This window comes from Gopherus evgoodei, unplaced genomic scaffold (assembly GCF_007399415.2).
Source record: "Gopherus evgoodei ecotype Sinaloan lineage unplaced genomic scaffold, rGopEvg1_v1.p scaffold_33_arrow_ctg1, whole genome shotgun sequence".
NCBI classification, from domain to species: Eukaryota; Metazoa; Chordata; order Testudines; family Testudinidae; genus Gopherus; species Gopherus evgoodei.
In genome coordinates this window covers 2,024,677-2,096,765 of record NW_022060005.1, presented here as the reverse complement: position 1 = coordinate 2,096,765, position 72,089 = coordinate 2,024,677, and the positions used below count along the sequence as shown (strand labels likewise).

At 43.5% G+C, this 72,089-nt stretch overlaps 2 protein-coding genes, 1 long non-coding RNA gene and 1 pseudogene across 3 annotated transcripts; 3 read left to right on the top strand and 1 right to left on the bottom strand.

Annotated features, from left to right (window-relative positions):
- Nucleotides 1-3,646: 3,646 nt before the first annotated feature.
- Nucleotides 3,647-4,395, bottom strand: LOC115641059. The gene is made up of 2 exons (XR_003998011.1): nucleotides 4,365-4,395; nucleotides 3,647-3,713 (listed from the first exon to the last, which is right to left on the bottom strand). It is a non-coding gene; the product is annotated as an uncharacterized LOC115641059 (long non-coding RNA).
- A 4,111-nt stretch (nucleotides 4,396-8,506) lies between these two features.
- Nucleotides 8,507-23,423, top strand: LOC115641198 (L-amino-acid oxidase-like). The gene is made up of 7 exons (XM_030544269.1): nucleotides 8,507-8,519; nucleotides 14,937-15,160; nucleotides 16,209-16,315; nucleotides 18,479-18,680; nucleotides 20,832-20,885; nucleotides 21,775-21,908; nucleotides 22,610-23,423. The coding sequence occupies exons 1-7, from the start codon at nucleotides 8,507-8,509 to the stop codon at nucleotides 23,421-23,423; spliced, it is 1,548 nt and encodes a 515-aa protein (XP_030400129.1).
- A 14,305-nt stretch (nucleotides 23,424-37,728) lies between these two features.
- Nucleotides 37,729-58,422, top strand: LOC115641105 (annotated as a pseudogene).
- A 4,796-nt stretch (nucleotides 58,423-63,218) lies between these two features.
- On the top strand, nucleotides 63,219-69,679 carry LOC115641103 (olfactory receptor 2T27-like). Its single transcript, XM_030544206.1, has 2 exons — nucleotides 63,219-63,266; nucleotides 68,714-69,679. The coding sequence occupies exons 1-2, from the start codon at nucleotides 63,219-63,221 to the stop codon at nucleotides 69,677-69,679; spliced, it is 1,014 nt and encodes a 337-aa protein (XP_030400066.1).
- Nucleotides 69,680-72,089: the final 2,410 nt, after the last annotated feature.

Sequence of the window (72,089 nt, the reverse complement as noted above, 5' to 3'; positions counted from 1 at the left end):
AAAGATAATTGAGGTATGGCCCATACCTAAATGCTCTGCCTAAGTTTTTAATAAGGGTAATGAGGAACTTGGGGGTAGGGTCAGAGTGACACATGGGAACAAGAATATGGAAGTAGAAATTACCACATATTAGGTGGAACACAGACTCAAATAGCCTGTTGGGACCAAACTAGGGGCCTCAGATAATTTCTGTGATGCTGGCATGCCAGAGGCCAGTGCTTGCCAAGGCTGCAAGCATTAGCTAAGAATTGACAAACTCATAGCTGAAGATCAGACCAGTTCACTTGCGTGTTAGTGTTGCTAAAAATAGGTATTAATCTTATAAGACTGTATTCAGTGTTTAAACTCTATAGAACGTTTGTAAGTTGCTGCATGCATTAATCTTATTTATAATGTCTGTATTTCGTGCTATCAGGAAATATGTTAGTTTTGCTTTACAACTTTGAAAATTTTTACTCTAAACTTGTGAATCTAGATGGAAAGAATGTTCCCCTGGCCCCCATCCAGAGGAACTATCAAAATCAAATGGGCCATTAGGAACACAGCAATACAAAGGATTGATTAATGGCCCTATCACACCTTGGAAATGCTATGTGCAAGGAAGCTCGTTCTGTGGACTTGAAAGCTGAAGGAAGAAAATCAAACAAAGACAGAGGAACATTTTCCATCTCTTTGCTGTTTGGTCTGTCACAGGGCCAGAGGTACCAAACTGAAGCCAGACCCAGGGTACATCTTCACTACCAGCCGTATTGGCAGGTAGCAATCGATTTCTCGGGGATCGATATATCGCTTCTCATCTAGACAAGATATATCGATCCCCAAATGCGCTTCTGTCGACTCCGGAACTCCACTAACACGAACGGCGGTAGCAGAGTCGACATGGGAATCTGCGGACATCGATCTCATGCCGTGAGGACAGTAGGTAACTCTATCTAAGATACTTCAACTTCAGCTATGCTATTCACATAGCTGAAGTTGCGTATCTTAGATCGATTCCCCCCCCCAGTGTAGACCAGCCCCCAGAGGCTACCTCCTGGGTCTGCTCTGAAAGACATTTTGAATTAACAGAACATTACAACTCTGCCTCTCTTAGGATTAGATTGCAGTTCATTTTGTGTGTATGTTTGCTTGATTAAACCTGTAGATAATGCTCTTATTTCTTTTTTCTAGTTAATAAACCTTCAGAAAGTTTATTACAGAATTGGCTACTGGTGTTGTTTTTGGCGTCAGATCTACAGGACCAATTGATCTGGAGTAAGTGATCGGTCTTTTGGGACCAGAAACAACTAGAATGTGGTGTGACTTTTGGTGTAAGTGACCATTTATCACTAAGGGTATGGCTACACTTGCAGCTGTACAGAGCTGGGAGTTACAGCTGTCTTCGTACAGCTGTGTAGGGAAAGCGCTGCAGTGTGGCCACACTGACAGCTACCAGCACTGCAGTGTGGCCACATTTGCAGCATTTGCAGCACTGTTGGGAGTGGTGCATTATGGGCAGCTATCCCACAGAGCACCTCGTCTCATTTTGGCACCGTGGGTTGTGGGAAGAGGACGGAAAGGTGCGGGTCATTCCGTTTCCTGTTCCAATGCCCCGTGATGCATCGCTTCACATCCCAGCAGTCACTGTTTTTCCATCCACGTTTGGCGCCATTGTAACTCTCCCAATGGTTTCTGTGCAGCGTGATTTCTGTGGGAAATGGAGCCCGAGCTGCTGAGGAATATGCTGATGAGTCTCGCTAGCACATCACGTTTGGCAGTTGAGCTATTCCTTCAGCTCCAAAGTGACAGTGAGGAGTCTGACGATGATATCGAGTTGCCTGACTTGTATGACACTAAATTGCTTGTGGCATTCACGGAAATGCTCAGCACCGTGGAACGCTCGGGAAATAAGCACTGAGTGGTGGGATCACATCGTCATGGAAGTCTGGGATGACAAGCAGTGGCTGCAGAACTTTCGGATGAGAAAAGCCACTTTCATGGGACTGTGTGCTGAGCTCACCCCCACCCTGCAGCGCAAGGACACGAGATTGAGAGCTGCCCTGCCAGTGGAGAAGCGGGTGGCTATTGCAATCTGGAAGCTGGCAACTCCAGACAACTACTGATCGGTCACGAACCAGTTTGGAGTGGGAAAGTCGACCGTTGGAATAGTGTTGATGCAAGTTTGCAGGGCCATTCATCGCATCCTGCTAAGAAGAACTGTGACTCTGGGGAACGTGCAGGACATTGTGGATGGCTTTGCACAAATGGGTTTCCCTAACTGTGGAGGGGAGATAGCTGGGACACATATTCCTATTCTAGCACCACCCCACCTAGCATCCGAGTACATTAATCAGAAAGCGTATTTCTCTATGGTTCTCCAGGCACTTGTCGATCACAGTGGGCGTTTCATTGACATTAACACAGGCTGGCCTGGAAAGGTGCACGATGCACGCATCTTTCGGAACAGTGGCCTGTTCAGGAAGATGCAGGCCAGGACTTTTTTCCCAGACCGGAAGATCACAGTAGGGTATGTAGAAATGCCCATTGTGATCCTTGGATACCCTGCTTACCCGTTAATGCCTTGGCTCATGAAACCCTATACAGGGAAGCTTGACAGGAGCAAGGACTGGTTCAGCTACAGGCTAAGCCGGTGCCAAATGACTGTGGAGTGTGCTTTTGGCCATTTAAAAGGGTGCTGGCGATCTCTGTATGGGAAGCTAGACTTGGGGGAAAGCAGCATCCCTGTGGTTATATCCGTGTGCTGTACCTCCATAATATTTGTGAAGGGAAGGGTGAAACATTCAGTCAGGAATGGACCTCCGAGGTTCAACGCCTGGAGGCTGAATTTGCACAGCCAGAGAGCAGGGCTACTAGAGAGGCTCAGCACAGGGCTACAAGGATTAGGGATGCCTTGAGGGAGGAATTTGAGGCTGAAAACCAACAGTATTGTTTGGTGCCTTGCACAGGAGTGAAGTGCAGTGGTTACAATGTTAGTAGGAATCCGTTTTTCCTAAAATGATTTGCAGTGCCTGTTTCTTTCCTGGGCTACGGTATCTTTCACTTTCTGCAGTAATAAAGACTGTTTTCAAAGCCAAGAATTCATTTATTGAAAAGAAAATAACTTTCTGGACAGATACACAACATTTTGGGAACCTAAAAGGGCAGGGGGGTGGGGTAGTGAACTGTATAGTCACAGGTTTGAATATGTCCTGTCTGGAGTGCTGTGCAATGACTGCTGCACTTCAGGATGAAAATACTGCATGGTGCTGGGGGCTGAGTACAGAGAGTAAGGGTCGTAGATCACAGGGCTGGTTGGTGAACGTACAGGTGTTGGGGGCAGCTGGTGGTGGTAAGAATCTGGATGCTGGGGAAGGGGGTTTGGAGCTGACATTGGGGCACAAGGGAAAGAGCTTTGGGATGGCGGGGGAGGCCGGCACAGTAGTGCTCTGCCTGCATGGCTACGAGTGACTGGATAGAGTCCACTTGACGAGCCAGGTTGCTTATCAGCTGCTTTGTGCTTTTCTTCTTAGCCGCTGAGTTTCTCTGGCAGATCCTGCTTTCCCTTTCCCTCTAGTCCTGCAGTTTTTTCCTCCAGTCCTGCAGTTTTTTACTCTCTCTGGCAGAGTGATCCATAACTGCTTTCAGCATGTCTTCTTTGCTTTTTCGCGGCTTCTTCCTGAGGTTTTATAGCCTTTGAGCAGTCGATGATACAGGCACTCGAGTAGTCAAGGACACTTTTTGAAAGGCAGAAATGGCAACAGTTAACAGAGGCAGAATTGTTTATAATCTCACCCAGACAGTTATTCCCACACAGTGAAGGAGTTTACAATCTTCACTTTAGCATACTTTTCCCATACCAAACAGAACGCACATAACCCACAGGAGCCACGAAATGGTGAATAAGAGGGACTGATTGCTTCAGGGATGTGCAGGGGTTCCTGTGCATTGGGGAAAGCAAACTGCTGCAGGGGACATCTACACTGAACAGTCTCCCAACATTTTCCACAGAAGTTAATCCTGGAAGATATCTCGCTGCTGCGGGTCACCTGGGAAGAGCGGGAGGGTCTTCTACAGCAATGTGGATTCTGCCCTAGCCCCTATGCAGCTTGCCTGTGTTCAGCAATGGTCCCCCCACCCCTTGCGGCACAGTGGCATGGATGTGTTAGCCTGACTGGGACAAGGACCACAGTGGCTCTCCCTATAAACTTGCGCAAGCGCATTGCCCACGCTCTGGCTGAAACTTTTGAAGAGATTACCAAGGCTGATTATTGTGACGTGATAGACCACATCAATGGGCTATTCCACACTAGGCATGCATGCATGCAGCCCTAACGCCCCCCCTCCTCTCCTGAAACATTTCCATCCTGAAAATAAAAGCTGCTTACCGGTAACCTGCTCCTCTGCTTGTCCTCCACCAAGTACTGGCTGTTGAGAAGAGCTCTTGGCTGCATGACTCCTGGGACTCCGGGGTGTCTCCTCCCACCCCAGTACCCTCAGTCTCGGTTTCCTCCCTCCTCCCCCTCCCCCTTGTCCTCCTCCTCCTCCTCCTCTCTGCCACCCTCCCTCCCCACCCCGCTTTGAAGTGTCCATCGTGGTTGTCGGATTGGCAGTGGGGTCACCCCCAAGTATCACGTCAAGCTCCTTGTAAAAACGGCAGGTCATGGGGACAGCACCGGAGCGGCGGTTTCCCTTGCGGGCTTTGCAATAGGCACTCCGCAGCTCCTTCACTTTAACCCTGCACTGCACCATGTCCCAGTCATGGCCCCTTTCCAGCATGGCCCTTGATATCTGCCCATAGGTATCATAATTCCTATGGCTGGAGCACAGCTGTGACTGCACAGCTTCATCACCCCAAACACTGATGAGGTCCAGCAACTCACCATTGCTCCATGCTGGGGCTCGTTTGGAGAGTGGAGGCATGGTCACCTGGAAAGATTCACTGATTGCACTCCACACCTGGCTGAGCAAACAGGAAGGGGATTTTTAAAATTGCTGGGGCATTTAAAAGGCTAGTCACCTGAGGCCAGGGCAGTAGAGTGCGAACTGATGAGCAGAGTGGCTGAACAGGCATTCTGGGATACCTCCGAATACCTCTGAAGGCCAATTACAGCACTCTTGGTGGCCACACTGGCGGAGCAGCGCTGCATCGCTAGCACTGCAATCTTTATACCCCAGGCAGAGCAGGAGTACAGCCAGCGCTGCAGCCAGGGAGATGCAGTGCTGTATGTGCCTTGCAAGTGTGGAGGGTGAGTAAGTTGCAGCGCTGTAAACCCACCACCAGCGCTGCAACTCTCCAGTGTAGCCAACCTTAAGTCCAGTTTGCTTAGGTAACAAGATAGACTGGAGAGTTTCAGGGGACTGTCTGTGACTCCATAGTAAAACTGCTACAGTGATCTAGGAATTCACATTGGTTATCTGGCTTGTTAAAATGTAATTATGGACCTGTTTTTCACAGTCTGCGCTGAGGTAGGCATGCACAGCTGTGAAACACTCCGGACAGAGTGACAATCTCCACTGAAGAATAAGAAAGGAACTGGCACATAAAATTGAAAGCCCAATAGCAAGGATGATTAATGAATCTGTAAATTTGGGGGTCTTATCCTATGACTGGAGAATTGCAAATATACTACCTATATTTAAGAAAGAAAACAAAGTGATCCAGCAAATGACAGACTTGTTAGTTTGATCTCAGTAGTATGCATAGTGGTAGAATAGTGGTTCCCAAACTGTGGTTCATGACCTCACATGAAGTCACTCCATGAGCAGATGGGGTTGCAGCAATCCCAGCTATGCGAAAGATGATATTCAGTAAAACATGCAGCGTGATCTTGCACACACCAGACGTGTGCAAGCTCACACTGTGTGGAGGATGCCATTTTTCTAAAGCAACATGGTGTCCTCCATGTGGCATGACCTTGCACATACAGTGCGTGAGAAGCCAAGCTGCATGGAGGCCACTATTTTTGAATGATATCCTCCATGCTATCTGGGGTCACAGGAAGTAATATATCCGAAAATGGGGTCATGCAGGGAAAACATTTGGGAACAACCATCTTAGAACAAATTTTGAAAGAGAGAATAATTAAAGGTTTAAAAGATAAATGGCAATAGGGATAAAATACAACATGGTTTTACACAGTTTTACAAAAGGCAGATCATGCTAGACCAACCTGAATTCTTCCTTTGAGAAGATAATTATTTTCTAAACAAAGGAAATGCAGTAGAGCTAATTTAACTTGATTTCAGTAAAGCATTTGATACAGTTACACGTGAGAAAATTTTCATTAATTTGAAGAAGCTGGGGATTAATACAAGAACTGAAAGGTGAGTAAGGATCTGGATAAAGGGGAGACTACAGCAGGTCATACTGAAAGGTGAACTGTCAGGCTGGAGAAAGGTTACAAGTGGAGTTCCTCAAGGATCAGTTTTGGAATCAATCTGATTTAACCTTACCTCAATGACGTTAGCATAAAAAGTGGAAATGTGTTAATAAAATTTGCAAATGACATCAAGTTGGGAGGTATTGCTAATGTAGATGAAGACAGGAATATCATACAAGGTCTGGGTTACCTTGAAAACTGGAGTAATAGAAATGGAATGAAATTTAGTAGTTCAAAGTGCGAGGTCATGCACTTTTGGACCAACAACAAGAATTTTTTCTGTAAGCTGGAGACTTACCAGTTAGAAGTGACAGAGGAGGAGAAAGACCTGGGTCTGCTGGTTGATCATAAAATGACTATGAGCTATCAGTGTAATGTGGTTGTGTAAAAAGGCTAATGCAGTCCTAAGATGCATTAGCAAGGTATCTCCAGCAGAGACAGGGAAGTGTTATTTCCATTATACAATACATTGGTGAGACCTCATCTGGAATACTGAGAGCCGTTCTGATCTCCCATGTTGAAGAAAGATGAATTCAGATTAGAACACGTGCAGAGAAAGGCTACTAGGATGATCAAAAAATGGAGAACCTGCCTTATGAGAGAAGACTTAAGAAGGTTGGGTTGATTAACAAAATGAAAGTTGGGGGGAGATAGGATTGCTCTCTATAAATACATCAGAGGGACAAACACCAAGAATGGAGAGAAGTTCTTTAAGTTAAGGGTCAAATGGATATAAACTGGCTATCAGCAAGTTAAGGCCTGAAATTAGACAACTATCATATGAATGAATTTCACGAACAGCCTTCCAAAGAAAGTATCAGGGGGAGGGGAAACTAACTTGTTTCAAGACTGAGCTTGATATATTTATCGAGGGGATAGTATGCTAAGGTGTCCTACAGTGGCATATGGCCCATCTGTGACTTCTATTAGTGAATAACTCCAATGGCTGAAGATGGGATGCTGAAGACGGAGGGCTCTCTGTTAGTATTAAGAATTCTTTCTCAGTTTAGTCCACATACTTAGGATCTAAACGAACACCATACTTGGGGCCAGGAAGGAATTTTCCTCCAGGTCAGTGGGGCAGAGATCCTGAGGTGTTTGGTTTTTTCTTGCCTCACTGTTCAACATGAGGTGTGGCTCACTTCCTGGTTTGAATTAGAATCAATGGTGGATTCTCTGTAATTTGAAGTCTTGAAATCAAAATTTGAGGACTTCAGTTACAGGAGTGGGTGGGCAAGGTTCTATGTCCTGTGATGTGCAGGAGGTCAGACTAGGTGATGGCAATGGGCCGTTCTGGTATTAAAGTCTATGAGTCTATGAAGCTGAGAAAATAAAGATTTAAAGTTGTGCTTTTCAAACAAAGCACCAGAATGACTTTAGTTTTGCCTTAATAGAAATGCCAGCCAAACATCTTCCTTTCTCTGTAGGATATAACAACTATGTGTCACAGACAATTAGCTTTGCTCCTTGTGTCATGTATAACTGTCTCTGATACCAAATGCACTGTATATTCCTTGCACTAATCCTAGTTATTTACATGGATTTGCTCCAATTCCATTATCTGGGTGCATAGTAAAATTGGAATATGGAAACACCTGAGCTATTTGAAATTCAGAGAAGTGAGTGCTATCCAGAATCATAAGGTCTGATCCAGTGCGGTTCTGAGTGTCCTGAGCAATTTGCAGGACTGGATCCTAAATAAAGACTGTGGAGTTTGTGTCTTTGTTATGGGTCTAGTCAAAGCCATAATTTGCATGGTGATTAAAGTATATGACTATGAAAAAGGCTATAAAGTATCACATACACTATTGGGTTCAGTGGGCATGCTATGGAGGGGGGCAGAAGAAGATGAAGGGAAAAGAAGGTGCTTTCTAGATAAGAATGGAGGGCTATCAGATTCAGAGGAACTTGAAGAAAGGGCAGAGCCTCTCAGCACCCACACATTCTTTGATCCTGAGTCCCATGTATCTGGAACGTGCTGACTCAACCCACAAGCTGTGCTGAATGCATCACAGGAGGAAGCTCTTTGATCTCCAAGCTTTATTGGACATGGTGCTAGCAGTTCCCTAGAGGCTGTTTATCAGCCAGGCTAGCTGTATATATAAAATTAGAGGGATCCCTTGATGACTTGCGCTTCCACTTGAGACATGGACAAGTTCTGTGAGTGAAACTTCTCTTAAAACTTTTGCAGAGGGATGAGGATAGATCGTAGTTTTGGGAACATCTTACTCTATCAGTGATATTCCATCAACTTTTCCTTTTCACATCTTTCTTGTTCTCTTGTTATGGTGTCTTTCTTTCTTTCTTTCTTTCTTTCTTTCTTTCTTTCTTTCTTTCTTTCTTTCTTTCTTTCAGTCGTTTTTCTCCCATTATCATTTATTTCACTTTAAGTGTGGCAGACAACAGCACTAATGGCATATTTTTGCTTACACTTGGCCACAGTTACACAGCAAAATCAAATGTATTGTGGTATGCTGGTGTAGTAGCTCTGCTCTATCCAAACTGAGAATCATTTTTTGTTTCAGAATGTGGAGGAAGTATCTGGGGTGGGGGGCAGTTGTTCTAAGCCTTGTCTACACTACAGGGGAAATTTGATCTAAGCTATGCAAGTTGAGTTACTTGGATAGCGTAACTCAGATCGACATAACTTAGATTTACTTACCATGGGGTCCACACTACACGATGTCAACGTAAGATGTGCTCCCATCGACTCCTCCTACTCTTCTCAATCTGGTGGAGTACAGGAGTTGACAGGAGAGCGATCTGTGGTTGATGCATTGATCACTGCTTGTCGATCCCCTGGTAAGGGTAGACAAGCCCTTAGATTTGATTTTGACCAAGGAAGGGGAATGAGATGCGAATGCAAATGTGGAAATCTAAATTAATTTTACAGCTGATGAAAATGTATCATATGTAGAATTACTCAGCAGAAAATTGAGTTGATTTCCAAATAAAAAATGTTTATGGGATTTTTTATTTGTTTAGAAAGTCTTTTTTAATAAAGACTGAATGCTGAATTGTTGTGGGGGGGTTTCTATTTGTTTTCAAAAACTGAAATATTTTGGAAAAACTGAAAAATGATTATTTTTAGGGGTTTTGGCTTGGTTTTTGGTCAGTAAAACAGAACATTTCCACGAGCATTTCTGAGAAAAAAAATGCAACCAGTCTATTACAAAAAACAAATAAACAAACAAACAAACAAACAAAAACAAATTAAAAAACAAAATACAATTTTCTGTCTAGTACTAATTCTCTTTATTTCTGCAATGGGAAATTTTTATTTGAAAAGCCTTTGCTTGTGTCAGCGGGAAGGTTCTATCAGTCAACTGACTTCTTCTGTTACTCTTCCATAGTGCAAGATACCTGACTTGGTGGCATGAAATTTGGGAAGGGTTGATGCCAGATCCACACTTTGAGTGAGATTACTTGTATAGACTTAGTTAAAGCGGATGATTAGGCTGTGACAATGAGAGACTCATGGTGTACGGTTACAGAGAAGAGGGAGAACATACAGCACTTGTAAGGACTTGCTGATGATAATGTGTTGATGATAATCATCCTCTCATTTGACCCTTGACAATGCAGTGAACCTAATGATCCAATGCTTGCGAGAGATCAAGGCTTTTATGAGAATTATCTGCTTGAGGTACATTTCAGATGAGAGAAATAGCTTTGGTAGGTTGGGGGAAGCAAACGTAGGAATTGTTCAGCAGTATATCACTGCCCACAATGGAAATGAGTTGGACATAACTGGAAAAAATAATAAAAGAAATTGCAGGTGGTTGCTTAGGTCAAAGATTGCTGCTGGATGCTTAGCGGTCTGACATAGCCATTATATTTATTTTCCTTTCCTCTTCTACTTGCTTCACTTGCCTGCAAACTATTTTCAAATCCATCAATAAAGCAAAAATGAAATTATGGTGACCATTCCCAACCCACGCATCCTTATGTCCCTTCTTCCAGGAATATTTTATGGTGTAGAGGGCTCCATACCATCCCCAAGGTGGCCGTTCTTTTCAGGAGCAAGTGAATGTGGAACTCATGTGGTGTGTAGGACTTTATTCTCCACTAGGATGAATTACATCCACATTGTTTTTATTTTCCCACCTGAGCTCCGAAGGCAAGCACTCCTGCTTGCCTGTTGGTGGATATAACCTCTGCCAAATAATCTCTGGTTGGTGTTTAGCTCTGGCAGACATCTCTAGTTCTGCAGTGTAATAGCAAATATATTGCTGGCATCAGAACTTTTCTCTCCAGCCCAATCATCTCCATGTCAGTTCTACTGCATACAAAAATAAGGAAAAGGATGCTGATAATTGCAGTGTAAGAAGAACCTAGGTGTAACTAATATAGCAATCTCCTGGACACACCTAATGGAATTAAGCAACAGTATTTTAGGAGTTCATTGTATTAAAAATGCAAATGTTTATGTATTGTTGTGGGATTGCAGGGGACATTTCTAGGGAGGAGACATGGTAAATGAAACTTTGATAAGTGTTGTGATCTTCAAAGGACCATTTGAAACAATGTGAATGTTAAAGTTAAGGGAGTTTCCCAGGAAATCCACAGGGGAAGGGTATGCAAATATAACACTTCCAGTTGGGCAAGTTCCCAGCCTTTTGAAGCTAAGCCCTGAGGAGGAAAGTGTTGCTACAAATTATCTATACCCATCTCAAAGACCCTGGCTGTATATAGGCTGGACTAAACTTGTAATGAGGGTGATTGTCCTGAGGAACAACTGTTATGAACTCGTGATCACAGAAACCTGTCTTGGTGGGTTTTGTAGGGCTGTTCACCTGCCCTTGCTGGAGTTAGTCTCTGGTAAGCTTACTGGCATGCATGCCTAAATTCTTTTCTTGTTTTGAGTAGGTTTTCTCTGGTTATGTCTACACTTGCAATTGCACGACAAAACTTTTGCCTTTCAGAGGTGTTAAAAAACAACAACGCTGAAAGACAAAAGTATCCAACGACAAGTACTAGTGTTAACAGTACTTTGTCAGCAGGAGTGCTCTCCTGCCGACAACACAAATGCCACTCCTTATGGGATGGAAGTTTTTTGTCAGCAGGAGAGTCGACAAACAGCAGCTATGCTGTGCGACTTTTAGCAGCACGGCTGTAGGGACACAGCCATGTCACTAAAAGTGTAGACATAGCCTCTGTAATGCTTTCAACTTAAGAATTAATGTACTTGTTTAGAAAGAGCTTTGTGGTGACTAGTGGACAATTATGCTGTTTATGATGTCTGAAGAGAAAGCAAAGTAGGATTGCTGGGCTGTCTGACTTGCTAGGGAATTTTCAGTGTAAGCAGGCAGCTGTGTAGCTTGGAAATACCCCAGTCAGGAAGGAGGAAGATGCAGGGTCTCCATCAAAGAGAGGTGATGTCTGGGGAGCTGTAAGCCTAAGGGTGGTGAAGGGGAAAACACAGTTGCAGTTGCCCCGATCTGTGACACACAATATTCAAGTATCAGGGGGTAACCATGTTAGTCTGTATCCACAAAAACAAGAAGGAGTCCAGTGGCACCTTAAAGACTAACTAATTTATTTGGGTATAAGCTTTTGTGGGTAAAAAACCACTTCTTCAGATGCAGTAATGTTCAGTGCCTTCAACCCAGATCTTCCTGAAGTCCTCACACTGCTACAGGAAATACATTAAATAAGTGTGTTTCTACCTGTGAAGACTCTAAATAATTCCTGGTGTCAAAGTGTTGGATACATTTTGTGCTCAATTACTTTCAGTCACTTTGAAATATATGGCTCCATCCTCACCCAGAGTGGTGGATTTGATGGTCAGACAATGCTGGCTTTTAAGGAAAAATTAAGAGTGCCTTATTCTTTCAAAACCACAAAACAAAAATTAAACCTTCCATTTTTTAAATTATATTTCAGTGCCGAAGAAAGGTTCTAGGAAAGTGAATTCCTCCTCCTGACCGTCAAAACTGTGTCTACAGGACAGTTCCAACCATGTTGGAAATTAAGTTATAACAGATTTGTTCCTAGACCTCTTTGTAACCTGGGTCCATTTGGTACTATAAAGGAGGCACTAACTATGTCCCCAGACATGGAAGACAGCCACCCTACATCTCTTCAATGACTCAGTTTTTGGTCTGAATTGAAGCTTGGACCAAACATAGCTTTTTGCCTTCCTGATTTGGGGGATCTCTGTCTGCCAGTGGTGTAAACTAAAGGAGGTTCAGAGTTGCTCCACTTTATGCCAACTGCCAAAGGAAAACTAGAGGAGGCTCAGACATCTACTTCATCACAGAAATTACAGAATTGTAGGGTTGGAAGGGACCTCAAGAGTTCTTCTAGTCCATCATCTCTGTGCTGAGGCAGCACCAAGTACACTTCGACTATCCCTGATAGGTATTTGTGAAACCTGTTTTTAATAACCTACAACAGTGAGGATTCCACAACCTCCCTAGGTAACCTATGTCCTTACAGTCATGAAGTTTTCTTACTATCTAACTAAATCTCTGTTGTGACAATTCAAGCTGATTATTCCTTGTCCTTTTCTTTTCTTAGTGAACATGAGAACAATTGATCATCATCTCCTTCATAACAATCTTTTACATGTTTGAAGATTATTATAATGTTCCCCTCAGCCTTCTCTCCTCTAGAACAAACATGCCCTGTTCTTTCAACCTTTCCTCATAGCTCATGTTTTCTTACCCTCTTATCATTCTGGTTGCTCTGCTCTGGACTCTCTCCCATTCATCCAAATCTTTCTTAAAATGTGGTGCCCAAAACTGGTCACAAGTGCCAAGCACAGCAGAACAATCGGCTCCCGTATCATATATCCAACATGCCTGTTAATACAGAATGACATTTGCCTTTTTACATTGTTGACTCATATTCAGTTTGTGATCCATTATAACCCCTCAGATCCTGTTCTGAATTATTGCTACCCAGGCAATTTCCCCCCATTTTGTATGTGTACATTTGATTTTTCCTTTCTAAGTATAGTACTTTGCACTTGTCTTTATTGAATTCTTTCAGACCAATTTACCAAGATCATTTCAATTTTCCAATCCCATCCTTCAAAGTGCTTTCAACCCCTTCCAGTTTGGTGTCATCTGTCAATTTCATAAGCATAATCTCTACTCCATCATCCAAATCGCTGATGAAAATATTATATAGCACAGTACCACACAAAGACCTCCACAGGACTCCACTGGATACATCCTCTCAGTCTCACAGCAAACCATTGATTCATAGATTCATAGATTCTAGGACTGGAAGGGACCTCGAGAGGTCATCGAGTCCAGTTCCCTGCCTTCATGGCAGGACCAAACACTGTCTAGACCATCCCGGATAGACATTTATCTAACCTAATCTTAAATATTTCCAGTGATGGAGATTCCACAACCTCCCTAGGCAATTTATTCCAGTGTTTAACCACCCTGACAGTTAGGAACTTTTTCCTAATGTCCAACCTAAACCTTCCTTGCTGCAGTTTAAGCCAATTGCTTCTTGTTCTATCCAAAAAAAGTGGCATCAGGAAACACACTGAACGTGTACTGAAACACTGCAAGCGTGTATTCCCACAGGCAGACCCCTTCCTTGTACACTTTAAGTACAGTTTTTCAACCAGTTCTGCACTGACCTTATATTCATTTCACTTAGACCATATTTCCCTAGGTTTTTTTTCATGAGAATGTCATGTAGGATTGTGTCAAAAGCCTAACAAAATTCAAGATATATTATGCCATGACTTGCAAGATACATTTATTTCAGTGGCCAGTGGCCCACAGAGACTGTCAGAGAGCTCTAGGGTATAAAGTTCACTTCTTTTTTGTTCAACAGTGCTGCCTACACTAGCATGGGAAGAAAGGGTGGTGTGGGTGCTGCTAAGCTTGCTCTGAACAATACAATAGAATTTAGATTGTTGATTTGATCTTTTAAAGCTCTAACTGGATTGGGAATTGGATATGTGATGAATCATATTGTTTGCTGTCTGACACTTAAACAGCTGTGCTCAGCAGGAGTGGGAACTCCTTTGTGCTCTGTGAGAGGGGAAATCTGAGATTTATATGTTGGAAAAACAGAAGAAAAAATTGTCCTGCACCATGGAAAGGAAAAGCAGAACTGAGTTTTTAAATGTTGTGAAGAATACTCAGGTTCGGTTCCTCAATTCAACCCATGAGGCCAAGTCTTGAAGACCTTATTATCAATCGCATCGCATGAATTTGTCTTGCACCATTCCCTCACAGGACAGCCAGCCCCCATATCATCAGTTCTCTGTGGGATGCACAAATTTAAATGTATCTGTGAAGGCCAGGATCCTCAATGTAGAAAATGTTTGAATGGGCCATGTGATATTTTAGTTTAGAAGAGTGCATCAACTGTTAGAGGATTTGAGTATTAACTTCCCTTCCCTTCGCTTATATGCTCATTGCATTTTATCATAATAACTCTCCTAGTTTGTTAATACAACTGAGCTCCACATTTGAGGGAGTCAGCCTCTTCCTTAAGCTAAGGCGCATCATGTCAGTGATATTACTGAGCTCCATGTTCTAAGAGAAAAAGATGCCTTCCACTTTTGTGTCATCTGTTTTTTTTTTGTATATCTGTCTCTAGTATTTCTTCAGCTCTTAGTCCTTGTGACTTTCCCGAGCTTGGAGAGTCTGCCTGGCAAACTGAAGAAGTGGGAACAATGCTTCGATGACCCTGACTATGATGAACTGGTGGATATTGCCAAAAACGGATTGGAAAGAAAGTGTAATTCAAAGAAGGTGGTGATTGTTGGGGCAGGAATCAGTGGACTCACAGCTGCCAAATTGTTGAGAGATGCTGGTTGTGAGGTAATTCTGTCAACTGAGAGGAGCCAGAGAAAGGCCAGGGAATCAGCGCTCCCTTGAAATAGTCTTATCATTTCTTTTTCATAGCATTAACAATGTAGAAGAACCAAAGGAGATGACCTTAAGTAAACTGAGTGAACAAAGAAAGGAGAAAGATGGTAGAATATTTTTTTTTTATTTCCAGACAAAAAGTTAATTGACTTAAACTTAAGGTTGTTAGAGGAATAACAACATAACCAAAAGAAAAAATAATAATGCTGTAACAAATAAGCCCTGCAATCACTGTATTTTATGAAGATGGTGATTAGTTAAGGAAATGTTCCAAAAGACTCAAACACTTCACCTTAACCCCTTTATAGGCCACATGTTTCCAACAAAATTTTCTATGTGTGAAAATGGATATTAGCCATCCCATAACAACCTCACTTTGCAACCTTGCCTTTCTTGTTTGTTTTGTTTTTCCAAGGAGCTACTCTCTTGGCCTTCCTGTAGGCCTTGAGAAAGACTGAAATCCACTATCCACCTACCCGCTGCCTACACATCCACAACTCTCCCTCTAGAGAGCACCCAACAACTACAGCCCCCTACCCAAGCCTGGAAAAATCAACAGAGATCCGTTGTGCACTTATGCGTTAATTGCTTAGTTGTTATACTAAACACTCTGTCATTTAAAATCTGGTATTTACAATATATTGGAAAGGCTACTATTAGTGTAAAAACCACCATATTAGAATCTGACCCTTGAGCTCTCAGCTTAGGAATACATTTCTGTTTGAAAAACTGCTTGAGCACATATCTACTTTAAGCACATGATTACTTTGAGCACATAATTACTTTGAGCACATGCTTAAATCCTAGAGGGTTCAAATTCAAGTTTAGTATACACTTACTTGCTTTCCTGAATCAAAGCCTGGGTGCTTACTTACTGTCCAAAATTACTTTTATAAAATATTAATTTTATTTCTGTGATGACCAAATCACCCTTTACCGTACAAGAGAGAAATATACTGACAAAGGATTGAAAATGAGGGCCTGTGTTCCATGTTCCTAGGTTCTAATTCTGGAAGCCAGTGGCCGCTTGGGAGGACGCATCGAGACCTATCGAGAACGAGATTGGTACATGGATCTGGGACCTATGCGTTTGCCAAAGCATCACAGGTAATATACAGTTCACCCTGCTCAGCCACCAACCTTGTTCAGAATAGTGGAAATCCCATTTTAAAGATTTTTTTTGATAATTCCTAGGGGAAAAAATCTTTGGAGGTGCAGATTTGAATAGTTAAAATGGCCCTGTACTCTCTCGTGTGGACTACAAGCACTGCTTTGAATCATCAGCCTATCAGCAGGAAGGAGAAAAATTGGAGCTATTACTCTTTGCACAAAGGAGCTGGGAGTGGGTGGGCAGAAGCAGAGATTCGGTTTAGTAGTGGCTCGCTACTGCACCAGCCAGTGCAGCTAAACGACCAGAAAGATCCCCGGGCCCAGGACTGCTCCAAATTAATTCCCGCAGAAGCAAAAGGGGAACCAAAGATTTGGCTGTGGCTGCTCAGGCAGTCTCAGACAGACATTTCATTTCAAGCCAGCCAACCAAATTGAAACATTTTTATTTGGGAAAGTCTAGATGTTTTGACATTTATGTTCAGAACCTTTCATCACATTCTGGGATGAAAACAACATGAAAATAATCAGAGTAGCAGTTGTGTTGGTCTGTATGAGCAAAAAGAACAGGAGTACCTGTGGCACCTTAGAGATTAACAAATTTATTTGAGCATAAGCTTTCATGGGCTACCGCCCACTTCATCGGATGCATAGAATGGAACATACGGCAAGAAGATATTTATACATACAGAGAACATGAAAAGGTGGAAGTACCCATGCCAACTGTAAGAGGCTAATAAATTAAGAGAAGCTATTATCAGCAGGGGAGAAAAACTTTTGAAGTGATAATCAAGATGGCCCATTTTGGACTTTGACATGAAGGTGTGAGGATACTTTAACAGGGGGAAATAGATTCAATTAGTGTAGTGATAGAGCCATTCCCAATCACTGTTCAAACCTAAGTTAATGGTATCTAGTTTTCATAACTATATGCAAACTATTGCATAACTATATGCAAACTATATAACTATATGCAAACTATTGCATAACTGTATGCAAACTAGATACTATTAACTTAGGTTTGAACAGAGACTGGGAATGACTTCGTCATTACACTGATTGAATCTATTTCCCCCTGTTAAAGTATCCTCACACTTTCATGTCAACTGTCCAAAATGGGCCATCTTGATTATCATTTCAAAAGTTTTTCTCCCCTACTAATAGCTTCTCTTCATTAATTAGCCCCTTACAGTTGGTATGAGTACTTCCACCTTTTCATGTTCTCTGTATGTATAAATATCTTCTTGCTGTACGCTCCATTCTATGCATCTGATGAAGTGGGCTGTAGCCCACAAAAGCTTATGCTCAAATACATTTGTTAGTCTCTAAGGTGTCACAAGAATTCCTGTTCTTTTTATGAAAAGATCAGTATTTCTCTCAGGATAGAATAACAGTTTTCACAAACACATCTGCTTACAAGTCTGCTGCTGTCTTACCCTGTAACTCAGCCACAGCAGGGTTTTGTTTTCTATCCTTAGGTCCCAGGTTCAGTCCCTGCAGATACACCCCCTAGTAGTGTTATTACAAATACATCTGTATATCTGATTTTTTTTTGCTCTGACGAATTTTAGGAATGGGACGCTTTTGCTGTCATGTGTCTTGTAATGAGTGAAAAAGAGTCTGATTTTACAATTAATAGATGTAATACTTGATCATCATGTGTAATCATTGAAGTAAATGGGACCGTTCTGATTGGAAGAGATGGTCAACATTTTTCGAGCAAAAAGTATTTTTCATTGAAAAATGGCATTTGCCATTTTTTACCAAAGTTTTTCATGACACATTTACCTAATTTTTTTATTGGAAACATAAATCATTATTTAAATACTTATCAATGTTGCTCACTTACTGAAAACTTGGGTTTGTAGTACATTTCCCCCCCATTTTTTTAATTAAAAAGTTGTGAAATTGAGTCTGATGTGAACCCTACAAAACTGAAATAAAGTCAATATTTCAAAAATTTTCACAATTGAAAAAAGTTTACAGCACTAGTTGCATGAGTGTCTTCAGGTGAAATATATCTTTAGGGTCATATACCCACAAATAATTTCAGTTACATAGGTAGGAGCCATCTGATTTTTGTTAGAGGATCATATATGAGCATATAACATTCTTTCACATTTTTATCATTTTCTTTTTTTCTCCTCTTTCCTTTATCTCTAGGATTGTGCTTGAATTTATTAAACAATTTAAACTTAAACTGAATACATTCTATAATACTGATGCAAATACCTGGTATTTGGTTAACAATGTCAGAGCAAGATATAAAGATGTGGAACAAAACCCTAATATCTTGCGGTACCCCGTGCATCCCTCAGAGAAGGGAAAATCTGCCACTCAGCTTTATGAGCAGACACTGGATAAGGTATGTGTGTTGTGGAATGGACTCATGTACTGTAGGTAGGTCTTCACTTCAAAGTTAGCATGGGCTGTTCATCCTATTTTGACCCTAAACCTGTCTCATCCACCCACACAAAACCATCTTGCTCAAGCTGAAGAGTCCTTTCAACCCAGGCTAGCTGGCAGAGCTTGGGTTTTAGGTGCTGACATGCCTGAGAGACAGTGCTTAATTTGTGCCAGGGCTTGCCAAGACTGAGCCCTGGCACCTCTAGGCTAAGAAGGTCATAACTCTGGCATTACTGGGCTTGCTATCTCAGTTATGAATGTAAAAAAAAATTGCTTGAACATTTCATTAAAAATTAAGCCCTGCTGAGTAGGAGTAGTTAGAACACACCCCTCTTCTTGGCATCTTCCATTGGCTCATTTAGGTGACTTGGCAAGCTAGCTTTTGTGGTTCCCATTCTTGGGTGTTACCTCCTTCCATTCATCAGGTAGGAACCTGAGCTTCTAACTCAGACTTTGTGAACCCTAGTGCATTTCTAGGCACCTACTTGTTAGGTATTGCAATGCTGAGCATGCAATTCCTAAGTCCCTCTGGGAATCTAGGCCCAGATGTTTAACGATAACTGACTGAGGAGCCTACATCTCATATTCAAAAGGGATTTAGGCACTTAGGATTCCCATAGACCAGGGGTTGGCAACCTTTCAGAAGTGGTGTCCCGAGTCTTCATTTATTTACTCTAATTTAAAGTTTTGTGTGCCAGTAATACATTTTAATGTTTTAAGAAGGTCTCTTTCTATAAGTCTATAATAGGTAATTAAACTACTGTTGTATGTAAAGTAAATAAGGTTTTCAAAATGTTTAAGAAGCTTCATTTAAAATTAAATTAAAATGCAGAGCCCCCCAGTCCAATGGCCAGGACCCGGGCAGTGTGAGTGCCACTGGAAATCAGCTTGCGTGCCGCCTTCGGCACATGTGCCATAGGTTGCCTACCCCTGCCATAGACAGTCAATGGGATTGAGATGATTAAGTGTGAGATTCACAAAGATATTTAGGCTCCTAACTCCAATAAATTACAAAAGGAGTTAGGTACTTAAATCACTGTGTCAATCACACTGTCTCAAAATGAGACTTACTCTCCTAAATAAGTGCATCAATGAGCACAGCAATGTTTTTCAAAATGTGGGCTCTAGTATGTAGCGGTTTTTTCACAAGACCGACTTACCTAACTCCCACTTATTTTAATGACAATTAGATTCCTAAATGCTTTGCGAATCCCAACCCAACATACTTTCAAAAATCCCAGCAGATGGTTATTGGCATCTCTGGATGCCTAAATACCTATGAAAATCTGCCCTCCTTCCCACCCCCGGTACCTAAGTCACTTATGAAAATGAGAATTAAGGCCCCAAATTAATGTATCAGAGGGGTAGCTGTGTTAATCTGGATCTGTAAAAGCAGCAAAGAGTCCTGTGGCACCTTATAGACTAACAGACATATTGGAGCATGAGCTTTCGTGGGTGAATACCCACTTCATCACATGCATCCGACGAAGTGGGTATTCACCAATGAAAGCTCATGCTCCAATACATCTGTTAGTCTATAAGGTGCCACAGGACTCTTTGCTGCTTTTACAAATTAATGTAGGCACTAATGAAAGGTTTCCCTTTGGTCTATTTCTTTTTATATTTTAGAAAGTCTGAGTGAAAGCAGTTCAGTTAGTTAGAGAACTGTAGAAATGGAAAACAGAAAGCTACCTTACCCTTATTAAAAAGATCTTGTTGACAGCTCTTTCACCTGAGAGGTCATTCCATATCCCTCCCCCTTGTTCGTATGCACTAGGATACTGTCTTTAATATGGCCCTACAAAATTCATGGTCCATTCTGGTCAATTTCATGGCCATAGGATTTGAAAATTAGTCAGTTTCATGTTTGCAGATGTTCATGTCCCTCCCCAGCGCAGAGGAGACTAGCAACGGAGCCGAGGGCCAGTAAGAACCCTGTCCCTCCCTCTGATTCCACTGTCCATGACACATTTTTTGTGTCTGTGAATTTGGTACAGTTCTAGTCTTTAAGTACATAATCACATATGGGTAGGGTGGAGGGGGAAGGGGAACCTTTAAAGGCAGAGCCATGATCATGAAACAAATGACTGTTTTCTTGGTTGCTCCCCAGGTGACAACAGACTGCAATGCTCTGAAAGAGAAATATGACTCCTTTTCCACCAAGGTAATTGAAGTTGGCATTCCAGTATCTTTGAATCTAAATGTTTCTAGTTTCCTAAACCTTTCATTGCATTAGCCAATAGAACTCCTTGTGGTATAGATCTTGCCACATGCACACAGTCATGGTAGGAGATAATGCATCGGACTTCTCCTAAAGATCCTGGCTGGGCAGAGGTAGTACATTCTACTCATGGGTCTTTAGGGGGCACCACATACTTCCCCTTTTGGTCTTCCTGGCTCTGCTTTCTGGCAAGATGAGGGCAGGGACATGGATCCATGTTATCTCTGCTTCTCTCTACCCAGAACGCCAACCCACAGAAAGTGAGCAGTCTTGGTGCTCCCATACACCCAGTGTTTGAGTCATGAAGACAAGACTCTCCTCCACTCCTCTGTAAAAGATTTAGCATCTCTTTTTCCCATCCCAGCTGACATCCAGTTTTGTATCCTCATCCACAGTTATTTGAATGAGACAACCTTCCTCTGTTTCCCTCCCACTGTTACTTTTACCCTATGGGAGGTGTTGTCTGGATCATAGTTCTCTAATCCAAGGTAATTAAACTGTGGTATGGACAGTATGGATGAAATCCTATGCTCATTGAAGTTAATGGCAAAGCTCCCATTGACTTCACTGAGATCAGGATTTCATCCTGTAAATGGAAAGGGGTGAGGGATTGTGTCTTGAAAGTGAGCATCAACCTTACTTTAATGATTGGTTACGATGAAGCAGACAAATCACACAGGGGGGTAGTGAATAGGTTCGACCACTGCCCATCCCTAATGCATACTGAATAATTTCTGTGCTCATCTGCAATGGAATATCTCTTCAGCTGTTATTTCTATATAAGGTTATAATATGCATGCACCTTCCACTCTCTCCACTCTTCCCCACCCAGGAGTATTTAATTAAAGAAGGACATTTAAGTAGAGGAGCCATCGACATGATTGGTGACTTGCTGAATGAAGATGGTAGATTTTACATGTCATTTCTTTACTCAGTCATGGCTCATGTTACCTTCTCCAACAGCAGGTGAGAAGAAATGCATCTATTTACTTGCTTTATATTTGGAAGAACATGTGCCTGTGGTAGGATCTGTCTATCTAACCATCCATTTTTAAATATCTCTGCAACCTCATTCTATTTCATCTATCATCCCTTCTATCAATGAAGCTGGCACTTTCTTTCACAAAGGCACTGTTGATCTCAGTAGTCACAGAGGGTATGTGCATAATTCATTAGCCATGAAGTGCAAAGGTCCCTTCACACAGAGTGAGCAGGACACTACTGAAAGAGTCCATGGCTTCTAGCTAGGTGGGTTCCTATGGAATTCAATAATTAACTCAAGAGCGTATGTGCTATGAGCATATTGGGGCAGAGCTCTGTTGTATCTCACAAACCCTTTTGTTAAATGACCTCAAATTAAGATCACTAATTCTACCCACAATCCTATAAAACTTACTTAATTCCAAGGCAATGTGAGTAACCATGAGGTTCTAGAGCATTTGGAAGAGTGAATCTTTAATCAAAGAACTGGTCTTCACTGTAACTGCAGCAGACCTGGCACTCTGCTAGAAGATGGAGTTGGAGAATCAGTGGAGAGTAGCTTGTATCTTCAGCTGTGAAGCTCCTTACAGCTCTCCTCATAATTCTTCTTCTTGTGAAATTAATTCCGATAAATTGTCAGAGGATGTCATTGTTTTACCATAATCTCTTTTCCCTCTTTCTTTCAGTTTCTATGAGATAACGGGGGGATTTGATCAACTTCCTAATGCTTTCTACCAGTATGTTCATGGGAGTATTCAGTTTCGCTCTGCAGTAGTGAAGATACTAACCAAGGGTGACCAAGTGATAGTGTCTTACCGTAAGGCAAACACATCGGACCTCCTATCTGTGACAGCCGATTATGTCCTTGTCACAACCACGGCAAAAGCCGCACGGCTCATTAAATTTTCTCCATCTCTTTCTCCTCTCAAGACCCATGCCCTGCGCTCCATTCACTACACAAAGGATGTCAAGATTGCTTTGGCCTGTACTAAAAAGTTTTGGGAGAAGGATGGAATCCATGGTGGGAGATCAATCACTGATCGCCCATCCAGATTCATCTACTACCCCAGCCATAATTTCCCCAGTGGCCTGGGCGTGATCCTGGCTTCCTACACTTGGGGGGATGATGCTGAATTCTTTATTCCCCTTAGTGATGAAAAATGTGTTGATGTGGTGCTGGAGGACCTGGCAAAAATCCACCAGCTGCCCAAAGATTATATCCAGCGTGTCTGCAATAAATATGTGATCAAGAAATGGGGCCTGGACAGATATTCCATGGGCTCATATGTTTCCTTCACGCAGTATCAATATGTCGACTACTCCAAGGCTCTGTTTCAGAATGAAGGGAGAATCCATTTTTCAGGAGAACTCACGGCCCAACCTCATGCCTGGATTGACACCGCTATGAAATCTGGTTTGAGAGCAGCCAGGAACATCCATGCTGTTATTAACGCCTCACCAAGGCAGCAGCAACATGAGCTGAAGGAAAATGAACTTTAATCAATTCAATAACCATAATAGTGAGGGTATTTGGGGAAGGGACAAATGAACCAGCTAGCACTTGGGGAACTAGAAATTGTACCACTAATCACCATGCACTACTCGATTGTTACTTGAGGTTCAGCCCTGAAGGGGAGGTGCATAAATTGCCTGCACCAACATTAGATTGTTACTCACATTGCTGGGCAGCCCCAATCACTCTGCTCAGCTCCGAGAGGGTGAAGCCGAGATTGTGCCCAGTCCCTGCCCAGTCCCCTTGCACCCACATGCTCTAGGAAGATGATAAGTGAGCAAGTAGCCTTCGCTTAGTCCTAGGTCTGGGTGTCCCATGCAGGAGTGTGAAGGGGATTCTGACTCTCCCTGACCTGATCAGTCACATAATCTGAACCACATCCTACATAGAATGGAAACTGTGGTTGTTCTGCCTCCCTTTTCTGGAACCAGCCACAAGTCCAGCCGTTGCTGATCCCATCAGCCACCTCAGCACTCTCCAAAGGAATAGCTGCACAGAACATCATATGTCCTTGTCTCCAAACCAGTGGCAAAGTCTCTGCACTCCCTTGGAGATCCTTGCAGAAAAAAATGTTTCTTGGGGTCCCTCCTGGGATGGCATAAGCAGCTCTGCATCGCACTCCATTCAGGTCTCTGCCTCACTGACCCAATCTGTCCATTGGTGAAAAGTAGTGTGATTATGATCCTGGTCTTTCCATGATCTACCTGTGTGGAAGACTGTGTGATGTATATAGATGTTGACTATCTCTTGAATATATTATTAATAACTACATGCCCTTGTGGTTTGCAAGGTTAAAATATGAATCTGTTCTTCTCTCAGTTCCACAGCAAAAATTTGCACCATCCCATTTTACCCCAACATCATGCTTAGCCACTTCTAACTCTAGCTAGAACATTAAAACAACAGGTGAACAATGCTTCACCTCCCAGTGTATGAAACATATTCTCTAAGGAATCCCAGAAAAATTTAAATTAGTACTGAATCAATCTCCATTCTACCCCCAAAGATTAAAAGCTGGGATATTTAATTAATATTGTCAAACTACTGTTAGTTACTGGGACAGAAGAGTCTCAGAAATTTAGATATGGATGAGATTCCTTTTTCTGCCCTGTAGTTAGTTGAAACACCCTCCCTGAAGATTGATAATTAAGCATAAAATTCTGTTTTCCTAAACATTGGCCCATTGAATCCTCTGAATCAAAGAAGTCCCAGATATGTGAATGGGAACTGTAGATCTGAATTGACTAGAAGAAACTTGCTGTTTAACCCCAGGAAGCAGGAAGAAGATGAATAGATCAAATGTTCTGATACCCCCTGTTTTTCACTACAAATTAAAAAAAACAAAACAAAATAAACAAACAAAACTCTACTCTTGTCTTCCTTGTGCATCTGATATGCCAGCTCTGCATGTGGCTAATCTGCCTTGTTCCTCCAACAGGCTCTTTTATTCTGTTCTAAACACCAAAAGATGTGAAATGAAATGTATCTGATATCATCCTTGTAATGCATTTTTGGCACTTTCCCTCCCTTTCTCTGCCGCCCCCATCCTTTCTTCTCTGCTTTCAAATTAAAAGCTCTATGGGAGGGATAGATCAATGGCTTGAGCATTGGCTTACTAAACCCAGGGTTATGAGTTCAGTCCTTAAGGAAGCCATTTAGGGAACTGGGGTAAAATTCTGTTTGAGAATTGGTCCTGTTTTGAGCAGGGAGTTGGACTAGATGACCTCCTTAGGTTCCTTCCAGCCCTAATATTCAATGAAAGGGTACAAAAGTGAGTATAGAAAAAAACAAATTCTGGGGGTGAAATATACTAGAAAGTAGAGGATATGGGCAAAATAGTGTTCTTCAACTTTTTGTTACAACTTCTCTATCAGATGACTGGAGGATAGCTAATGTGACATCATTTAAAAAAAAAAACTCCAGAGGCAATCCTGGCAATTACCGCTGGTAAGCCTAACTTCAGTTCTGGGCTAATTGTTTGAAACTATAGTAAAGAACAGAATTTTCAGACACATGAACACAACTTGTTGGGGAAGAGTCAACATGTTTTTTGTAAAGGAAAATCATGCCTCTCCAATCTACTAGAATTCTTTGAGAGGGTCAACAAGCATGTGGACAAGGGGGATCTAATGAATATAATGTATTTCGATCTTCAGAAAGCCTTTGACAAAGTCCTTTACAAAAGAATCTTAAGCAAAGTAATCTGTCAAGGGATAAGAGGGAAGGTCCTCTCCTAGATCAGTAACTGATTAAAAGATAGGAAACAAAGGGAAGGAACAAATGGCCATTTTTCAGAGTGGAGAGAGATAAATAGTGGTGTCCCTCAGGGGTCTGTACTGGAACCAGTCCTATTCAACATAGTCATAAATCATCTCGGGAAAGGGGTAAACAGTGAGGTGGCAACTTTTGCAGATGATACAAAACTACTCAAGATAGTTAAATCCAGAGCAGACTGCAAAGAGTTGTAGAAGTGGAGAAAGGGATAAAGGGAATTTGAACATAGAGATCTTAGGCTAACAAAGTCAGGCTGACACTGACTCTAATAATGCAAGTCTTGAAGACCTAGGTGAGTAGAAAGTGAATGGGAGCAGACTGTAAGAGATACTCTTTTGACGTTGTGTTAGATACGAATGGAATGTAGACTGTGGCAGAAATTAATGAGAAAAGTGAGATATCAGGAAAAGCTTGCCTAATTGTTTACCTAGCAGAGACATGCTCGTGGGTGCTCTCCCATGCATATTGCAATTGCTCAAAATAAACCTGCCTCTGACTTGTTGCTCCAAACTCAGAATGAGGACTTGTTTTTCTCCCACAGAGTTAAAAAGGGTCCTCACATAACTGGTGTCCTTCTGGCCTCTGTTTGCCGGAAGCTGGGAATGGGTGACAGAGGATGGATCATTTGATGATTACCTGTTCTGTTCATTCCCTCTGAAGCACCTGGCATGGGCCACTATTAGAAGACAGGATAGTGGGCTAGATGAACCTTTGATCAGACCCAATATGGCTGCTCTTATGTATATACTGGGAAGGTGTGAAAAAATGTATTTTTCCTCAAACCTAATCCTAAGTATTTTTAAAAGATGTTTTCACCCATGTATCATTTGGAAAAAAGTAAAGATGTAATACAAAGAATAATTCTCTACCTACGTTCTTATCCTTTTTTCCTTTTCTCCTTTTGAAAGACTATAAAAGGGAGAAAGAGCAGGAAAATAAAATTAAAAAAAACTGAAAAAGGAAAACATTTTGTCTTGGTTTCCAAAATCCAAATGGAAATGATATTTTAATTCAAAATGTGGAAATATGAGACATTATTTAAAATTCATCATTCGTTGCTGAGAGCATATTATCTTTCAAGAATGATAAAGCTAAAAATAAAATATCAAATGTTTAGAAACCAAAAAAGATTTAAAGTTGTGCTTTTCAAACAAGGCACCCAAACTGCTTGAGTTCTTTCCCAATAGAAATGGCAGCCCTACACCCTGGGATTGACATGGTTACAACTACACTGCCTACAGCCACACATCCACTCTTCTTTGTAGCATGTAACACCTGTGCGGCACAGAAAATTGGCTTTGCTACTTGTTACATATATTATTATCTCTGATACTGAGCATACTGCTGTGACCAGATGCCTGGATGGGCCACAATGAGAATGCTATATTCAGGGCAGACAGGGCTTTTTTTTAACTTCGTGGTTAATTGCCATTAATTTTTTTAATCAGTTGACAGCTCTAGTACGTATACACACACGCACACACAATTTTGAAAATTTTTGAGAACAATACCATTTTCTAACTAGCTTTACTTCATTTTATTTCTGCATCAGGAAATTTTCTCTTTAAAAGTCTTCACCAGAAAAATGCCACCCCTCCACTGACTTCTTCTGTTACTCTTCCATCGTCCAGGATTCCTGACCTTAGTGGTATGAAGTTTTCACTACAGAACTGGAATGATTCCATGTTCTTTCATTTCCATGGATCTGAATCCCAAGCAAAGATTAATTGGCAGAATGAGACTCTACCTGTATGGATTTACTTGGAGGGGAGAATGAGACTCAGATGTTAGGGCTTTCCCTCATCCCCTCACTTTGTTCTTGTCATACAGACAGAAAGCAGAAGACTAGAATCTGAAGTGCAGGCAATGTGATGTTTATATGGGTTAATCAAGCAGGCACATCCGTAGCTCTGCATGCCACAGAGCTTTTCCCTGTCCCCCTCCACTTTCTTAGCAGGCATAATTATACTTGTAGTGCATGCCCCTGGTCCTACCCCTTACCATTTATGCTCATTTTGGAGGATTTTGAGTCTTGAGTTTGGTACCACATTTTTTATACCCCATGGGAGGGGTAGGGAGTAAGGCTATGTACCAGCCAGGGTCACCTTTTCTCTCGCTTCTTAATGTTTCTTATGCCTCCCCTCCCCACCAGCCCTCCTTGCCCCTCCTGACTGGTTGGTTCACCTTTTCCCATTATAGTGGCATCTGGTTGGGCAGAAGCAACACACAGAATCTTTGTTTTTTGTTCACACATGTTAGTAAGAATATAAGAATATCAAATGACCCAACAAAATCCAAAGTTCTATCTCAGACAAATATACAGGCCCGAATGTTATATTGCCATCACTAACAGTGATTATGGAGGAGAGGGAGAACATAGTGAGAATGTAAGGGTTACAATGAATTCAGCATGCTGATGATAACTTGTTCTGTCACCCACTCATGTGATCATTGACAGGTCAGTGGTATTAATGGTCCAGTGTTTGCAGCAGGTCAGGATATATACAATAAAGGAGAGTTTGAGGTTCATTTCAGCAAATAGAGAAACTATTTTGGTAAATTGGTGGAAGCAACCAGGGGAATTATTAAGCCTTCCGTCAGGATCCATGACTGACTGAGCCTGAACACCATTTCAAACACTGTTTAGAGGTTTGATTAGACCAAGGGTCGCTGCTGGGTGCTCAGGAAGCAATCAGACTCATGCTCCTGTGTCGATAAGCACAGTCCCACTTGCCTGCAAATTAATTTCAGATCCATCAATAAAGCAAAATGAATATAAAATGACCATTTCCAACTCATGTGTCCTTATGTCCATTTCATAAGGCATTCCCTGTGGTGCAGGAGCATCCAGACTATTCTTCAAATGAATGTGCCCTTGAGAAGCAACTGAACCATGAGCATGGAACCCAGGATGTGGGAAGGACCTTCTTCTGCACCAGGATGAATTCTGCTCTAAATTGTAGCCATGTTCCCAGCTGGGTTCTGAAAGTGGGTGTCCTTGAAACCCTGTTGCTGGACATAACCCCTGCAAATTAATCTCTGCTTCATGTTCTGATCCAAGGAAATGATGTAATCAAGAATAAGAGATCAGGTATATTTAGAATACTTAGGTGACATATTAAGTATTAATTAATATTGTAACACGGGGCCTATGGGCCTCAGACCTGTAAGATATTTAGCTTAGCCAAACAAGGCCTTGGGCCTAAAAATAGACTGACATGAATAGTTAGTTGATGAATAACACTGTCACAAGATAAAACAGTCAAAGGAATAGTTGTGTTATCTGCTGATATTTAAGAAATATATATTGCAATATGCAGGTTAAAACTGGTTAGAGTATTTGCAGACACCAGGGTGTCAACAGTGTGCTATTCACTAGTTCTTATGGTGGCTCAGTAACATAAATGCTAATCAGTATAAGGAGGCCCAACTAGTTAGCCTATGAGAAATAGGGAACCACAAAAGTAGTAGAGTGTGGAAGTTCAAATAAGTAAAAAGGGTTGCAACCTTTATAAATTTGCCTGAAACCCAGTGGACATGAGCGGATCATCATCATCATGTTCCTGTTATGCCTCTGGCATTTAGGGAAGTGAGGAAGCTCCTCCACTCCTATCTGTTTCTGGGAAGTTTTTCAATGGTTCCCCAGCTGTGCCCCAGGTTTTTCAGCTCAGCTTTCACAGCTCTTCACCATATTTTCAGGTGGCCTTGTTTTCATTTGCTTCAGGCGTCCATCTAATTGCTACTCTGGTGATAGAATTAGTTTCCATTCAAAGCACATGACCAATCCATCTCCAATGCTTCCTGGCAACATTGGTGCTCAGATCCTCCTGGCTGCACTGTGTCAATAAACCTTGGTTTCAGATTGTTCTGGGCCAAAAGATATGGAGGATTTTTCTGAGGCTGGTTGTATGGAATGAAGACAGTTTGATATGTCATACTTTCTCTTTCCCCAGCATTCTGCACTATAAAGTAGTGTTGGAAGCACACAGCTCTGATAAATTTTGAGTTTGGTTTTGGTGTTGTTTTTCTTCTTTATGGTATTGGGTATGTGATAGGAGAGCGACATCATCTGCAAAGTCCAGGTCTTCAAGGGATGAGAAGAGTGTCTTCTGTTGTATGCCGCATTACCGAGTCAATGGCAATGTTGAAGAGGATTGCAGATATGACACACTCGTGACATATTTCTGTTGTGACTTCAAAACTGAGCTCACAGTGATCAACACTTCATGAAAAGTTGAAATAGAAACTTCTGATGACATTGCTTATACAGAAAGAAATTCCATATGCCTGCAGAATGTTCCATAGGCTGGTCCTTCTCAAAGTCTATGAAATGTATGCCATTGCCATTCTAAGCACTGTTCTATTATATTTCATAGAGTGAAGATCTGGCATGTGCATCCAGGCACTTTCTGAAAACCAGCTTGCTCTTTTCTGAGAATTCTATCAACTGCTTTTGATATATGCTGGACTATAATCTTACACAATAATTTGCTTGGCACAGATAAAAGTGTGATACCATGCCAGTTTTTACAATCATTGAGAGTTCCTTTCTTTGGTATTTTCACTATAACTCCATTGGTCCACTCATCTGGCATTTTTTCCCTTTCCCAGACTGATGTAAATAGAGGGGCCAGGATAGATGCTGCTAATTTAGGATTTATCTTGAACAATTCAGCATTCAAGTTATCCTTGCCAGGAGCTTTCCCCTTTTTTAAGGATTTGATGGCTTGAATGATCTCTTCCTTAGTTGGGGTGTCCGTGTTGATAACAAGATCTTCTTCTGCCTCCTGGATGTTTGCTTCCTCTTTAGGTGGCACCTTGTTAAGCAATTCTTTGAAATGCTCTGTCCAGTGCATTTCTTGTTCTTTTTCGTTTGTTAGTAGGTGTCCTTGTTTGTTCCTGATGAGAGTGTTCGTTGGTGTCTACCGTTTACCACTGATAAGCCATTTCATTTTGCAGATGTTTCCTTTTTCACCACAAGCAGCTACATCCTCTGCTTGCCTTACCAGATTACCAATATAATGCCGTGTGTCCACTCTCACAAGGGACCTCCCAGTGTGCCTTGCTATACTGCTCATAGTATTTGTCCTTCAGCTTCTGGGATTTTGTGTCTAAAACTTTTTTCTTCAGGGTTCGGCTGGTTTCTATGGCATTCCATGTGCTGGGTATAATCCACTCCTTTCTTCTCTTTTGCCTGTAGCCTAAACAGGCTTCACTGCTCAGTTTACAAATTGCTGAAGAGAGTTCTGTGGCACCTTGTAGACTAACAGACGTATTGGAGCATGACCTTTTGTGAGTGAATGCCCACCTTGTCGGATGAATGTCTGACATGCATCCGACAAAGTGGCTATTCACTCACGAAAGCTCATGCTCCAATACGCCTGTTAGTCTACAGGGTGCCACAGGACTCTCTGCTGCTTTTACAGATCCAGACTAGCACAGCTACCCTTGTGATACTTTATAAATTGCTGTTACTTTGTCCCACTTCTTGTTGATCTCCTCATCTGCATTCCCCTCCTCTTCATCAAGGTCTGCAAGTGCTTGAAACCTGTTCTTTAACTGCAGAACGAAGGTTTTCTGTATTTCAAGGGTCTTTAGCTTGTCAATATCATAACATCTATGTCCCTTGCTTGGTGGACCCACACTTCTTAGTTTTAGCTTGATGGAGGCTGTTACAGGGTGATGGTCCCTGCCAGCATCTGCACCCTTTCACATCTGTCACTGAGCATCACCATTTGCCATTGATCATGATATGGTCAATCTGGTTCTTATCTCTGCTATTTGGAGAATATTGTGTCAGCCTGAGAATTTCATGATATTCAAATAGTGTTCTACTGATGACTAGGTCATTCATACTACAGAAATCAACAAGCCTTTCTCTGTTTTCATTCATGGTGCCACACTCATGTCTCCCCATTGGTCTGTCGTTATTTGCGTTGTCCTTACTGACCTTGGCATTCAGGAATCCCATGACAATAAATAGGTCATGGCATGGTACTCTCTCTAACTTCGCCTGCAGTGTAAGGTAGAATTTGTCCTTTACTTCTTCATCACTGTCATTTTTTGGAGCATAGCACTAAATTAGGGTGATATTATTATGTTTCCCTTTCAGTCTGGCTCTCATAAGTCTGCTGCTGATGGATATCTATTCAAGCAGGGAATGCTCCACTCCCTTCTTCAAAAGGATAGCAACACCCTCATGGTGTTGTCCATCATCCTGTCCAGAAAACAGCAAAGTTTCTCCCAAGGCTGTTGTTAACCTTCCTGATTCCATCCATCTACTCTCGCTGACACCCAGGATGTGTAAGCTCTAGCATCTCATCTCTGCTGTGATCTGAGCTAGCTTCCCTGTTTTGTACATTGTCCATACATTCCAAAAAACAAGTTTTGTTTTTGTTTTGGTGTTGAGCACTTCAGTCTTCATGCCAGTGGCTTCCTTTCAGCTTTCACCACTGGCATTCATATAGGTCATTGACTCCTGACGGCCATCACACACAGTAATTGTGAATTTCTCCACCATTGTTTCAATAACATAAGCATGAACGGAACACATTATAAAATCTATATCCCAGCCTGCATGCCCTCAGAGGTATCAGGAGGACACCCATTGGTGAGGACGGTGGCAATGAAGATGATGAGGATGACAAAGAAGATAAGGACTGACACTCTGGGGTTCCACAGAATGAGATGTGAATGATGCCAGTTGTGATGCTGTATGATTAGGGCCCTATCAAATTCAAGATCCATTTTAGTAAATTTCACAGTCATAGCTTATCAAAAAATCTGAAATTTCACAGTTTCAGATATTTAAATCTTACATTTCACAGTGTTAAAACCAAGGGGGTCCCAAACCAAAAGAGGGTAGTGTGGCGGGGTCACAAGGCTAATGTAAGGAGGTCACAGTATTTCCACCCTTAGGTCTGCACCAACTTCAGCGCTGGATGGCTGGAGAATGATGGCTGCTGACCAGACGCCCAGCTCAGAAGGCAGCACCCTGCCAGCAGCAGAGGAGAAGGAAGTGTGGCAATACCATACCACGCCACCCTTACATCTGTGCTGCTGCTGGTGGCAGCTCTGCCTTCAGAGCCAGGTGACTGACCAGCAGATGCCACTTTCTAGCCATCCAACTGTGAAGGCAGAGTGGAGAGTGATGGTTGCTGGCTGGAGGCTCAGATCTGAAGGCTGTGCTGCCACCAGCAACAGCATAGAAGGAAGAGTGACATGATATGGTATTGCTACCCTCGCTTCTCTTCTGCTGATGGCAGTGGTGCTGCCTTCAGAGCTGAGAACCCAGCTAGCAGGTACCACTCTCTTGTCACCCAGCTCTGAAGGCAACACAGAAGTAAAGGTGGCAATACTGCAATCCCCTTACAAAATCCAGATTTCACGGGCGGAGACAGGGGTGCAAATGTCATGGTCTGACACAAGTTTTTCATGCCCATGAATTTGATAAGGCCCTATGTATGATTGAAGATGACTGTATAATTGTTGCAATTTTATAACAATGGTAGCAACAAATCTTATACTAAGCATATCATGTAAGTTGTCAATGGAAAAGTTACAATCTGTCAAGTATGATTATCCTGGTGAAATCCATGTATCTCCAGATCTGAAGTTATGAATATTGGCTATGTATCTGTATCTCCAACATGTGTTGTATGCCTGGGTGACACCCCCAGACAGACTTACTTCCAGGCTAGACAGGTATGTGTTGATGGCCCATTACGAACACTCCACTCTCACAAAGCTCCATTGAAGAAACTCATCCTGCCGAGCAAGCCTTTCCCTTGGATGCCTCAGAAGGAATATGGGCAATGGCTGTGCCTGTGACTCAACAAAGCATGTAAGGCATGTGGTAAGGACATGTGACCCTGGACTCTACCTTGAGTGAGTAATTTTTCATACACAGAGGTTACAGGCTTCATTTGGGACAATAATTTTCCATGCACATGGCAGAGAATATAAAAGGCACCAGAGACATCTCCATGTTGCCTCATTCCTGGTCCAGTTCTCTGGACTGTGGATTTACAACAAAAAGGAGTATTACAAACTGTGAACTGAGGACCTTCCAATCTTCTGTCCCCAGAGAGACTTTTGCAAGCCAGCAGTCTATTCCAACACTGCTATGATCCTGATCTATGAACACTGATGGTCACTTGTATGTAAATGATTCTTTAATCATTCAGTAACTACCTTCTTTTCTCTTATTAATAAATCTTTAGTTAGTTTACTAAGGATTGGCTGACAGTGACAGTGTGATTGATATATAGAGAGACCTGGAAGTAAGTGTCCAATCCTTTGGAATTGGTAAAACCTTAGATATGGTGAAATGGTTTTTCACGGACCTATGTCCATATTAGACCAATTTGTCTGTATGGGATCCAAGGACTGGAATGCTTAAAGGGGACTGTGTTTTGCTTCTGGTTAACCAGTGTGGTGTTACAGGAGCCCTTTTGTTTTGGTGACTCTAATTATAGCATACAGCACCAGTTTTGGGGGGTTGTCTGCCCTGTTTCTTCCAGTCTACCCTGAGTGAGGCATTTTCAGTGTGGTCCATCCCAGGAACCCGGTCACACCAGTCATAGGGCTTAACATTCAGCCCTATCTCTCTATCTGCTGTTGTATTTCAGTATTTGTGGAATTATCTGTGTAGTGGTTTTGCTAACCACTTATCACATGGGACTTGTGATAAATTGCAGTTGTTTCTCATGTGCTTCTTGGGTGTCTCATTCTGATTATACTGGTAATAACCTTCATGATGCTGTAGATGCTCAGTAGACCTAACCCTTACTGACCACTGTGGTCCAAGAAATTAATCAATGCAACAGTCCATCGAGACGATGAATCTACAGGGAATATTTTCAGTTCTGCAGCAAAACTGTAAAACTATAGGCCGACAACTGCTAACTTCAACCCACCCATCCCTGTGCCAGTCTTCACATATAACATTCAAAAATATGTAAGAAAATATAGATAATTGCAGAGTATTAAGAATGTGCTAATTTGTCAGGAGAATCAATGCCTTTAAGGTCCCGTCTCTAACTGTTGCACTCAGTGTGCGTGATTATAACAAATACAATTTTTTAACAATCTCTAACTTTCATAGCCTTCCCCCGTTCAATCTGAATTCTAAGCTAATATTTTGATCGTGAAGCAGATTCTTTTTGGCAGTCCAGCCGTGCAAAATGATTGTAAATTCAGAACATCAGGCCATAGGATCAACCCTTGAACAAGAAAACCTTATGATAGTTCAGAACCATCCCAGCAGCCTCCATAATATCTGTCTTCCTCATATCGGCATAGGCAGCATTGCTGGGCAAAACCAAAGTCACCTCTATATCCCAAGTTATCTCTGACTTCAACTGTTGGCAGCTGGGATAAAGTAGAGCAGCTCTGAGCCATCTCTAGTTTATACCTGTGACTGGCCTGGAAGACAGAGGTCTTCCAGTGATTTTCTAGGCCCCTGGAAGTTAGCCATTGTTACTCAGCATTGCAATACCTAGGTCCCTTCATAGATCCCACCCTGGGGGTGTTAACCCCACCTATTCCATGAAAGAATTAATTGGGCCTGAGAGGCCAATTAACCACCCTGCTGGAGGATGGGCCAGGCCTAATTAGAAATAAAGCACAGGCAGGAGAGAGCAGGTTGTTGCCACAAAGAGCTATGTGAGCTCAGTTGGAGGAATGAGACCCACAAGAGAGAAGGGGGGGAGCACCCTCTCTCTGTGGAGCAGTCTCAAAGTAGGGAGAGATGAGCAGGCAGCATCATCTCAGGGGGCTGAGACAGGAACTTTGCCGAGTGCTGCCTGAACCCCTGAGTGAAGGGAAGAGCATGCCAGCCCCTGGACAGTGGGGCTGTGGGAGTCACAGGAGCCTGGGATGAGGCTTGGGGAAGGTTTGTTACTTTAGGACTTGGGGACAGGATGGTGTGACTCCAGAAAGGGAAGGACTCTATACAGCTGTCTAGCTAGAGGGCCAGGACCCTTCTACAGCTGGCACATACCAAAAGAAAGTGGAGGAAATTGAGGCTAAAGATGCAGCCATGCTACAGCCAGCCAAGCTGGAGTGTGCTGGGGCAGCAACTTTGCCACAAGCGCATACAGCAAAAGGCTATGAAGAAGGCAGTAAAGCACCAAAACCATGGGAGGTGAGTATCAAAGGCTGGGGAAGGCTGAGACTCCCAGACAGCCAGGGGTGGCCCTGCTCCCACTCCGCCCCCATGCACCCTCCTGCTTCCTGTTGTGCTGCTCTTCCTCCCCCATGCCAGGGGTATGGCCTGGGCTGGGGCTGGGGCTACGGCCCATGCCATCCACCCACCTGGCCCTTTGGGGCTTGGGGGGCTGAAGGTGCTGGGGCCAGGCTGCCCGCCCACCTGGAACTCCAAGCCTTGGGCCATGCTGCCCACCTGCCGCCCACCTGCCCAGTGCTCCACGGGTGGGGGCCCTGGCTGGGGCCATCCCTGGGGTGGGGGACTAGTGGCCACAGTAGGGGGCTCTGGGCTCCGGTGGGGAGTGGAAGGGGTGGTGGATGGGCCTTGGGCAGAAGGGGTGGGGCTGGGGGCTAGCCTCCCCAAACACGCATTTCACATGCCACCCATGGCCAAAATCATGACTTATTTAAGCAGATAGGATTTGGAGGACAGAGAGGTTACAGTGGGCAGGAGGAGTTGGATGGAAACATGGGTGCTTTCCAGGGGACAATGGGGAGTTACCTAATTCAGAGGTGTCTGGCATAAGATTGAGCCTCCCATCACCCACCCCTCCTTTGTTTCTGAGTCCCACATGCCTGACAATCACTGGCTTACCCAGAGTAAGCCAGAGGCAGTGCTGATCAGCTCCTAGGATGTGGTCCTGTGATTCCATGTGATAGTCAGCTGTCCCAGTTTCATTCAATAAGGAATCAGCAGGTTCCCCTAGGATATTTATCAGCCAGCCTAGTTCTGTGTGCAAAAGAACACGGCTCACTTGATAACTTGGGCTGCCAGTTTGAACATGGACAGGTTCTGTGAGTTAAATTTCTTCTTTTGAAACTTTTGTGGAAGAATGGGGTACTTTGCCTTTTGGGGCACCTCTTACTTTGTCAATTGCTTAATATTTCACTAGTTTCTTGTTTTATAACTTTTTTCTCTCTCTGTTTTTCTCATTATTGTATTTCTATTTCTCTCTCTCTCTCTCTCTCTCTCTCTTTCAGTTGATTTTGTCCCAGAAACCTTTAAGCCTTGTTAAGTGTGGCAATGTGAATTTGGGGGAACGAGCACCAATAGTGTATTTTTGGTTGCACTGTGTCTCAAAGACCAATTTTATCATGGGGATAATAGTCCTGCTCTGACTAAAGTTCTAACATGGCTCTTGGACTCAGTTGAAATATTAAGCATGAACTGTATTTTTGCCATATCAACAGACATCAATGTATTAAATCAGTCCTATGATAAGGAACAAGAAAGCCCTGTAGGTTTTAAATACATTTACTCAAAAGCAAGGTCCTGATCCTGCAAACCTCCTGCTAAGTGTTCTTAGAAAAAGCTCCTTTGTGTCACCATTGAGGGGTGCATTTCTGGCAAGCTAAGTTAATGTTAGAGCTGTTCAAAATGTGCAATTTGAAAAAAATGGGCTCAAAATTGAATTGATTATTAACAAATATGTATGTTGAACAAATCATTTGTAATGAAAAATTCAATATTATCAGTTGGTTGGTTTGTTTTTCCTTCAAAAACTGAAACACTTTGGAAACAGCTTGGAAAAAAAATTGTCAAAAAAAAAACAACCCACAAAATTTCCATGAGAGATTAAAAGAAAATTGTACACGTCCTTTGAAATATTTTCAAGGAAAATATCACTTCCTTATTAGTTCTGGTTCATTTTACTTCTGGATTGGGGAAAAAATATTGTAAAAAGATAAAGATAATACTATCACACAACTGACTTCTTCCATTGGACATTCTCTCTCTGTTAATATTGCTAAACTCCAGAATCTGAGGTTATTAACCTCTTCCTAGACCTCAGGGGTATCGCATCAGTGATGTTACTGAGCTCCACGATCTTAAAAAATGAGTTTCTTTCTCCATTTGTGTCATCTGATTTCTTTGTATATCTGTCTTTAATACTTCTTCAGTTCTTACTCCTTGTGGTAGCACCAAGCTTAGAGAGTCTCCCTAGCAAACTGAAGGAGTGGGAAAAATGCTATACTGACCTTGACTATGAAGAACTGGTGGATATTGCCAAAAATGAATTGGAAAAAGAGTGTCGTTCAAAGAAGGTGGTGATCGTAGGGGCAGGAATAAGTGGACTCACTGCTGCCAAACTGTTGCAAGATGCTGGCTGCAAGGTAATACTAATGATCAAGAGGAGTCAGAGACAGGCCAGGGAATCAGTGCTTCTCTGAAATGATCTGACTGTATTTACACAGTCAACAATGCTGAACACAAAAATAAGGTGAATTTCAATGGGCTGGGTGCTGTGTGCACACAAGCAGTATATTACTGTCTTTTCCAGACACAAAGTTCATTGAGTTAAAGTTAAGGGGCTGGTTCACAAAAAGACTTGGGAGCCTAACTGCGACTTTAGGTGCCTAACTCCCAGAATCAGGCCCCAGTGAGATTTGCAACCCCCCTGCTCAGTTGTCCCTGAACCTTCTAGATTCCTAAACTCACTTAATGCCTAACTTTGAGGGCACATATATTTTTGTCTGTGAGTATGCACACTGCAGCCTACCTCTAGGCGCCCGTCCCCCTTGTCCCAGTGGGACGCATGAACCGGGGGAAGGTCATTATTCCTCCCCCTAAGGGATTCGATCCATGCTCAGAGCTCAGGCCACACGGATGAGTTCACACAAAAGAGCCAGAGATGGGAGGAATGGGAGGACTTCCCTCATCACTTCCAGCCCAGTGATTAGGGTTTTCATCTGGGAGGTGGGAAACTCTGATTCAATTCTCCCCTGTGTATGAGGCAGGGGGGATGGCAAGAGATTTGAACAGGGATCTACCATGCAGGGCTGGCGTTAGAGGAAAGGGCACCCTGGGCTAACCTGTATTTTGGCACTCCTGGCTTCCACTGCCTCCCTGAGCACCCCATCCATTCCACCATCACCTCTGGCCCCTGCTGCCTCCCTGTCCATCCCCCTCTATTGCCCCCAGGTCCTGCCGCCTCCTGCCCTCTCATTGCCCCAAGGTCCTTTCTGTGGCTTCATATCCCAGGCACACCCCGCTACTAGCCTGTTGACCACAGCGCCCCCCCTGACCACAGCACCCTGGGAGGTTGCTTGCATCACCCACCTGTAATGTTGGCCCTGATGCCACCTCTCAGAAGAGTGCCCTGACTACTGGGCAATGGGATAGTCTGATGTAGGTGTCCCTTTCTCTGACCATGGCCACCGAGTTGGGCCCTGCTGATGAGCTGTATAGAAGTACACCGATCTTCCCCCAGTTCATAGATGGCTCTGGGGCATAGGTGTTCAGACATCTAGAGGGAAGCAGCATTCCATCGCATCTCTCCCTTTAAATTTTGCATTTCTACTCATCCCCAGAGTAGAACCTTAGGTACTTAGGGAACTTTGACAGTGAAAATGTAGGCACTGAGTGACTTTAGATGCTTGAAAGATTCAGTGGCAGATGAGCGGGGGTGGGGTGTTTGTGAATGCCAGTGGCACCTACATTTGGGATTTAGGCACCTAAGTCCCTTTGTGAATCTCACCATTAGAAACCGGCAAGTAAAAGAAAACCATGGTCTATGTTTTGTTTTTAGGTTCTGATTCTGGACGCCAGTGATTGCGTGGGAGGATGCATCATGATCTATCACAATAAGGACAAAAGCTGGTATGTGGATCTCGGACCCATGCATTTGCCCAAACACCAGAGGTAATACATTTACCCCTTCTCAGCCACCAATACTATTCATAAAAGAAGAAGCCTCAGTTTTAAGATTTTTATGATCATTCCTAGAAAAAAAATAACGAAGGGCTTTTATCTGATGAACTTAAGATGCCCCCTTCCTGCCTTGCTTGGGATACTGCATTGCCTCACATTGTCAGTTTGTGTGCAAGGGAGAGAGATATCTTTGAGTGGTTGTTATTCTTCCAGAACAGGTGGGCTGCAAATGGGTGAGGATAAGCACGGAGTGGACTGGAGCTATGGTTCTCTACTCTGCCAGCCAGTATATCTAAACTGGCTTAGCAGGGCAGAGCCTAGGATTGGCCCTGATAAATTCCCCCTTAGGCAAAGGGATTAATTCTCCCTTAGGCAAAGGGGTAACCAGAAATTAGAGTTACAATTTGCTTCCTGGTATGCTCTTGGAGTACACAGCTGTCATATACCAGCTATGGACTGGTTACAGAGGTCCCACCCCAGAGAGATCCAAGAGATGTGGACCCTTTATGACAGTGATACTCAGACCTCAGCGGTTCAGAAGCCAAACTAGCTATTAACATGACCCAAAAGAGCCACAGTAGTGTGATTTCATTGTTTCATTTACTATAGTACTACTCATATTTAAACAATATGATGGGAAATATTTGGTATTTTGATATAAATTTGCTGTGAGAATTATACATATAATCTTAATTCTTTCAGCAAAGAAGTTAATAACTTATTGAACGTTGATCATTTAATTTGTTAACAGCATAAAAATTGGTTAATAACTTAAATTGATTAATAATTAAATCACAGTGTTTTCATATCATGTGCCGCAAAAAGCTACAGGAGACATATCAAAGAGCCACTTGCGAGCTGCAGTCTGACTATCATTGCTTTAAAACATCTTTAATACACTGCCAGCTATGGCTATTCTCAGCTCAGATAAGATGTGATACACAGCACACCACATACTGGCTAAATATTTTAGTACAGTTCAGTATTTCATCACATCTCCCCTTTTATCTCTTACATTCCTACCATTGCAAAATTTACACTATTGTGCTATCATTAAAGTTTGGTGTGGATCAGTCTGTGATGTATCTCTGAGTCAGACTGGCTTTCTAATTACACAATCCAAAAGCATCACAATTTGACCATCCGGCTGTTCATTACTTGCATGACTAGCTGTGGTTGGTTAGGTATCTTCGAGGCTTCTTCTTGTTCAGAATCTGATGAGTTTGCTCTGTTGTTTATTCTTTCTATGGGATTAACCGTACATTTTGATGGTTTCTGTTGAACTCTCCACTGTCAGCCTCAATCACATGTGATCTGGGCAATTAATTCTTTTTTTCATTTTGATAGCTGGAATTCTTCATCTTTTTCCTCTATTAAGTTCAGCCAAAATAGTCACCAGGTTCTAAATGGGCAGTTTTCTAACTAAGTGACATGTATTGTAAAAGTGTTTGCCTTTTTGTCTGACTTGGTGACTTTCTTTCTGGCCATTTTGAAGACAGGTACTTTTTCAAAGTCAAAACAGTAGTTTTGAGTTGTCTTCCCATCAGGAGTTGAGCTGGACTATATCGAGTAGCTGTTGTTAGTGTTAGCTCAGAAAAGCATGGAATGGATCTTCCCGCTATAGATTTTCTTCGCTGTCCATGCAGCTCTCTGTCTCTCCATTCACTTGTGGGCAATGTGGGCTGCTAGTAATATGATCAAAATCATATTTTGTTTGAATTTCTTTAAATTCCACAGCAGTGAATTGTAGCCCATTGTCCATCACTACTGGAATACCAAAACAAGTAAAAGTGCACTTCAGTTTTTCAATAACACTCTGACATGTTATGTCTTTCTTTAAGTACATTATTTATATGTACCTGGAAAAATTAGTTCACTCAACTAGATAATGATGTCTTCTAAATCTGCATAAATCTACAGCTAATCTGTTCTAAGGTTTGTTCGGTAAACGTGCTGTTATTCGATATGATTCAGTATTGTCTCTTAAGGTTATTTGTACTGGATTTCCTTTCAAAAGTCCAATATCATCAGATACTCCATTGAGTTCTTCCACCATTCTCACTAGGCCCACCAGGGGAGGGATAGCTCAGTGGTTTAAGCATTGCCCTCTTAAACCTCAGCTTGTAAGCTCAGTCCTTGAGGAGGCTACTTAGGGATCTGGGACAAAATCAGTACTTGGTCCTGCTAGGGATAGACCCCATGACCTTCTGGGGTTCCTTCCCATTTTATGAGATAGGTATAACTCCATTTATTTTATTATTATTATTATTATTATTATTATTTTAATGGCTGCCACACTGCGGCTAAGAAGGTTGTTGGTCTTTGATCTTTTGATCACATGTAGTCTAGATTCATAGCTTTTGTCTTTGTAATTCGTTTCTGTGGTGAACTGGCACATGCAGTTCAGAATACCTCCATGGCTAGTCAGACCTGTATCAGGTGATTTCAGCTCAGAGGGGTAGAAGGTGGCTGTATGTCCCTTCTGATATGACTGTCATGTGCGCTTCTGAGTCAATTTTAATGTCAATAGTCTTGCCATGAATATTTGGTTTCACTCTCAAGGCACACTCCGTGTCATTGCTCATGGTAGATCCCCAGAAACACTGGCTTTTGATTGTTTGTAGTACAAGTCAACCCCCTGACTGCTTTTGGCAGACAGCAGCAAAATGTGCATATTTTGTGCATTTATTATATCTTGCTGTTTTGTCTGGACACACATTTCTTGGGCTATGAAATTTTCCACATCTTGTGTATGCAGTCTTGTCATTTATCTACAATTTGTCCCTCATATCCTTAGGTTAAAGACTTGTCGAACTTATGCTGTTTACCACTTCTAAGCTATTGTGACAGGTTTCAGAGTGGTAGCCGTGTTAGTCTCTATCAGCAAAAAGAACAAAGAGTACTTGTGGCACCTTAGAGACTAACAAATTTATTTGAGCATAAGCTTTTGTGGGCTAAAACCCACTTCATAGGCTGCACTCAGTGGAAAAAAACAGTAGGAAGATAGATATATATATATACACAGAGAACATGAAAAAATGGGTGTTGCCACTCCCATTATAACAAGAGTGATCAGTTAAGGTGAGCTATTATCAGCAGGAGAATAAAAACCTTTTGTAATGATAATCAGGATGGCCCATTTCCAACAGTTGACCAGAAGGTGTGAGTAACAGTAGGACTTAAAATTAAGCATGAGGAAATAGTTTTACTTTGTGTAATGACACATCCACTCCCAGTCTTTAGTCAAGCCTAATTTAATGGTGTCAAATTTGCAAATTAATGCCGATTGAGCAGTTTCTCGTTGGAGTCTGTTTCTGAAGTTTTGTTGTTGTAATATTGCAACTTTTAGCTCTGCAATCTAGTGACCAGGAAGATTAAAGTGTTCTCTGATTGGCTTAATTTGCAAACTTGACACCATTAAATTAGGCTTGACTAAAGACTGGGAGTGGATGTGTCATTACACAAAATAAAACTATTTCCTCATGCTTATTTTTAAGTCCTACTGTTACTCACACCTTCTTGTCAACTGTTGGAAATGGGCCATCCTGATTATCATTATAAAAGGTTTTTATTCTCCTGCTGATAATAGCTCACCTTAACTGATCACTCTTGTTATAATGGGAGTGGCAACACTCATTTTTTCATGTTCTCTGTGTATATATATATATCTTCCTACTGTGTTTTTCCACTGCGTGCAGCTTATGAAGTGGGTTTTAGCCCACGAAAGCTTATGCTCAAATAAATTTGTTAGACTCTAAGGTGCCACAGGTACTTTCGTTCTTTCCACTTCTATGCTAGTTTCTCATGTTTCCCATTTGGCATGTTTGTTTTGCGTTTTTTTAAGGTCAGATGCTTTGCTATTTGAATAGCTATGTGTAGGGTTAAGTCTGTTTTTAATTGTAGCTGCTGTGAATGACTTCACCTGTAAGCCCTGTGGTCAATCTATCTCTGATATTTTCAGATTGTACAGTCTCCAGATCAGTTTTCTGCCAATATATGGAAAACTCTGATAAAAGATTCAACATTTTCCCCTTGTTCTTGAATTCTCTGGTGAAAATATGACCTTTCATAAGTCCCATTTCTCTGAGGTATAAGGTATGCATCAATCACAGGCAGAACCATTTCATAGTCAACTTTGCATCTGTCTTCAGTAAAGAAAAAAAATTTGAAAGTTATGCTGTGCCAGCTTCCTCATAGCATAAATTAAAAAGAAACCATGAATATCATCAGTTTCCTTGTGGAGTTTGGTTGCAAAGCAAAACCTTGCATCCAATCTGTCCATTCTGAAGGTTTATCAAAGCCGAAGTTCTCCAGGGCATTGAGGAGTGACATGTTGATGTGAGTGACCCTGCAACCTTTGCTGCTGCTTCTTTTTTTTTTCTTTTCTTTTTTTCTGCTTGCAACTTTTGTTGCTGCTTCCATTTTCATCTGGCACCAGTTAGACTGCCTTAACTTCTGACCCATGTTACGTACCCAGGAGTGAGCACAGGAATTTAAATTTGGCCCCTTTTGGGAGGCACAGACGCTTGCTGTCCCCCCTCCCCATCCAGCCCCGGGAGGAGCCCGTTGCCCCCCTTCCCCACTCAGCCTTGGGAGGAGCTTGATCTTCCCTCCCTCCGCCCTGCCCTGGCCCCAGTCCCAGCCCCAGCCCAGGCTTGATCTTCCCTCCCTCCGCCCTGCTTCAGCCCCAATCTAGTAGGAGATCGATTCTCTCTCCCTCCACCGAGCCCCAACACCAGTCCCAGCCCAGCCCTGGCAGAAGCTTGATCTGTCCTGCCTCCATGGCCCAGTGGCTGGAGAAGTTCTGTGCCCCCAATGATTATTGGGGTGGGACCGTGCCCCTGCTTGCCCCCCCTTGAGCACACCCCATGTACCAGATACAGACTAGTTACAAAGCTTCCACCTCAGAGTTCCAAGAGATGTGGGCCCTTTAAGAGATCTTTAATATACTGCCAACTATGGCTGTTCCCAGTTCTCATAAAGTATGGTACACACCTCACCACCTAGTGGTTAAACTTTATAATACAGTTTAACATTCCATTATAACAGTGGCTTTCAAACAGGGGAATGCATACCCCTAGGGCTACCCGAGCTCTTGTCATGGGGTATGGGAGAAAAAATTCTTTAATGGTGGACAGACCAGGATTGGGAGGGGAGTGGAGAGATGCACACCTGCAAACTCCCCTATGCAGGCAATCAGGCAGGGCAAGTGGATGCAGGGCTGGCCTTATGGGTGTGTGACCACCCAGAGCACCATGGCCAAGGGCATCAGGATCAAGAGCAATGATCCCTCTTAATTTTTCTACCTGTATGCAGAATAAATTTTGTTATGTGCACTAAGGTAATGTACAGATGTGTGCCACCAGTAGAAATAAATAACCTAGATATAATATATACGTTTAAAAAGTTACCAATAGGGATAATTACATGAGCCAGGACAAGTTAGGCATTTTAGAACTCACTACTCAAATAATTAACTTTCAGCGTAAGAGCAAAATAAAAATTATGAAATACATAGACCAGTCAAAACACTAAAATAACACACTTTGAAAGACTAAAACTATAGAGAACATATGTGCATTGCAGGAAGTACCAAGAATTAACAACAACAACAGAAGTGTTGAGAGGTGTGTGACATGGACAGTGTGTGTGTCTGTGTGTGTGTGTGTGTGGTGACTCACAGACTGTGTGTGAGACACACAGAGACTATGTGTATGTGACACAGTATGTGACTGTTTGTATGCGCGTGCATGCATGCTGGCTGCTGGGGAATTTTCTGAGAGACATCCATCCGTCGTCTTTTAAGGCACTCACTGAAAGCTCTCCTCCTCCTGAACCATGTCCCCTCTCCCCTGCTCTGCAGAGATTGGGTACATGGGCAGTGAGTGTGACACCTGGTCTACACTACGTGTTTAAACCAATTTTAGCAGAGTTAAACCGATTTAATGCTGTACCCGTCCACACAACGAGGCCCTTTATATCGATATAAAGGGCTCTTTAAATTGGTTTCTGTACTGCTCCCCAACGAGAGGAGTAGCGCTAAAATCAGTATTACCATATCGGATTAGGGTTAGCGTGGCCACAAATCGACGGTATTGGCCTCCAGGCGGTATCCCACAGTTCACCACTGTGACCGCTCTGGACAGCAATCTGAACTTGGATGCAGTGGCCAGGTATACAGGAAAAGCCCCACGAACTTTTGAATTTCATTTCCTGTTTGGCCAGCGTGGAGCTCTGATCAGCACAGGTGACCATGCAGAGCTCCTCAGCACAGGTAACAATGCAGTCTCCTGAGAATCGAAAAAGAGCTCCAGCATGGACTGCATGGGAGGTACTGGATCTGATTGCTATATGGGGAGAGGATTCTGTGCTAACAGAACTGCCTTCCAAAAGACGAAATGAAAAAATATTTGAAAAAATTTCCAAGGCTATGATGGAGAAAGGCCACACCAGGGACTCAGTACAGTGCCGAGTGAAAGTTAAGGAGCTCAGACAAGCCCTACCAGAAAACCAAAGAAGCAAACGGAAGGTCCGGGGCAGGGACGAAAATATGCTGCTTCTACGCTGAGCTGCATGCAATTCTAGGGGAGTTCGCCACCACTACCCCACCCCTGTCCCTGGATTCCGAGGTGGGGGTGATAATCTCAGTCAGGGCTGAGGTTTCTGTGGACGGGGAAGATGACGAGGAGGAAGAAGAGGACGAGCTTGCAGAGAGCACACAACACTCTATTAGCCCCAACAGCCAGGAGCTTTTTCTCACCCTGACGGAATTACCCTCCCAGCCCTCCCAAGCCACTAGCCCAGACAGTGAAGCCATGGAAGCGACCTCTGGTGAGTGTACCTTTGTAAATATAAAACATGGTTTAAAAGCAAGCATTTTTTAATGATTGATTTGCCCTGAGGACCTGGGATGCATTTGCGGCCAGTACAGTTATTGGAAAAGTTTGTTAACATGTCTGGGGAGGAGCGGAAATCCTCCAGGGACATCTCCATGAAGCACTCCTGAAGGTACTCCAAAAGCCTTTGCAGAAGGTTCTGGGCAAGGCAGCCTTGTTTCGTCCACCATGGTAGGACACTTTACCACGCCATGAATGTAGCAAGTAATCTGGTATCTTTGCATGACAAAGCATAGCTGCGTATGGTCCTGGTGATTGCTGGCATTCAAGAAACATCCGTTCTTTATATCTCTGTGTTATCCTCAGGAGAGTAATATCGTTCATGGTAACCTGGTTGAAATTCAGGAATTTAAGTAAGGGGACAGAGTTGGCCATTCCTACTGGGCTGTTTGCCTGTTGCTTAAAAGAAATCCTTGCACGTAGCCAAGCAGGGGGAGGGGAGGAGGAGAATAGTGCTGAGCTTTTTCGCGTTTGGCTATCAGGGATCTTCCCTGCTACCAGCCACACGGTGGGGGAGGTAGGAAAGGCGGTGATTAGCAATGATCTTCCATGATACCAGCCACGCAGTGGAGGGGAGGGGTAAAGCGATCATCCCACAGAATTGGAGTGGGGAGGTGGCTTCTGCTGCTGCAGGTTAACAGGAAAGAAGCAGCACTGAACGGGATTTGCTTGGTATTTGGGAAAGGAGGGCACTGTGTATATGAAGGCTGCAGAAGCCGAAAGACAATGGCTTACCATGGCCGCATGCAAGCTGAATTCTGATGCCCAGGCCTGCATCTGTGAGATCTGTAACAGCAGAGCCGCAGGCACTCAATATTAAGATGCAAAATGCGACCTTGTAGTGAAATCACATGTGATATGTAGGGTGAATAATGTTGTTCACTGTGAAAGAGTATAAGCATTGTTCTGTAAAATATATCTTTTTAAATACTTCTCTCCCTTTTTTCCCTCCCTCATGTAGCTGCACATTTTTCAAGCCTCGCTACTTCATCCTGAAGGCTATCTCAGATAAGACGTAGGAAAAAGAAGACACGAGACTAAATGTTCTCGGAAATCATGGAAGTGACCCGCAATGAAAGAGCTCATCTGAATGAGTGGAAGGACGTGGTATCAAATTACAGGAAAGATGCCAATGAACGTGAGGACAGGAGGGACCAACGTGATGATAGGAAGGACGAACGTGAGGATAGGAGAGATGCTCGAGATGAGAGGTGGTGGCAGGAAGATCAGCAGTGGCGGGATGCAACGCTGGGGCTTCTGTGTGATCATACTGATATCCTCCAACGTCTGGTGGAGCTTCAGGAAGAGCAGCGGGGTCACAGAGTGCCACCGCAGCCCCTGTGTAACCACCCTTACCACTCACCATGTTCCATGTCTTCCTCACCCACATGTGAAAGAACGCGTGGGGGAAGGCTTCGTGCACCCGCCCACTCCACCCCCTTGGATAGCCCAACCAAAAGGCTGTCATTACATTGAAATGTTTTTAATGGCCTTTTCCTTTCCTCCTATCCTCCTCCCATACCACACCCAGGATACCTTGTCAGTTCTCTCCCTCTTTTTATAATGACTTTTTAATAAAGAATACATGGTTTTTAAACAATAATGACTGTATTTCCTTAAGCAAGCTGTAATCGAAGGAGGAGGGTGGGTTGCTTACAGGGAATGAGTCAATCAAGGAGGGAGGGGGGTTCATCAACGGGAAACAAACACAACAGTTACACCATACCCTGGCCTGTGATGAAACTCATTTTCAAAGCTTCTCTGATGCGCATCGCTTCATGGTGTGCTCTTTTAATCGCCCTGGCGTCTGGCTGTGCGTAATCAGCGGCCAGGTGTTTTGCCTCAGCCTCCCACCCCACCATAAAGGTCTCCCCCTTACTCTCACAGAGATTGTGGAGCACACAGCAAGCAGCAATAACAAAGGCGACATTGGTTTGGCTGAGGTCTCAGCAAGTCAGTAATGTGCGCCAGTGCGCATTTAAATAGCCAAATGCACATTCTACCACCATTCTGCACTTGCTCAGCCTGTAGTTGAACAGCTCCTGACTACTGTCCAGGCTGCCTGTGTATGGCTTCATGAGCCATGGCATCAAGGGATAGGCTGGGTCACCCAGGATAACTATAGGCATTTCAACATCCCCAACTGTTATTTTCTGGTCTGGGAAGTAATTACCTTGCTGCAGCCGTTTAAACAGAGTAGTGTTCCTGAAAGTGCGAGCGTCATGAACCCTTCCCGGCCATCCCACGTGGATGTTGGTGAAATGCCCCTTGTGATCCACCGGTGCTTGCATCACCATTGAAAAGTACTCCTTGCTGTTTACGCACTGGGTGCTCTGGTGCTCCGGTGCCAAGATAGGGATATGGGTTCCATCTATCGCCCCCCGCCCACAGTTAGGGAATCCCATTGCAGCAAAGTCATCCACTATGACCTGCACATTTCCCAGAGTCACAACCTTTCTTAGCAGCAGCTTCATGATTGCTTTGGCTACTTGCATCACAGCAAACCTCACAGTAGATTTTCCCACTCCAAATTGATTCCCGACTGACTGGTAGCTGTCTGGCATTGCAAGCTTCCAGAGGGCTATTGCCACTCGCTTCTCCACTGTGAGGGCTGCTCTAATCTTGGTATTCTGGCTTTTTAGGGCAGGGGAAGGCAGTCACAAAGTTCCATGAAAGTGCCCTTATGCTTGCAAAAGTTTTGCAGCCACTGCGAATTGTCCCAAACCTTCAAAACTATGCGGTCCCACCAGTCTGTGCTGGTTTCCTGGGCCCCAAATCAGTGTTCAATGGCTAGAACCTGCCCCATTACCAGCAGGAGCTCCAAAGCGCAGGGGCTCACGGTTTGAGAGAATTCTGTGTCCATGTCCTCATCACTCTCGTCGCCGCGCTGCTGTAGTCACCTCCTCCTCCTTGCCTGGCTTTGCAGGTCCCAGTTCAGCATAGACTGCACGAGAATGTGTGAGGTATTTACAACGTCCACGATTGTGATATTGATCTGAGCAGGGTCCATGCTTGCCATGCTATGGTGTCTGCACAGTTCACCCAGGAAAAAAGGCACAAAATGGTTTTCTGCTGCTTTCACGGAGGGAGGGGTGAGGCTGTACCCAGAACCACCCGCGACAATGATTTTTGCCCCATCAGGCACTGGGATCCCAACCCAGAATTCCAAGGGGCGGGGGAGACTGCAGGAACTATGGGATAGCTACAGGATAACTACCCACAGTGCAACGCTCCAGAAATCGACACTAGCCTCGGACCATGGAAGCACACTGCCGAATTAATGTGCCTAGTGTGGCTGCATGCACTCGACTTTATACAATCTGTTTACAAAACCGGTTTATGTAAAATCAGAATAATCCCGTAGTGTAGACGTACCCTGAGAGAGACGGTCCGACAGAGACAGAGATTGTGTGTGCTGGCTGCTGGGAAAGTCTCTGAGAGACCATACGCTATCCCTTTAAGGCACTCACTCAAAGGCTTGTTCAGACCTCAGAACTGCTGCAAGTCCTGAGTCATGTCCCCCCTACCCTGCTCTGTGGAGATGGGGTACAGAGGATGGAGATGGGGGACACCCTGACACCAGCATCCTCCTTTCCCCACGGCGCACTCTGAACAACCATCGGAAGGGTCCCGGGAGCAGCTGCAGGAGCAACATGGCTGCAAAGCAGGGGGCAGGGCAGGCACCTGAACACATGCTATCATTTGGATGTGCAGGGCTCTGCTAATCAACTGTGTGGCATTTGAATCTCTCCTGGGAGGCCACCCAACTGTGTGGCTTACAGGGAACACAGGTCAAGAGATGAGGAGTGGGGCAGGCCTGGGGTTTGAAGCTGCGGAAGGGAGCTTGCAGTAATGGGTGTGGGAATCATAGAATATCAGGGTTGGAAGGGACCTCAGGAGGTCATCTAGTCAACCCTCCTGCTCAAAGCAGGACCAATCCCCAACTAAATCATCCCAGCAAGGGCTTTGTCAACCCTGACCTTAAAAACCTCTAAGGAAGGAGATTCCATCACCTCCCTGGGTAACCCATTCCAGTGCTTTACCACCCTTCTAGTGAGAAAGTTTTTCCTAATATCCAACCTAAACCTCCCCCACTGCAACTTGAGACCACTGTTCTTTGTTCTGTTATCTGGTACCACTGAGAACAGTCTAGATCCATCCTCTTTGGAACCCCTTTTCAGATAGTTGAAAGCAGCTGTCAAATCCTCCCCTCAATCTTCTTTTCTGCAGACTAAATAATCCCAGTTCCCTCAGCCTCCCCTCACAAGTCATGTGCTTCAGCACCCTAATCGTTTTTGTTGCCCTCCGCTGAACTCTTTCCAATTTGTCCACACTCTTCTTGCAGCGTGGGGCCCAAAACTGGACACAGTGCTCTGGATGAGGCCTCAACGATGTCAAATATAGGGGAGTGATCACAACCCTCAATCTGCTGTTAATGCTCCTACTTATACAGCCCCAAGTGCCGTTAGCCTTCTTGGCAGCAAGGGCACATTGTTGACTCATATCCAGCTTTTCATCCAGCAGTAGGGCCTGAGGAGACTTATTAGCAGTTCTCAAACTTCGTTGCACCCTTCTGACAAAAAAAATCACTGCATGAATTCAGGAGGAGGGAACTGAAGTCCGAGCCCATCTAACCCATGCCCCCCTGGGCAGGGTGGCCATTGCTGGCCAAGGGCTTCTGCCCTGGGAGGGAGGCATGTAACCTTAGCCCTCCTGCCCAGGGCTGAAGCCCTCGGGCTTCAACCTCAGCCCCAAGTGGTGGGGCTCAGGCTTTGGCTTTGGCCCTGGGCCCCAGAAAGTCTAACACCAGTCTTGGCGACCTCAGTTGAGAACCCCTGGCCTGCATTATTTGGAAAGGGGTAGGCAGCCTAAAGTGTTTGAAAAGCACTGCATTACAACAACCACACCAAAACTGAGATGTAAAGCAAAATTGAAGGTAGGGTGCACATATCAACAAATGAAAGTTAAAATCCAGCTAGACCATTGCAGTCGGAGTGGAAATAATTAGTAACTCAGGGAATAAATAGTTAAGGTTGAACTTACAAGAAGCCAAAGTATTTGGGACCATATAAACCAGGGGTGGGCAAACTATGGCCAATGGGCCGGATCCGGCCTGTCAGGGCTTTGGATCCAGCTTGCAGAATTGCCACCCCCATGGCGCCGCAGGCCCCATGCCGCTCTCAGAAGTGGCTGGCACCACGTCCCTGCGGCCCCTGGGGAAGGAGGGGCAGAGGGCTCTGTGCACTGACCTTGCCTGAAGGCACCACCCCCCATTCCCATTGGCCAGGAATGGGGAACTGCAGACAATGGGAGCTTCACAGGAGGTACTCACAGGTGTGGGCGGTGCGTGAAGCCCTCTGCCCCTCATCTCCCAGGGGCTGCAGGGACGCGGTGCCGGCCACTTCTAGGAGCAGCGTGGCGTGGCGTCAGGGCAGGCAGGGAACTTGCTCTGGCCCAGGTGCATGCTATTGCCACCCCAGAGCCGCTCCAGGTAAGCGGCGTCAGGCCGAAACCTGCACCCTGAACTCCTCCTGCACCCCGAACCTCTCCTGCACCCTGCACCACAACTCCCTGCCCTGAAACCTTGCCATACCTCTTCTGCACCCCAAACACCACCACACCCAAACCCCCTGCCCTAAGCTCCCTCTCACACTTTGCACCCCCTCCTGCACCCCAACCCCCTTCCCTGAGCCCCGCATACACCTTGCACCCCTCCTCTGCCCCCAACCCCTTGCCCTGAGCACCTTTCTGCACACCGCACTCCCTCCCACACCCTGCACTTCCTTCCACACTCCAACCCCCTGCCCCAGCCCTACATTCATGGCCCTGCATGCAATTTCCCCACTCAGATGTGGTCCTTGGGCCAAAAAGTTTGCCCACCCCTAATATAAACTTCCAAAGTATCTCTGCTCTGGCCCCATAGAGACCCTAGCCTGCCATCTTCCAGGTATGATTCTTTTCATACCTTCTTTGTAAGCTGTTCTGGTTTTGGATCATGGATTTTCTTGAGTGATAACCATGGGTGGAAATGGTTTAAAATGCTTCCCCTGGAATAGAGCAGTAGGCATGAGCTGTTTAGGTCCTGGAAATGCCTCGGATGGTAGGAACACACCATTAAGAACTGAGCTGGAATCAACACAGCTGAGTGGAACATCCTACAGAGACAATTGGAGCCTCAGTCACCGAAAATTAACCCGTAGCTTCAGAGGCAGCTGCATGTACAACCACAACATGGCTGTGTCTGTAGATCAAAGATGAGTGGTGTCAGAAACCTGTGTTGAGAGGGAGAGGACATTGCTGGGAGAGGTGGTCAAACTTTCTCAAGCAAACAGTTTGGGGGTTTTTTTTGCCTGTTTTCCAAAAGTGAATTGTTTGGTGAATTCAACTTTTGTTCAGTTTTGACATTTTTCTCTGTTTACCCCACCCCTTTCCTTTCTCTTTAGGGTTGTATGTGAATTTGTTACAAATTTAAACTGAAACTGAACCCATTCTACAATACTGATAACAAACCTTGGTATTTAGTTAACAAAATCAGAGCAAGAGCTGGAGAGGTAGAAAGAAACCCTGATGTCTTGAAATACCCCTTGCATCCTACAGAGAGAGGAAAATCAGCTAGTGAGCTTTATTGTCAGACACTGGATAAGGTGTGTGTGTTGTGGAAAGGACTTGTGCACGTTGAGTTTCTCTTCATTAGCCTGGACTTTTACTTGTTGGTCCTAAGCTCCCTTCATATCCACACACAGAGCTTTCGCTTTCGAATTTAGTCGTCCTTTCAACCCAGGCTAGTTGGCATGATTGGTAGTATGCATTATAGCCTAGGTTCTGCTTTCACTTGAGCTATTAAGCTGCCCACTTGGCTGTGAAGATACAAGCTAAAAAACACTCAAGTGATGATATTCCTCCAATGACATCCCACAATTCCCCCCCCACCACCACCTTGTGCCAAGAAGAACAAGGGAAAGTCTCATAAAGCAGCTCAGTTTACTGCCTCACACAGAACCATGGAACCCGGCCTCAGAAGTCCTAGAGACATCCATGGGAGAATGTAACATCATTAAGGACACAGTACTTCAGGTTTAGCTTAGCAGTGTGGCTGCTCACGCCCGTGGTAGGCTAACCCAGGCACCTGTCAACCAAGTTACCTCTCCAGTGAGGACCTATCCTGGGAAGCTGATTCTGCAAGGTGCTGAGCACATCTGGGAGATGCGCGTGTGCACACACACGCACACACAGTTACAGCTGAACTCATGAGATTTAGGCTCTTAAAGGACAGATTTTCAAAGGTGTTTAGGTGCTCACAGACATAGGAGCTGACTCGGGGTGATCAGGGGCTCAAGCACGCATAGATAAAAAATAGTGGGTGCTCAGCACCCATCAGCCACAGCTCTTTGTGGGTGCTGCCCATCAGCTGTTTGGTGCTGGGGAAGCAATTGGGGGAGGGCAGAGAGCAGCGAGCAATGGACAGGCGGGAGACTCTGGGTTGGAGTTGGAGTGGGGACAGGAAGAGGCGGAGCCAGGGCAGGGCCTTGGGGAAGAGGCTTCAGGACAGAGCCAGGGTGGAGCATTCCCAGGGAGAAACAAAAGTCAGACCTTATGCTCATAGATGCGGAGGACCCTGGGGCCAGATTATAAAAAGAGACAAAGCAGGGAGCAAGTGAGCATGACTGTGTAATCCAGTGGTTAAGGCACTCAGCTGGGACACCCTGGATCCAGTCCCTTTGCTCCAATGACTATCTGTTCATCCAAAATGGAACAGCTTCAGCATGAGAGAATGGGATTACCCACTAGCCCAGCAGTCAGGGCATTTATGTAAGAGGTGGAGAGACTTCTGTTCAAATCCCTCCACTTCATCGGGTAGAGGGGGGACTTGAACTGGTGGTAAGGGCCGGGCTGGCTCCAGGCACCAGCATTCCAAGCTGGTGCTTGGGACAGCAATTGGCAAGGGGCATCAGTCCTTGTTGTTTTGCTCCCAAGCAGCGCGCCAAATTGCTGTCGCAGACAGCAGGGGCAGTCCATGTGCCCTTATGGCGGCACGCGCATTTCCGCGGCGGCGGCAATTCGGCAGCAGCTTCTATGTTTAGCTGTGTGCGGCAGCTTCAGCTAAACATAGAAGCTGCAGCCAAATTGCCACCATCGTGGAAACGTGCCTGCTGCCCTAAGGGCACACGGACTGCCCCCGCAGTGGAGGCAATTCGGTAAACTGCTTGGGGCGGCGAAAACTGTAGAGCTGGCCCTGGGTAAGAGCCACGTGGCCAGGCAGCTGTGGGAGCTGTGGCGCAGATTCTCCACCTGCCCTGGCCAGGGAGCCTGGGGGGTGGGAACATGGGCCGGGAGGTGCTATCACCTCCCCCTTGATTCGCTCTAGTTACTGGGGCAAAAAGCTACAAAGCGGCTGCAACTGCAACTGCTTGCAACAAACACCTGAGGTGAGCGATTCCAGGAGCGGGCTCACAGCTGAGAATCCCAAGCAGACATAGGTGCCGAACTTCCCAAGAGGGATGGGACTTAGAATACACTCCTCTCTGTGGCATCTCCCACTGACTAATTTAGTCTGCGAGCTGGCTTTTGTGGATCTCATTCTTAGAGGCCTGTCTACCTCCACTCATTGTGCAGGGAGCCTGAGGGTATGTCTGCGCTGCAAAGAAAACCCCATGGTGCCAAGTGTCAAAGCCCAGGTCGGTTGAAAGGGGAGCAGGGGGCTTGAACCGTGGGCCTAAAAATGTGGGTGCACACATTCCTACCTGGGCTAGAGCACATGCTCTGAGACTCTCTCCCCTCACTGAGTTTCAGAGCTAGGACTCCAGAGGGAACATCTACACTGCTATTTTTATCCCTGTGGCCTGAAACCTGCATTCCCAAGTCATGACCGGGCTCTGAGACTTGGAGCTGTGGGTTTGGGGGTTGTTGGTTTTTTGCCAGTATAGATAAAACCCTGAATGCCAAATTCAACCTTTGTGAATCTCACTGATTTTCTAGGCATCTAAAAGTTAGGCACTGCAGTGCTGAGCATAAGTTCTTTTGTGAATTTAGCCCCTAGTGGTATTTTCAAAGACTTAGGTGCCATACTCCCATGGATTTCAATGGGAGTTAGGCACTTAAGTGCATTTGAAAATCTCAGTAGGTGCTATCTGCATATTTAGATGCCTAACTACCTTTGAAAATGCACCCCCTAAAGTACTTATAAATTCTGAAAGTGGGAGCGAGATCCCAGATTCACTTTGTCACATTTGAACATTTTACCTTTAGTCTATTTGTATTGTTTAGAAAGCCTGAGTGACAGGAGTTCAGTCATCTGGAGAACTGCAGGAGTGGAAAACAAAAGCTGTAGCTCGTACCCCCATTTAAAAGATATTCTTAGCAGCTTTTTCACCTGAGTAGTCATTTCATGTCCTCCCCCTTGTGCACACTTAACAGGATGCCATCTACAAGTACATGATCCCAAACAGGAAAAATAACAAACCTTTAAAGGCAGAACTGTGGTCACGAAACAAACGACTGTTTTCTTGGTTTCTACCCAGATAACCACAGACTGCAGTGCTCTGAAAGAGAAATATGACTCCTTTTCCACCAAGGTAATTGAAGTTAGCATTCCAGTATCTTTAAATCTAAAGATACCTGATTTCCTAAGTCTTTCCCCACATTGGCCACTGGAACTCCTTGTGGGATATTCTTGCCATGTGCACACAGCCCATGGTAGGAGATAATGCATCCGAATCTTCCAAAAGCTATTGTTTGTGTGACGGAAACACATTCGCCTCATGAGTCTTCATGGAGCACAGCCTACTTCCCTCTGTGGTCCTTTGGATTCCCCTTAGTGGCAGGAGGAGGCCAGAGCCATGGATCTTCTCTGCCTCTCTCTATCCAAAACAACAGTTTGCAGAAAGTGAGCAGTCTCTGTGCTCCCATATGCCTAATGTTTGCGTAGTGCCCTCCTCCACTGTGATGTGACTGATCTGGCATCTCTTCTTCCCACCCCAGCGCTCTGTGTGACATCCACCTACTGGATCATGGTTTTTTAATCAAAGAAAATGAAATCTTGGTATGAACACTCGGAGTGAAATCCTGGCCCCATTGAAATCAATGGCAAAGATCCCATTGACTTTGGGCGGGGGGAGGGGTCAAGATTGCACCCAGTGAATCAAAACTGGGTGAGAGATTGTGTCTTGAAAGTGAGCATCAGCCTTACTTCAGTGATTGTTTATGAGGAAGCAGACAAATCACTTAGTAGGATAGCGGATGGGTTTGACTCCTGCTCATCCCTTATGGATACTGAATAATTCCTATGTTCAACTGAAATGAGATATCTCTTTGACTGTCATTCTCTATGGGGATATAATATACATGCACCATCCACCCTCTCCACTCTTCCCCGTCCAGGAGTATTTGATTAAAGAAGGAAATCTAAGTAGAGGATCCATCAACATGATCGGTGACTTGCTGAATGAAGATGGTGAATTCCAGCTATCATTTCTTCACTCTGTCATGGACCATGTTACATTGTCTGAGAAGGGGTAAGGAAAAAGGAATCTTTATTCAGTTGCTTTATATGTGGAAGGGACATGTACTTCTGGTAGGATTCATCCATCTTTCAATACATTTAACTGTCCATCAACCTCATCTTATCAATGCAGCCGGTTGCCTTCTTTGAAGTAAGCACTGATGGTCTGACTTGTCATAAAGGATAGGTGTTCATTGCTATAGATCTCTAGCCATAAAAAACCAGGTTCACTTTCACAGTGTCCATAGCTTCTAACTGGGTCAGATCCTATGGAATTCAGTAATTAACTCCAGAGTGTATGTGTTATGGGCATACTGGGGCATCACACTGTTGAATCTCAGAACCACCTAGGTCAAATGACGCTAAGGTAGTATCATTAATGCTTCCCAGTTCCCCCATAAGGCAGAACTAATTCCAAGGCAATCTGAGCAATCATGCAGATTTTAGAGAATTTAGCAGAGTCAAGCTTTAAACAGATAACTGATCTTAACCTTAACAGCAGCAGACCTGATGCTCTACTATAATAAAAGAAGTTGGAATTGGCACTCAGTAGGGGCTAGATTGTATCTTCAGCTATGAAGCACCTTACAGCTCTCTTTGTTGGTCTTGTGGCATTCTCTCAGATAACTGTTGCCCAATGATGTTGTTGCCTTACCATCCTCTTCTTCTCACTGGGGGATTCGATCAGCTTCCCAATACTTTCTACCAGTATATTCATGGGGGCGTTCTATTTCACTCCACAGTAGTGAAGATAATAAACAAGGATGACCAAGTGAGAGTGTTTTACCAGAGGCCAGATGCATTGATTACCTTGACTGTGATGTTCGACTACGTTCTTGTCGTGCCCATGGCAAAAGCCACATGACTTATTCATTTTTCACCACTTCTTTTGACTAACAAGGCCCATGCCCTAGGCTCCATTCACTACTCAGAAGCCACTAGGATTGTTTTGGTCTACTGAAAAGTTTTGGGGGAAAGAGGGAATACAGGGTGGGAGGTCAATCACTAATCGTCCATCCAGATTCATCTACTACCCCAGCCACAATTTCTCCAGTGATCCTTGCTTCATACACCTGGGGCGATGATGCTGAATTCTTCGTTCCCCTCAGTGATGAAAAGTGTGTTGATGTGGTGCTGGGGGACCTGGCAGAAATCCACCAGGTGCCCAAGAATTATATCCAGAGTGTCTGTGATAAGCATGTGATCAAGAAATGGAGCCTGGCAAATATACGATGGGATCCTATGTTTCATTCACCCCGTACCAGTTTGTCGACTACTCCAAAGCTTTATTTCAGAATGAAAGGAGGGTCCATTTTGCAGAAGAACTCACAGCCCAGCCTCATGCCTGGATCAAAACCGCTATGAAATCCGCTGTGAGAGCGGAAAGGAACATCCATGGCATTATCAATGCATCACCCAGGCAGCAGCAGCAAGAGCTGAGGAAAAATAAAATATAATTGATGATATAATAATAATAAGGATGCTTGGGGAAGGCTCAAATGCATCAGCTACTGACTGGGTGCACCGCTAATCAGTGGGCATTACAGAATTGTTACGTTAGGTTTAGCCCTGGTGGGGGAAGGCATAAACTGTCTGCACTGGCATTAGACTGCTACCCTTACACTCAGAGAGAGAAGGGGGTGAGATAATTATCGTTTATTGGACCAACTTCTGTGGGTGAGAGAGAGACAAGTTTTCAAGCTTACACAGAGCTCTTCTTCAGTTCTCTCTCACCCACAGAAGTTGGTCCAATCACAGGCACTGGCATCCTGTGGGCCCTGCAGGTGCTCAATACCAGTAGCGTAGCTGGTGGAATTCAGCGGAAGCAGCTGCTTCCACTCAGGCCAGCAGGCGCGGAAGCGGCACCTGCCAGTGCCCGGCCAGAGGAACCAGGGGGCGGCAGCAGCAGTCTGGCGCAGAAGCGGTGCCTGCCGGCTGCGCTGCCCGCCGCACAGACAGAGGAGCCGCGAGGCGGCAGGCCGGCTCAGAAGTGCAGGAGGGAAGGTGAGCGGGGGATCCGGTCTGGGGGCGTGGCCAGAGAGGGGAGCCAAAGGGGGGGGGCTTTTTTATGTTTTGTGCCCCCCCAAGCTGAAAACCTGGCTACACCACTGCTCAATATCCCTGCTCCATCCGAGGCCCCAGCCCCAACTCACCCCTTCTCCCAAGGCCCCACTCCTGCCCCACCTCTTCCTGCCTCAGTTTCATCCCCACCCTGCCTCTCCCCGCCCAGTTCTGCCCTCTATTCTGAGCGTGACCAGTCTCTCCTCCTCTCCCTTACCCCCAGTGCCTCCTGCACGCCGCAGAACAGTTGATCCTGGTGGGTGGGAGGCACTGTGTGGGAGGGTGAGGAGCTGATCAGCCAGGCCTCCGGCAGATGGGAGGAGTTGCAGGGGATGAAGAGAGTTCGCTGCCAGTGAGTGCTGACCACCCACTAATTTATTTCTGTGATTGCTCCAGCCCAGGAGCACTCATGGAGTCGGCACCTATGAGTCCTATAAAAGATATTACCTCACCCACCTCATCTGCCATTTATGCTGGGGCCAACCTAGCTACAACAACTCTACATGCCCTCACACTCAGCCACTCTGCTCAGCCACCACAGGGTAAAGCCAAGCCTACTCCTAAGAAGGGAAGGAATGAGTGCGTAGCCCCAGTAACACCTAGCCGCCCTACCCTCAAGGTCTAGGTAGCCCATGTCAGAGTTTGAAGGCGGTTCTTGCTTCTTTGATGAGGCAAATAATCTGCTTCACAATCTAGCCTCATCCGAGATGGCAGGCAAACAATGACTATTCTGTCTCCCGCTTCCAGAGCCAACAAGTCCAACCCTTGCAGATCCTATCAGCCACACCAGCATTCCCAAAATGGGAGGAGAGGCAGAATTGGAAGGCTGCAGTCAGCAGTACATTCCTTGATCTCCAGTCTGGGAGCAATACTTCTTCTGCACTTCCTCAGAATGCCCTGAGGCAAATTTTCACAGAAGGCTTCTCCTCGGATGGGATAAGTCGCTCTGTGTCCCATCTTGTTCAGGGTTGTGCTTCCGTTGCAGTCTGTCCAGCATCTTTGACCCTAATTATGGTCATTCCATGATCAACCTGGATGGAATCAGGAGTGATGTGTAGAGATATCAGCTATCCCTTGAATATATTGTTAATTACTATAGTCATTTCTAATGTGCAAGGTTAAAATCTGAATCAGACATGCCAAACCTATGGAAAAAACGCAGAAACTGGGCTTGTTTTTGGCTTAATTGACTTGTGAGTTGCGTGTTGGCTAGTTTTTGGATTTTAGCTTGTTGCTTGTTTGGCTTGTAACTTGTTGCTTCTTTTTTTTTTTTTTTTTTGAATGGCTCCTAGCAAGCAGGAGCAAAGGGAGCAAGCAGGGGCAAGGGACAAGCAGAGGTAAGGGACAAGCAGAGTGCACAGCGGGCCCACTACTGTCCCAGAATGCACATCGTGGGGATCTAGTCACATAGAGTGTTGGGGTTCTCAGGAACCGGCTTGTTTTGGCCTTGTTTTGAAATGGGATTAGGTTGATTTTTGGTTTATTGTGAAAGTCAGGGTGTTTGTTTACTATGTGAAAGTTTGAAGCTGTGATCTGAATCTGTTCTCATCTCAGTGACACAGCAAGAAACTTGCACCCTTCTCTGTTTACCCCAAATAGTGCCTATGCCCTCCCCTGCTTATCCCGGGCTGAGGAATAAAACCTGGAATGTTTAAATAAGACCATCAAACTACTGCTAGCTACTGAGGCAAGAGTCTCTCGGAAATTTAGGGGAATCCTTTCTCTCTTCTGTAGTTACTGAAGCATCCTCCTGGAAGATTGACAAATAAGGGTAAAAACTTTATTTCCTGATCCTTCTGACTGAGAATACCTGTAATAGTGATATTAGAGCATCACTCTGTTGTATCAAGGGAACCCTTTGGTCAAATGACCCCAAATTAGAGGGATACTCAGGGAAGTTAAAACAAAGTTACTGCAGGTATGATGTTAAACAGCATTGTGGACACGCTCATTCAGAACTAAAGTAGCGTTAGTTCACTGTAGCTTAATCTGCTTTTGTTTTAACACATTCTGGAAGGCTACTAGGTATCACTGAGCAACCTTTAGTTTGCATTAACAAAGTTTTAGGGCATTTAATATCAGTCCAGGTTCTCTGTATATATGGTAAGTATAGAGAAAAATCAAGAAAGTTCAATATAGATAGCCTCAAAGAATGTGGGACAGCCACATTTTATAAATCTAATTACATTCCTTAATAAATGTTAATAACTAGCTCTAATTAAGTGGTTTTCATACCTCTGTCTCAAAGTCAGTAAATATTATTAACCACATGATACAGATGGGGACACTGAGTTTCTAGGATGGGATGTGAGAGAGCCGGGAATAGAATCTAGCTTACATTCTTCCAGGGTGTTCCCCTTACACAGAAGACGTGCTTCAAAGAGACGCATTTCCGCTAGCAGTCTGTATAGTATAATTTTACAAGTCACAAAACTCTATGAGTCACCAAAATCTAGCCCTTCAGTTTGACTCAGTTCCTAAATTTGTTGTTCTGTATCTTCCTTATCTCAGTTTTGGATACTAGGATTTCAGGTACTGGAAGGTACCTACCTATATTTCCCCATATCTTATTTTGAATTCTAAATTCCAAGTGCTGATGAGACATAAAACTACTCTCTCACAGTTCTTGGTACAAAGGATTCCTGCATCTTTACTTCGACAAGTTTCATGTTTTCTAATGTCAAAGCTGACTTCAGCTTTGCAAAGTGTTGTTGGGATTGCGTAACCTAATGAACAGAATTGTAGGAAGAACATAATGCATTTAGTTAACATAACTTCCCAACACTTTATTTATATGTAAATGTTAATACCATGTACATAATACCTATTAGCATGGTATACACCAGGGGTAGGCAACCTATGGCACACATACCAAAGGCAACATGCAAGCTGATTTTCGGTGGCACTCACACTGCCCGGGTCCTGGCCACTGGTCCAGGGGGCTCTGCATTTTAATTTAATTTTAAATGAAGATTCTTAAAATTTTAAAAACCTTATTTACTTTACATAAAACAATAGTTTAGTTATATATTACAGACTTATAGAAAGAGACCTTCTAAAAACATTAAAATATATTACTGACACATGAAACCTTAAATTAGAGTGAATAAATGAAGACTCGGCGCACCACTTCTGAAAGATTGCCGACCCCTGGTGTACACTATGCCTAACATACATGTGTTGACTAATACAAGGTAGCATTGGAGTATCTCAACTGCACATTAGTAAAGGCTTTCAAGAGGAAATATGGTTCGGTATTTAGGGCACCAGCATATACTGTAAGAGCTCTAAATTCAAATCTTTGATCTGCTCTAGCCTTCCTGTGTGGCCATATACAAGTCACTTCGGCTTGCAGTACATCAGTTCCCCATCTGTAAAGTGAAAATAATAGTATTTCCCTTCCTCTGAGGACTGCTATGAGGATCAATATATTAAAGATGGTGAGTTGCTCAAGTAATGGGGAACTTATCTGCATCTTAGACAGATAGATTTTTCCCTGGGGACATCAAACGTATGGTCTATAACCCACTTAAATCCTGCTTCAAACTCAAAATAGCCTGGCTCTCTGGGGACTGGTAAATTTCACTCACAAGTGCCACATTGACCATAAAAGTCTTTCCTGGAAGCTTTTATATTTCTTTTTTACTGTCTCTTCAGCCCTTTAACTTTACTCAGTGAAACTTCCCAGAATGACAAGTTACTACAGGTCTCAAAACCAATGACTAATGAAACCCAGTGCAACTTTCTTCCATTTAGCAATAACTGACAATAGAACAGGGAACCAACTGAAGCCAGTGGAGCTGAGCCTGCTTTGGTCAGAGTTGAATTTAGTTCTTGAGGTTTTTGCTCTTCAAGTGCTCTATTTATGAAGTAAATGCGAAGAGTCATCACATTTACTTCGATGGAACTAGTCGTGAGTATTGTTAAGCAAGTATTAACATCACCTCGCCACAGGCCTGTGCATCGCTGGAGTAGCACCTAGTCCTGAAAAACAGGGCTTAAGGGGTTACATAACAGTCCGCCATGTGCGGGGGTGAATTTCCAGTGTGCAGAGAATGGGTTCTACAGATAGGCTGGACTGAAGACTGGGATACAAAATGCTCAATAGCACTATCCCCTTCCAAAACCCTATTGGGATATTTTCTAAGACTGTAAGGAGGAAGGAGGAGAGAGGTTAGTGGGGGAACAGGCAATGTGGGAACTGCTGATGACCCAGTGGAGCCTGGCTTTCATCATGGGGGTAAGTGGATAAAGCTGAGAAGTATTCTGAAGTCAGGAGGCATCTGCATGGATGACTCTGGCCTCTACAGAGAGCTAATGTCCAAGCAAGAAGCAGCTAATTGGAGGCTCCCGAATTCTACCGATCTCCCAACATCCATGTGAATCTCCAGAGATCTGTGTGCGGTTGGGTGAGAGCAGACCCCTCTACTGACTCTGAAAAAGAGGGCCAACTCCACTCCCTTCTTTTGAGATCTCTAAACCCCACATGATCTCATGGCAGAAAAATGCAAAGGACCATAAGCAGAAACTTGTCAAGTTTCAAAGCACGTGCATGGAGGGCGGGCAACAACTCAGGACTACATTTCCTTCTGTAACTGCAACTTAATTAAAGACTTGGTAGAGTATTCCCCAAAGTCTGGTAAAGGTTAGATACATATTTCCCCTTAGATTGTTAATTCTGATCTACTGGGGTGATGTAATGGTCCAACCTTAACTCAAACTATTTAAATATTGTACTTTCTTCCACCAGTTATTGTTCCTTTTTCTTCAATAAGGAATTGACTGGGGTAGTTTTAGACCTAGGTTAGAGAGACTTATTTAAAGTGTCTCATGCAATATTTTTAGTTAGCAATTACAGACTACAGTTATTACAGACTGGGGGTTTCAACTTGACATTTTTAACCTATTTTTAAAAATCATTATTATTATTATTATTATTATTATTATTATTATTATTATTATTATTATATGTATTGGTGAGAGAAGACATGAATATTTATGGTATTATTTATTTTTTTCAGTATAAATGGAGTACATATCCTAAAGATTTTTAACTAATTTTCTCCCTTAGAATAATGTTATTGCCCTATGCTAAAGGAATGCCATGTTAGTTGGAGTGCTCATTACATGTGCCTATTATAAAACAGTATTTTCACATTTCTCCAACAGTAAATATAAAGGTGACAAAGAAGAGATTTATGTGGATTGCTTATTTATTTACTTTTTGCCACCGTTTTCAGTTTATAAATGTGTGTTGGTTATGAATGACCATATGCCGGAATTATGGGGAGGCAAATACATTCTAAGAATATAATAGAATGCAATACAATACAACAACAGTTTGCTTTAAAACAAATAGCAGCATTTTTCCAAAAGAGGTGAACATTCTCTCCTTTCTGGATTACTCACACAACAAGATGGGATAGATGGAGGTAAGCAGTCACTGTCTTCTTACGTTTCTAGATTATATGTGTTCAAACTTTCAAGGCTTTGGCAGTTGTTTTGTTCTTTTGAACAAAACCATTCTTGTACAGAAAATTTCTCACATCTGACTAGCAGAGGAGTAAGTTTACAAATTTTTTTTACCAAAAGACATTTTCAGGTAATTATTTTCATGATAATGATGATGATGTAGCATACACATAACCTCAGAGATAGACCCATTATGTTTTTGAACATTCAATATTTTTAATTATGTCTTTAAAATTAGAAATGCTACATAGAATAAGTTAATCATTATAATTATCATTAATTTTAGTAGCAACTGATTACATATAGGGCCTTAAAAGATATTCAATACATAAAGACTACTTTCTATGATAGCATATCATGCATTTTAATTTCTCTTTCATTTGAAATCTGGTCCTGATGAAGGGAACACAGTGGAATTTATATGCCTTGCAATTCTGCTTCTTATAGCCAGTCTGTGCTATTATTATCTGCCTATGTTGAAGGAGAGGCACACAGAATGCTGTTCCAGCTCCCGAAAAGTGACGGAATGGCATTCTACATGAGTCGAGCATTGCTTCATTACTGTCTTGTCTGGAAACTCTCTCCTCATGTTTCTAATCCAAGCGGACTCCTGGCCTCGCACCCTCATGAACTTTTTCCTCAGTCAATTGCCCTTCATGGGCCTAGTCATTGTCCCTAAAATGGATAGGCTTTTAGTCTAATCACAGATCTTTAAGAAAAAAGAATTTTGTGCCCAAATTTTTCATTTTCATTCAGGCATTTGGGATGTTTTCACCCTTTTTTGGAATTTCTTTTCATACTTTCCAAATTTCAATCAGAACACCATTTTGAATCAAAAAGTCTGAACAAAATGTTTCAAATTTTTTTTCAGTGAGAAATTTCAGAATGAACCAGTCAGAATGAAATGGTCAAAACAAAATGTTTTCACTCTTTCACATTTTTTTCCAGCTGAAATATCAGACCTTCCAAAATGCATTTCTCAGTGAAAGCAGCATAGAGTCCTTTGGCACCTTGTAGACTAACAGACGTATTGGAGCATGAGCTTTCGTGGGTGAATATCCACTTTGTTGGATGCATGTAGTGGAAATTTCCAGCGAAGACACTTCATAAAAAAATAACCCAACTCTCTCTACTGAAGGGTTTTATCAGGAATGAAAAGGTTAAACAAGTGGTTTACTTGGCAGAAGGCTTTTGCTGCTCTGTCAGTTAACCCAGCTGGAACATTTCCTAGTATGATGCAAGCCAGTGAGCGAGCCATAATTTCTCCAGTAGGAAGAGAAAAATGCTTTGTGATTTAGGCAGTTCACATGTTTTAATTTTTATGGCTGCACTTTCTTTCTTTGTTGTAATGGAAGCACTTTTCCTGGGGGGGGGCAAGAGGAGTTTCTGTTTTATATACAGCCAGTAGAATTATTCTGAGCAGAAATATTTTTGGAGTAAGAGGAGATGGCTAAAATGACCGTATAAAAATTAAAATGTTTTATTTTTCGCTAAAAAGTCAGTGGCATTTTAATTGAAATATTTATTGACATCTTTATCAAAAACATTGTACAACTAGTTATCAAAACATTTTATTTACATGACATCAGCTTTTAACAACACTTCTGATAATGTTTTCAATACATAGTGAAATTTTCTTTGCAAAAGTGGTAAAATTAAAGTATTTTCATATAAATGATCATGTTTTTTCCCAATCCAGCCTTATATTTTGTTGTTTTGTTTTTTTTATTTAATGGACCAAGCCTCACATTTGCAAATATTACCTCTGATTATAAGTTCCTCAATTTTTGGGTGTCCATTGTGTTCAGCCTGGATTTTTCGTATTGCTGAGCACCCAACTCTCCAAAGTTCAGGTGCTTTTAAAGTGTCTCAATTTAAGCCCTTCTAATTGAGACACTAAAAAATTGAGCTCTTGGAAAAATTTCTGTCAAAACTGTTTTTGATGGACATGTGGGTTTTCAACTAAACAAATTTTTAGAGAAAAGAGTTTTGATGTGTCAAAAAACTAAATACTTCAAAACAAAATATTTCAAAGAGAAAGCAATATAGTTCAGATAACACCGGTTTTCAAGTCAAATATTTCTCTTTTTCACTGAACATTTTCTGTATTCATATTTTCAAAGAAAAATCAAAATTATTTGTGGAAAATGTAGATGATTTGTTTTCCATTTTGGCCAAAATTTGCTTCATGAAAAAACCCTGCATTTTTCAATCCATTCTATTAATGTCACTGTCAGTTTTGAAAACCTGGCGATTTGCTCATCAACTGGAAATGTCCATTGTGAGAATATTTTCACTGTATTCACACCTTAAATATATGTATTCGGGGGGAGGGATAGCTCAGTGGTTTCCACGTTGGCCTGTTAAACCCAGCATTGTGTGTTTAATCTTTGAGGGGGCCACTTAGGGATCTGGAGCAAAATCAGTACTTGGTCCTGCTAATGAAGGCAGGGGGCTGGACTCCGTGGCCTTTCAGGGTCCCTTCCAGCTCTATGAGATAGGTATATCTCAATCTTTATATACATATAATTTTCTCAAGGAAAATTCCCAGCAGTGAATATGATGTGCGAGCAAGATTTCCTGTTTTTAGAATTGATTTATAAAAGGAATTGTAAGATGTTTGGGGCAGGGACTGTTTCTTATCGTCAATGGGCATGTCTATGCAGTCTGTGGCAGGAAGCCTCCCAGCCTGGGTCAACAGACTAGGGCTACTGGGGATTGTGCTCTAAAAATAGCTATGTAGACAGTGCTTTGAAGTTGTGGCTCAGGCTGGAACTCAGACAAGGAAATCCTGCCCCACTCCTACAGGCTTCCAACCTCAAGCCCCAACCCTAGCTGCAATATCTTCACAATTATTTTTAGCATGGTAACATAAGCCCTGCAGGCCTAAGTCTGTCAGCCTGGGCTAGGAGGCTCGCTGCCACGGGCTGCATAGACCTATCCTGTATGTGCATTGCCTAGCACAAAAAGACTATGAGTTTAGTTGGTTGTCTAGGTGCGATTATAAATAAATAAATAAATAAATAAATAACTTGTAATTTTTCTCATTATTATATCATGTGACTCAGGCTGAGCTGCAGTCATATGTCACTTTAGAAAATCTTTCCTTTGGGGCAGGTTCTCGGAGATTTTGAGCATTGGCATTTCCCAGTGACTTCAGTCGGACTTATGGATGCTTATAACATGGGAAAGTAAAGTTCAAAAGTGCCTCTGGCCTTATTTATAAATTGCACTGTTTTAACTTGAATTTGATTTAAAAGCTGATTTAGTTGAACTGGGACAAAAATGCTGTGTGAACTACAGCTGGTCAGAAATGATCTGTTGAAACATTTTTTTCCCAATGGAAGATGGTTTTTTGACTGAAGGAAAATTCCCATTTTCATATAAAGTATGCTGTACCCAGAGAAATTTCAATGAAAATTTTCACGTGGGGAAACAATCTTTGTTGTTAATTTTTTATAGCAGAAAAAAATATATTCCCAACAGCCTACAGTCTGGAGACTCTTCGTTCAATTTAAACCAAGCTTATATTGCTTTAGTTATAGTTGATAGCTTGCGGACTAGAGTTAAATTGACATTAAATTGTTTTAAATCAGATTAAAATTGTCCACACTGAGATGTACATCACTTTCTCTAGATGATTGTAAAATTACACTTTTAATTCAACCATGGCAGCTCTATCTATAGAAAAGACCTGAAGCTAAATACCTTAAAGTTGAGATTTCCAAAATGACATGTTATTTAAAAAACAAACATACTTTAGCCTCAGGCCTGGGCTACACTTAAAAGTTAGGTTGACATAGCTGTGGAACTCAGTGGTATGAAAAGTCCCCAACCTTGAGCAATATAACTATGCCAACCTCACCCATAGCACTGACACAGCTAGCCTGATGGAAGAATACTTCTGTCAACCCTGCTACTATCGATCAGACACGTGGTTACCTACACCATCGGAAGTAATCCTTCTGCAAGTGTAGACTCATCAACACTATGAGACAATGCTGGCATAGCTACGTCTACCTGTAGGGTAGGCATACCCTAAAAAAATACAACTTCCCAGGAAGTGAGAGAATTTTCATGTTAACCAAGATATTTGGCATTTCTTCCACCAAAGGGAGAAGCTGACTAGTAAATCAGACTCTGTCAGTGTTACCCCTACATACGTGTGCATATTCCACACATTTTTTGTTCTAATCTCTCTTCTTGTACCATCAGGCCAAATCAAATAAAGAGGAAGTGGAGAGGACTAACACAACATTGCCAACAGAATTTATCCTGCTAGGGCTCTTTAACCAAACAGAGACGCACACCTTCCTTGTGGCCATGATTTTACTTGCCTTCATTACGGCCTTGTCAGGGAATGGTCTCCTCATATTTCTAATCCAAATGGATTCCAGTCTTCACAGCCCCATGTATTTTTTCCTCAGTCACTTGGCCTTCATGGATATCTGTCAGATCCTGATCGTTGTCCCCAAAATGGCAATGGACTCTGTGATCCCAGGGAACACCATTCCGATAGTTGGATGTGGGACCCAGATATTTCTCACGATGACCATGGGAGGAGCGGTGTGCCTCCTTCTGGCAGTCATGTCTTATGACAGGTATGTGGCGATATGCAATCCCTTGCAATACCATATCCGCATGAGGAAGAGAACCTGTCTAAGCATGGCAGCTGGCGTCTGGTTTGGAGCATCTCTAGATGCCTTGATTCACACAGTTTTTATTCTGCAGCTGCCCTACTGCGGCTCAAAAGAGATCAACCACTTCTTCTGTGAGATCCCAGCCCTGCTGAAATTGTCCTGCTCTGACACCTCCACTTATGAGATGGTCCTCTTTGTATCTGGCATTGTACTGCTTCTCATCCCTTCCTCGATTATACTGTCTTCTTATACATGCATCCTCTCTTCGGTGCTGAGGATTAGCTCAGTCAAAGGAAAGCAGAAGGCACTAGCCACTTGTTCCTCACATTTGACTGTGGTGGGGCTATTCTACGGAGCAGCCATCTTCATGTACATGAGACCCACTTCCTACCACTCATCGCAGCAAGACAAGACAGTGTCTATGTTTTACACCATTGTCACTCCGGTGCTGAATCCCCTCATCTACAGCCTAAGAAACAGGGATGTTTTAGGAGCCCTAAGAAAATTGGTTGGGAAATGCAGGGTCTGTCAGAAACTTTGATATGAAATGTCATTGACTGTTGTGTCCTAGGTTTGATAACATACTATTTGGCCACAGACTGGGTTTCCTAAAAGATTTAGTTGTAGAGCAAATTTTTCAAAATTCCTTAAGCGCCCAAGTTCCATTGAAAATCAGTGTGTCTGAGGCTTTTAAGTTTCTAAGCACATTTGGCATTTTTGCACATGCGGTTAGATTCACAAGGGGCACCTAACTGGTCATTAGCTGCCTGAGCCCGACATTTAGGCACATTTGAATTCACAAAACCACTGTTCAGCTGCTGCCTTGCCCTGGAGACACCTGAATTCCCTAAGCCCCAGATTTGTAAAGGCATTTGGGCATTGCTGCACTCAGCATTGCAACTCTTACCTGATGGAGGAGCTGAAATCCCATTTTCAAAAGGGAGAGTACTTTGAAAATGAGATTCAGGCTGAAACTCTTGAATGACTTTTTAAATCTGGGCCAAATTGATTTAGGAGCCTAAATTCTACTGACTAAATAGAATTTTGGCTCTTAAGGACATGGACCCTTAGGAGCCAAAATCCTATTGACTGCTGAGATATGCCCTTAGGAGCCAAAATCCCATGGACAGTTGATGGGATTTAGGCCCCATAAATCAGTTAGGCATTGAGACACTGAGCACAACAATGGAGAAATGCCTTAAAAAATCCAGGCCTACGTACCTGAGTTTCTACTGATATAGTCCTCTAAACACCTACGTTTCTGTACATGGGCATGCGCCTCTGTTCTAGTGGCAGAGAGCGGTTCAGCACCTAGCTCTTCCTGAAGCCCCCGTGGGATTCACAGTTGTGCAGGGATTCTTTGAGCACACCTAACCAGCAAGGAGGAGGTTGTTCCCCCACTTATACCCAACAGTTCATTGTTTAGGGCATTCATCTGGGATATGGGAGACCTGGATTCCAGCACCTGCTCCATATCAAGCAGAATAGGGATTTGTGCATGGGTCTCCTAGATCCCTGGTGAGTGCTCTAACCACTTATCTATTGAGATAATCACCCCTCTGCTCCTCCTTGGTTTATCGTGAGAAAGGCTCAATCAGACCTAGGCACCTAATTCCAGGAAAAGGTTCATGACTGTGAATCCCCAAAGAAACGGTGTGTCCCTCCGGCACAAAGTATGTCCTTTTGACAGACAGGGCTTTGAGACATTTCTTACTGGCTCACTTAGGCAGCTCCCTTCACAGAGTGCTGCCTTCTGTGGGTCACTTTTTAGGCGCCTTACTCATGTAGCTCAGAGCTGTGACTTCTGTTAGGTGGCAGGGCAGCAAGAAGTGAGGTTTTGTAATGCTCATCATTGTAACAGTTAAGCCCCCCCTTGTTATTCTAGTCCCGAATGTGTTCTACTTTTATAGTGTTTCAAACCAGATTTTATGTGCATCACTTAAAATAGAGCTGAAAAGGGGACTATAAATGTGCAAAGGCCTCATACTGGCGCTCTGCAGAAGGCTGAATTTCTCCCACAGGAAGTAGGCCTAGTGCTAAGAAGGGAACACTGTTAATATGCACTCTTCAGAGTATGACACCACTTTGGGCCTGATTCTTCCCCCACATTGGTTTCAAACTGATTTAGCTCCATTGAGAGCAGAGGTGTTACCCTTGGTTTTAATTGGTATGTAGAAGGGTTTGGTCGGGTTCGTCCCTCTCTGGGGCGGCGGGGAACCATAACACCTCTCTCCATCCATCGGGTTATTTCTGGGGAACTAGCCTGGCCGTGGGGCTTCACATCGTAGCAACGGTAGAGGCCAACAAAGAGCTCTATTCCACACACCTAGGCCCTAGATCAGGGCGGGGCAGTTGAGAGTCTATGACTCAGGCTCTTATGCAAGAGCTGAGCAAACAGTTTGAACACAGGTCCTAGCCTTGCGTCAGGACAGGGCTGTCATAAACATACAGCTAAGGGTTACTTCCTCTTTTACCTGTAAAAGGTTAAGAAGCTCAAGTACCTGGCTGCCACATGACCCTTTAGGGGCTCTTTCATGTGGGTCCCCATGTCTGTACCCTAAAGTTTGGAGTAGGGAGGGAACCTTGACATGGTGGTAGAGGTGGGATCATTTTGAACCAGAAATCATTTTGACCCAAAACCCCAGTAAGATTTTTTAAAAGGATCTTTTTTTTTTTCCTTTTTGGCTGTTTAGAAGTAGATAGAGATCTTATCTCTCTTTGCCTGAAGGCAAAAGTATCAGGTCCTTGTAACAAAGGTATGTTTTTAAGCTGTGAGCAGATGGAAATTTTTGTCTCTGCCTGAGGGCAGGGTAGTTAACTTTCTACAAGGGAATTCACAAGCTAGTTTATTTTTCTTCTTTATAGCTCTCGGGTTACACTAGTTAACTACAAAAAGCAGGAACATGACTACCAGTGAAACAGCTAATAATCTAGAGCTGGCTAGACTGGAA

Excerpts from the sequence above, each read along its gene's own strand:
- LOC115641198 (XM_030544269.1), top strand. Across the intron at positions 15,161-16,208 it reads TGAGAGATGCTGGTTGTGAG|GTTCTAATTCTGGAAGCCAG; the intron begins GTAATTCTGTCA and ends CCATGTTCCTAG. Across the intron at positions 21,909-22,609 it reads GTTACCTTCTCCAACAGCAG|TTTCTATGAGATAACGGGGG; the intron begins GTGAGAAGAAAT and ends TCTTTCTTTCAG.
- LOC115641103 (XM_030544206.1), top strand. The coding sequence starts at position 63,219 with ATGTGGGAACTGCTGATGACCCAGTGGAGCCTGGCTTTCATCATGGGG. Across the intron at positions 63,267-68,713 it reads GCCTGGCTTTCATCATGGGG|GCCAAATCAAATAAAGAGGA; the intron begins GTAAGTGGATAA and ends TTGTACCATCAG.